The sequence below is a fragment of the Pleurodeles waltl genome, chromosome 6 (assembly GCF_031143425.1).
Source record: "Pleurodeles waltl isolate 20211129_DDA chromosome 6, aPleWal1.hap1.20221129, whole genome shotgun sequence".
Lineage (NCBI taxonomy): Eukaryota > Metazoa > Chordata > Amphibia > Caudata > Salamandridae > Pleurodeles > Pleurodeles waltl.
Window position 1 is genome coordinate 555,921,604 of NC_090445.1, and position 72,089 is coordinate 555,993,692.

Below are 72,089 nucleotides of genomic sequence, written 5' to 3' on the forward strand. Positions count from 1 at the left end.
TATATATATATATATATATACATATATATATGAATATATATATAGAGAGAGAGATGTGTGAGAATATATGTGTAAATTCACTTATAAAACCAAAAGCCGCAGAGACTTAATAGTTAGATTTTGAATTTACTGGGACAAAACCAGATAAAGTAACTATAACTTGTGGCCTAAGGTAACTATAACTCACACCCTCGCCATGCACAGTGTGTTCTTCCAATATTTGACTTCAAATGTTTCATTGATATTTTTATTGACGTTATAAAAGTTGTCATGAGTGCTGTAATATCTGGTGTAATTAGCAGGGCATGGCGAGTAAATTCAGACCCTAACTATAATATCCCTGTCATCTTAGTTTTTTAGGTGAATTTCTATGATTTGTTAAAACTATTTCCTAACTATAATGTCCCTGTAAACTTTGGCTTTTCAGTGAATTTCTGTGTTTTTTAAGGTAAAGTAATTTTCATTACTAAACTTTAATCCAACCACTGCCATGCACAGCCTTCACCCATATGCAATGGGGGTTGGCCGCAGGCTCTGCGGCCAGTCCCCGTGACCAACTTCCTATAAACACACAACCCTGTGCTGCGTACGGCCTTTGCCCGTGTGTGCCGGGAGTTGGCCGTAGGGCCTGTCTCTCTGGGTGTGGGAATAGTTGTGAAAGCGTGTCTCTGGGTGTGAGAGTGTCTGGGTGTGAGAGTGGGTGTGTGAGGGTCTATGTGGATGTGATAGTGGGTGTGAAAGTGTCTGCCTGGATGTGAGAGTAGGTGTAAGAGGGTGCCTTTGGGTGTTAGAGTGTCTCTGTGAGTGGGTGTGTGAGTGTCTTTGTGGGTTTGTGAGTGAATGTGTGAGAGTCTGAGTGGGTCTGTGAGTTGCTGCTTGAATGTCTGAGTAGGTCTCTGAGAGGGTGCATGAGTATCTAAGTGGGTCTGTGAGAGAGTGCATGAGTCTGGGTGGGTCTGTGAGTGGGTACTTGAGTGTCTGAGTGGGTCTGTGAGTCGGTGTGTGAGTGAGTGGGTCTGTGAGTGGGTGCATGAGTCTCTGAGTGGGTCTGTGAGTGGGTGTGTGAGTCTCTGAGTGGGTCTATTAGTGAGTGCCTGAGTCTTTGAGTGGGTCTGTGAGCAGGTGCTTGAGTCTCTCAGTACATCTGTGAGTGGATGTGTGAGCGTGTAAGTGGGTCTGTGAGTGTGTCCACGAGTGTCTGAGTGGGTTCATGAGTGTAGGAAGTTGGCTCTGTATGTGCTATTTCAAAGTAAGGAATAGCATGCACAGAGTCCAAGGGTTCCCCTTAGAGGTAAAATAGTGGTAAAAATAGATAATACTAATGCTCTATTTTGTGGTAGTGTGGTCGAGCAGTAGGCTTATCCAAGGAGTAGTGTTAAGCATTTGTTGTACATACACATAGACAATAAATGAGGTACACACACTCAGAGACAAATCCAGCCAATAGGTTTTTATATAGAAAAATATCTTTTCTTAGTTTATTTTAAGAACCACAGGTTCAAATTCTACATGTAATATCTCATTCGAAAGGTATTGCAGGTAAGTACTTTAGGAACTTCAAATCATCAAAATTGCATGTATACTTTTCAAGTTATTCACAAATAGCTGTTTTAAAAGTGGACACAGTGCAATTTTCACAGTTCCTAGGGGAGGTAAGTATTTGTTAGGTTAACCAGGTAAGTAAGACACTTACAGGGCTTAGTTCTTGGTCCAAGGTAGCCCACCGTTGGGGGTTCAGAGCAACCCCAAAGTCACCACACCAGCAGCTCAGGGCCGGTCAGGTGCAGAGTTCAAAGTGGTGCCCAAAACACATAGGCTAGAATGGAGAGAAGGGGGTGCCCCGGTTCCGGTCTGCTTGCAGGTAAGTACCCGCGTCTTCGGAGGGCAGACCAGGGGGGTTTTGTAGGGCACCGGGGGGGACACAAGCCCACACAGAAATTTCACCCTCAGCGGCGCGGGGGCGGCCGGGTGCAGTGTAGAAACAAGCGTCGGGTTCGCAGTGTTAGTCTATGAGAGATCTCGGGATCTCTTCAGCGCTGCAGGCAGGCAAGGGGGGGGTTCCTCGGGGAAACCTCCACTTGATCAAGGGAGAGGGCCTCCTGGGGGTCACTCCTCCAGTGAAAGTCCGGTCCTTCAGGTCCTGGGGGCTGCGGGTGCAGGGTCTCTCCCAGGTGTCGGGACTTTGGATTCAAAGAGTCGCGGTCAGGGGAAGCCTCGGGATTCCCTCTGCAGGCGGCGCTGTGGGGGCTCAGGGGGGACAGGTTTTTGTACTCACAGTCTTAGAGTAGTCCTGGGGTCCCTCCTGAGGTGTTGGATCGCCACCAGCCGAGTCGGGGTCGCCGGGTGCAGTGTTGCAAGTCTCACGCTTCTTGCGGGGAGCTTGCAGGGATCTTTAAAGCTGCTGGAAACAAAGTTGCAGCTTTTCTTGGAGCAGGTCCGCTGTCCTCGGGAGTTTCTTGTCTTTTCGAAGCAGGGCAGTCCTCAGAGGATGTCGAGGTCGCTGGTCCCTTTGGAAGGCGTCGCTGGAGCAGGATCTTTGGAAGGCAGGAGACAGGCCGGTGAGTTTCTGGAGCCAAGGCAGTTGTCGTCTTCTGGTCTTCCGCTGCAGGGGTTTTCAGCTAGGCAGTCCTTCTTCTTGTAGTTGCAGGAATCTAATTTTCTAGGGTTCAGGGTAGCCCTTAAATACTAAATTTAAGGGCGTGTTTAGGTCTGGGGGGTTAGTAGCCAATGGCTACTAGCCCTGAGGGTGGGTACACCCTCTTTGTGCCTCCTCCCAAGGGGAGGGGGCCACAATCCTAACCCTATTGGGGAAATCCTCCATCTGCAAGATGGAGGATTTCTAAAAGTTAGAGTCACTTCAGCTCAGGACACCTTAGGGGCTGTCCTGACTGGCCAGTGACTCCTCCTTGTTGCTTTCTTTGTTCCCTCCAGCCTTGCCGCCAAAAGTGGGGGCCGTGGCCGGAGGGGGCGGGCAACTCCACTAAGCTGGAGTGCCCTGCTGGGCTGTGACAAAGGGGTGAGCCTTTGAGGCTCACCGCCAGGTGTTACAGCTCCTGCCTGGGGGAGGTGTTAGCATCTCCACCCAGTGCAGGCTTTGTTACTGGCCTCAGAGTGACAAAGGCACTCTCCCCATGGGGCCAGCAACATGTCTCTAGTGTGGCAGGCTGCTGGAACTAGTCAGCCTACACAGACAGTCGGTTAAGTTTCAGGGGGCACCTCTAAGGTGCCCTCTGTGGTGTATTTTACAATAAAATGTACACTGGCATCAGTGTGCATTTATTGTGCTGAGAAGTTTGATACCAAACTTCCCAGTTTTCAGTGTAGCCATTATGGTGCTGTGGAGTTCGTGTTTGACAGACTCCCAGACCATATACTCTTATGGCTACCCTGCACTTACAATGTCTAAGGTTTTGTTTAGACACTGTAGGGGTACCATGCTCATGCACTGGTACCCTCACCTATGGTATAGTGCACCCTGCCTTAGGGCTGTAAGGCCTGCTAGAGGGGTGTCTTACCTATACTGCATAGGCAGTGAGAGGCTGGCATGGCACCCTGAGGGGAGTGCCATGTCGACTTACTCATTTTGTTCTCACTAGCACACACAGGCTTGTTAGCAGTGTGTCTGTGCTGAGTGAGGGGTCTCTAGGGTGGCATAAGACATGCTGCAGCCCTTAGAGACCTTCCTTGGCATCAGGGCCCTGGGTACTAGAAGTACCAGTTACAAGGGACTTATCTGAATGTCAGGGTGTGCCAATTGTGGATACAATGGTACATTTTAGGTGAAGGAACACTGGTGCTGGGGCCTGGTTAGCAGGGTCCCAGCACTCTTCTCAGTCAAGTCAGCATCAGTATCAGGCAAAAAGTGGGGGGTAACTGCAACAGGGAGCCATTTCTTTACAATGAGTCTCTGAGTGGGTCTGTGAGTGGGTGCATGGGTGTCTGAGTGAGTGTCTGAATGCATCTGTCAGTCGGTGTGTGAATGTCTGTATGGGTGTGTCAGTAGTTGTGTAAGTGACTCTGCCACAAAGAAACATCACCTGCCCTGTTATCCAACAAGAGTCCACAGCTTCGCATTAAATATCGACGTAACTGGAGTTCTTTCTGCCTCTTTGGGTAAATGTCTAGTATGTATTCCACACTACAGCTGCGTAATGGAGCACAAGGAAATGTCACCAGTGACCTTGTGTGCATTTGGCAATGTGATTGTTCCTCGTGTGTCTTTCTCCAGAATTCTGTGATTACATGAATCCTCCTATAGAGAGCCCAATGAGACTACAAAGACGTAAATCTCCACCAAACTAAGGTCCTTCCTCTTATCTATATGAAGTATGTTCTTCTTTGTTTTGTGTAGATGTCCTCATATTTCTCTGATTTAAGACCAGCAGCTGAACTGACAGAAGTATATGTTTTTAAGATTTTGTGAAGATTTATAAAGCAGCACCAAAGTTATTGGCAACCGCCAGTAGGTAATTAATATATGTATATTCCCTAGTGGGGGGTCGCACTACATACTTATAGTTAGGTATGTTTTTCCATAGAAGGAACGTTTTTTGATTTGCTAATAACTTTGGCCCTGTTTGATAAATCTTCATGAAACTTTACAAAAAAAGAAAGTTCATCCACCTCAGCTCCTTCCTAAAATGTTTTGGATTGATCCGTCAAGCGGGGCCTAAAAGAAATGGGGGTCCAAAACACAAAATCCCTGTGCATTTTCTTTAGGCTTCTTTAGGCATGGCCACAGAAAAAGTTGCTGAACAGAATTACACCAAATTCGTCAGGAAGCTAGATCTTGGACCACAAAGTGTGCTTTTTGTGAGTTGGTGTAAATCCGTTCAGTAGTTTTTGTGAAATTAAGGGTAAAAAATAATTGCTAATTTTGGCAGTTGGGCTCAGGAGAGTCTTTGAGATTCTCGCAGGAGTGCCAATTTAAAAAATAGAGCATTCTGATTGGCCCAGGGAGCTTTATTTCCCTTAGTGCATCTCACTCCTGTGGGAGTGAGAATCCTGCAAGAGTGAGTGCTCTGATAGGCTGCCAGTAACATGAGAAAAGTGTCTTAGTCCCCTGTCCTGAAGTTGTTAATTATAAAAGATATATGGGGGATACCTTGACCCCTAAGACCCATGGGGAGGGGACCCAGAGTGACCCCCCCCCCACCAGGGCCAAAAAGAAGAGGCATAAAATGGAGCGACCTGCAAGACTCTTGTGCAATTGAAAAAAAATGGTGGCTGGGCCACAATTATTTAGTATAAGGCCCAGGGATCTTACCCTCAGGCCTCTGTTTTTTGTATGGGGAGGGGGGCTGTGTGCCCCCCTGAGCCTCTAAAGACCCCAAGGAGCCCACCTCTGGGGCAAAAATACACAGAATGGGGAGGGGGACTGAATAGACCCCCTTCTTGAGTCTGAAAGGAACTCGGGAGCCCACCGGGGCCGATCCATTTAAGGAAGGTGGAGCATCTACCTGAGCCATTTATCCCCTTCGCTGCCAGGCCTTTTCCCCCTCCTGTGCCGAGCCTTTTTTTGTCTGTTTGGGGCAGTTTGCGCTTAGGCCCTCATAACTTTTTGTTCACATAAGCTACCCACGCCAAATTTGTGTCCATTTTTTCCAATATCCTAGGGATTCTAGAGGTACCCAGACTTTGTGGGTTCCCCAGAAGGAGGCCAAGAAATTAGCCAAAATACAGTGAAGTTTCGTTTTTTTCAAAAAAATGGGAAAAAGGGGATGCAGAAGAAGGCTTGTGGTTTTTCCCCTGAAAATGGCATCAACAAAGGGTTTGCGGTGCTAAAATCACCAGCTTCCCAGCTTTCAGGAACAGGCAGACTTGAATCAGAAAACCCAATTTTTTAACACAATTTTGGCATTTTACTGGGACATACCCCATTTTTACGATTTTTTGTGCTTTCAGCCTCCTTCCAGTCGGTGACAGAAATGGATGTGAAACCAATGCTGGATCCCAGAAACCGAAACATTTCTGAAAAGTAGACAAAATTCTGAATTCAGCAAGGGGTAATTTGTGTGGATCCTACAAGGGGTTCCTACAGAAAATAACAGGTGAAAAAAACAATTCTCTACATTTTACTCTGTAACCTTTTCCTGCAATGTCAGATTTTTTAAAGCAATATACCGTTACGTCTGCTGGACTCTTTTGGTTGCGGGGATATATTGAGCTTGTGGGTTCATCAAGAACTCTAGGTACCCAGAGCCAATAAATGACCTGCACCCTGCAGTGGGTTTTCATTCTATACCGGGTATACAGCAATTCATTTGCTGAAATATAAAGAGTAAAAAATAGCTATCAAGAAAACCTTTGTATTTCCAAAATGGGCACAAGATAAGGTGTTGAGGAGCAGTGGTTATTTGCACATCTCTGAATACCGGGGTGCCCATACTAGCATGTGAAATACAGGGCATTTCTCAAATAGACATCTTTTTTACAGACTCTCTTATATTGGGAAGGAAAAAATGTAGAGAAAGAGAAGGGATAATAACACTTGTTTTGCTATTCTATGTTCCCCCAAGTCTCCCAATAAAAATGGTACCTCACTTGTGTGGGTAGGCCTAGCTCCCACAACAGGAAATGCCCCAAAACACAACGTGGCCACATCCCATTTTTTGACAGAAAACAAAGGTGTTTTTTGCAAAGTGCCCATCTGTAGATTTTAGCCTCTAGCTCAGCTGGCAGCTGACACACAACGCGTTTCGACTGACACAGCAGCCTTGGTCTTGGTCACGTGACCAAGGCTGCTGTGTCAGTCGAAACGCGTTGTGTGTGGATTAAACTGATCTTCTTTTGTTCCGGAAACCCGAGTGTGCGAGTATTATATATTTTCTTTTTGCTTATATATATATATATATATATATATATATATATATATATATATATAACCTTCAACACTCCCTTAGATACCAGGAGAACCAGGACACCTCCAATAAGAAAATTCTATTTATTTCAGCACAGGAATCCAACGCGTTTCGATAACTGCCTTACTCATGGATACAACATTACTAAAGTGCTCCAAATAAATAACCCAAGTTAATCATAAACATAAAAAACAGACAAATCCTAATTCACCCACTAAAAAGCACGTAATTGCAGCGGCCATCTTTAAAGTGCACATTCAGTCCTAATACACAGTAGTTCATATCATATTAGTCTTTAAAATTCATTTAGAATCCTTCATAGAGTTTTGTATATCAAAAAGTTAATCAAAAAGATTCATCATGATGTTACTATCCAACAGATAAATGCTTATTGCAAAATTACACAATTGTAAAATTATTAAATTATTAAATTATTCATTATGACATTTGGGTAAAATATCTATATATATTTTCAAGTTAAAATCCAATATACTTCATATAAATATTTAATACTTAAACCCATGTCTAAATTGCTACCATTACATCTTGTAACGCCCAAATGGGCATATATACTTGCAAGTGGCTTCTCTGGAGGATATCATATCATTTCAGATAATATTCTCAAATAACTTCATCCTACTTGTATATTAAGACTTCTTAACCCAAGTGGGTGGACACACAAACTCAATATATTTAGATGTATTTTCCAACATACTGCCTCTAGAAGAGACAATTGGTCTGCCTGGTGGGTTACTGGAATCCTTATGTAGTTTCGGCAACAAATACAGTGCTGGTAATTTCGGATGAGAACACCTCAAGGATAAAAATTCCTCCTTTACAAATATTTTTTCATACTATATATACTTTTCATTTAACCAATCGGTCAATTTATCTACATACTTCTTATTAGCCTCATAATATTGCTGAGATGAGTATCACATTTATTTATTTATTTCATTGTTTGTGAGATTTTAGGTACGAAGACTTATCAAAGTAAAAACAATTTTGTGTATTTTTTTGGCCCTTTTTGTGTTATACGCACCCAAACTTGTGTAAATATATATTGGACACCACTTATAAATATGGCCGTCATAGTGACAAAAAAGTATATATATTTTTTGTTAGCTACTCAAATATAAATGCACAAAAAGTATTAGTACGAAAAACATGATTTGTGTTTATTAATACGAGTAATGAAATCAATATTTGATTAAGCGTATGAGAAAACTAATTTAGCAACCAGGCAGAGCATTTCACGGACTCCATTATAAAACGGCTGACACATTTGTAACTAGTGCATAGAGTCCTTCTTTTATGTTGATTTTCTTCCCTTAGTTTAAATGCATGTCTAATGAAGCAGTGCATATGACCTGTGAACAAGAAGCTTGTGCTCCAAAACGCACCAGGATTGTTTTCATTGAATAAACAACAAGTTTTTGCTTGGGTCACGGCTCGTTGCTTGTCGTCGTGGGACATCTGTCTCTGTGAGGTCTTGACAACGTCTGTTTGTATATATGAGGGGACGCTGCCCTGCTGTGAGCCACCATAAAGTAAGTGGCTGGGGCGAAGGCGAAGCTATATTGTGGATATATATACATATATAGATATATATATATATATATATTTATATGCACATATATATATATACACACACACACACACACACACATATATATATACATATATATATATATATATATATATATATATATATATATATATATATATATATATATTTGATATATATATATATATATATATGTATATCAAACATACTGGCAGTCGCCAGTAGGTAGTTAAAGTTAGAACCTAATTTCCATTGAAAAATAATGTTTTGACTTGCCTATATCTTTGGCACTGTTTGATGGATTGTCATGAAGTTCTTTCATAAAAGTGTCAAGTTAGGTCTTGTGGTACAAGGAAAGTTTCGAGGTAATCTGTAACGCGGGAGCCAAAAAAAGGGGGAGTAAAAAAAAGTGTGTTTCCCAAGTTAATTTCCATAGACATACCTTCAGCCTGAACATACTGGCAGTCGCCAGTAGGTAGTTATAGTTAGGACCTAGGCCCATATTTATACTTTTTGATGCAAACCAGTGCCGGCGCTGGTTTGTGTAAAAAATGTTACCGCCAGCTAACGCCATTCCTACACGCCATGCGGGCGCCTTATTTAAGGAATGACGTTAGCTGGTGCTGCGGACTGGTCAGAGTAAAAAAAAATGACTCAAACTAGGCAGCGCCGGCGTGGGCGAAAATGGAGGTTGTGCGTAAAAAAATAGTGCAAGTCAGGTTTGAGGCAAAAATCATGCCTCAAACAGGACTTGCTCCATTTTTTGACGCACAACCCCCATTGAAATGACTCCTGTCTTAGCAAAGACAGGAGTCATGCCCCCTTGCCCAATGACCATGCCCAAGGGACTTCTGTCCCCTGGGCATGGTCATTGGGCACAGTGGCATGTAGAGGGACCCAAATTAGGCCCCCTATGCCACTTTAAAAAAATAATACAAAATACTTACCTCAACTTACCTGTACTTACCTGGGATGGGTCCCCCCCATCCATAGGTGTCCTCCAGGGGTGGGCGAGGGTGGCAGGGGGTGTCCCTGGGGGCAGGGAAGGGCACCTCTGGACTCCTTCCATGGTCAGAGACCATGGAAGTGAGCCCACAGGTCCCTTAACGCATGCCCTCACCTAGGCATTAAAAAAAGGCGCACAACAGGCTGTACCACATTTCTTAAGACCCGCCCCCTCCTGTGCATCAAAATGATGCAGGAGTATAAATAAAGCGCACAGGCCTTAAAGTCATTTTTTGGGCGGGAACGCCTACCTTGCATGTCATTAACGCAGGGCAGTTTCCCGCATCCAAAAAATTACGTACACTGAGGAATTTTTACAACCGCGGGCTCGGGCGTCAAAGTTTAAATATGGTGCATGGTTTGCACCGAATGTGCATCAAAATCTTTGACGCACATTCAATACAAACAGAGTATAAATATGCCCCCAAGTTTCCATAGAAAAATCTTTATTTGACTGGCCTATATCTTTGGCACTGTTTGATGAATTTTCATGACGTTTTCCAAAAAAAGTGTCAAGTTGGATCTTGTTGTACAAGGAAAGATTTGGGGTAATCTATCACACAGGGGCCAATAAAAAGGAAGGGTCAAAAAAAGTGTTTCCCATGTTAATTTCCATAGACTTTTTAGACACACCTGCAGCCCGAATCACTGGACAGAATTGCACCAAGTTTGCAGAAAGATAGCCTTTGGTCTGGAGGTCATGCTTTTCATTATCTGGTGAAAATCTGTTCAGTAGTTTTCAGGATATTAAAGTAAATGCAAATTTGTACTGTAGGGTTGTGACGATTTGTGAATGCACGCGTGAACAGAAGTGTAGTGATTGGCGGGTTGCAACCTGAGCAGAGAGTTGCAGCCGCCATTTTAACTTATGGGCACAGTCCCCGGGGCTAAAATAAACAGAGGAAAACTGGTGTACGGGGGTCAGATTGGATGTACCCTGGCCCCATGAGTTGGTTATAGGGTGTTCCTTGGACATAGTATGTTATCAAATCTGGTTTGCCTTGGAACCACCACCAGTTTTTGTTTGACTGCGTTATCTTTACAGGCTATTGGGACCTTTGTACCCAGAGTAAGGCAATAGCCCATCTGGCCATTTCCAACTATTTTGGGACATCATATCTCTTACTAACATATTTTGGGCCTCCTGTATATGTTTTCCAAAGACTTACAAGTTTAATGGCATTCTTCTGAAGCACAAATTAAGGGGATTGAGTACCCCCAGTTTGAGTAAGAGAGTACAGTGCGGTCATTAAATTATGCTAGTGATCCTTTTGGGATACATTATGGAAATGGTTTTCTGGAAGTAGGCGTGAGTCGCCGAAATGCACATAGAAATAGAAAGTTTTGAAGCCACAGATGTTATAGTAAAGAAACAAATTTGAAATCCAGGAAGCCAGGGATGTTTCAGTAAAGAAGTGAATCATAATGAATTAGGAATTGTTTTTGATGCCACTGTCTAGGAAAATATCAGTTTAATCACAAGAAATCACAAGGAATATTAAAGGAAGAAATACACCATGATAACAGCTACATGTTTGTAGTTATAATTGGATAACTTATGTATTCCAAATCTTGATTCAATTTCTTGAAGGTTAAATGAAATTGTATATAGCATATTCTGACAATTTTGTTTGTGGTTAGGTTGATAATTTAAAAACATATATTGAGGTATGTTTGTAGTGTGATTGTGTCACTTATGAGGATGTATGAGTGGTAGAGAATGAGATTGTATTTTGCAGGCCTTTGAGAATATGTTTTTTTGAATAGAGATTTGGTATAAAGTTTTGATACCATGATATGATTATTATATGCAGCATTATGAGAACAAAATAGAGGAAGACATTATATTGTCTGAGCCATGATTATATGCATAACATTGATTAGGGTAAGTTAAATTTGGTTGCTTGTGGGTTTTTTCCTTGTATACTTTGTTGTTTTCTGCTGCCCCAGGACCCAGTATGCATTTCAGAGGGTCTCTATATACAATATAGTAAGGTTGGATGTAACCTGGCCTCAATAGTGGGATATAGGGGTGTTCTTTGGACATAGTATTTTATAAAACATTGAAGAAAGGTTTGTCTTGCCCCAGAAAACCTTGATGTCCAGCACAGCCCTCAATGTAACACTTGAGAAGAATTTGCGAACATATAAATAAATAAGGCATTTATACACAGACACAGCCATTCAGACACTCATTGCACCCAATCACATACCCACAGAGGTAATCAGGCACCCACACACAGACCCACTCAGAGACTGATGCACACACTCACAGACCCATTGAGGCATTCATGCACCCACTCTCAGACCCAATAAGACACTCATGCACCCACTGACAGACCTACTCAGACACTCATGCACTCACTTACAGACCCACTCAGACACTCATGCACCCACTGAGAAACCCACTCAGATACTCATGTGCAAACTAATAAGCCCACTCAGACACTCATGAACCCACTCAAAGACCCACTCCAACACTCAAGTGCCCACTCACAGACCGATGCATGGGGTTGGGTAAATATAGGGGGTTGGCTGAGGCTGCGTGTGACGTGGGGTGGGTGGTTCTATGGGGTTGGCCTCAGGGTAAGTCCTGAGGTCAACCCCGGCTATGCACTGGTAAAGGCCATGCGTGGCACAGGGTTGGGTGGTTATAGTGGGTTGGCTGCAGGGCCCTGCGGCCAACCTCTGAAGCACATTGCTGAAGGCCATGCGTGGCGTGGCTGGATTGAAGTAAAGTAATTAGAATTACTTTACGAAAAAAAAAAAACATATAAATTCACTGAAAAAACTAAGGTTAGAGGGACGTTATAGTTAGGAAATAGAATCTAAAATCACCTAGACATTCATTTAAAAAACCAAAGGTTACAAGGACGTTATAGTTGGGCTCACATTTTAAACATGAAAACCATAGAAATTCAGCTGTTATAGTTAGAGTTATTTCAAGTAACTATACCTTGTGCCCAAAGGTAATTATAACTGGCGCCCTCACCATGCACTGCTGTTAACCCCAGATATTACTGTAATTATGACAGCTTTTATAACATCATTGATAATATCACTGTAACATTTGCAGTAACATAATTGATGAGAAAACTGTGCATGGTTGGCCCCGGGCCCAGGGGACCCCCACCTTCCCGGTTCTGACCTGTCCAAAAGAAAGGTGGGGGGCCATCTGTGAGCCATACATAGCCCTGGGGACCACCACCCCCCAGGGCCAGCTCCTGCTATCTCCCTCGGGAGACAGCTGTTTGCTTTTGCTTGGTGGGAGTTGTGACAGCTCCTGCCAAGTGAAAGCAAACACTATCTCCGCTTCAAACAAGCAGGAGCTATCAAATGCTATTTCCTGGAAGAGGAGTTTTCATCTCTTTCCCTATCTGCAGACATGCCGACAAGTAAAGAGATGAAAGTATTGCTCCCACAAGTAGGGAGCTGAATTTCCAGCAGCCCCCTGCATGCAGGAGCAATTCTGGCTTCCGCAGGAAGCGGGAAGCCAACTGGGACTGCAGGGGCCTTGAGCCAAATAGGGTGTTCTGTGGTGATTTTACTCTGTGAAAAAGCTTTTTGCTGAGATTTCATGAACCATGTTTGAGAGAAATCTTTTTTCTCATGCTTTTCCCATAGAGGTTATGCAAGATGCTCCTGGAGCTAGAATGACAGCATTTGTTCTATAAATTCTCACTATCTTTCTCAGATTAAAGTCTGATGCTCTCAGTAAAACATGTACTTCCAACACTAGCAGCCTGTCAATTGATTCCCTTGAGTTCTACTGCAGCCTCCTAGAGTGTTCTAAAGAACAACTAGAGTCTTACTTATAAAAAAAAGTGTGGCACACCTATAGCAGCCTTGAATGAATCAAACTGGTAAAAACCTAATTTTGGCATAGAAACTATGGTTAGTGCTGTAGAAAGAAAACTTAGGACATGTTTTAAGTGAGTTATCAAATATCTTCCTCTTCTATTTCATTAAAACATTCTAACAAACAGACTGAAACATGCACTTTCCACACTAGCAGTAGATTGCCAGTTAACTTCCTGATAATCAGCGGCATTATTACAGTGTTCTAATGAGCAACTAGAGTGCTAACATTCTGAATTTATGCCAAAGTGTGGCACATCTGAAAGCCACCTTGATGGAATCGAAGTGGAAAACTGAAAGCATTTTCCACTGAGGATACTGATGTAAATGAGGACATTAGAGACCTTCATAACAAATAAGTCTCACAAGCTGGCCACCAATCAATAGATTTAATCAATCAATAGATTTATAAAGCGCTTTACTTACCCGTGAGAGTTTCAAGGTGCTGAGGGGGGGGGTTTGCTGCTACTGCTCGAAGAGCCAGGTCTTGAGGTGTCTTCTGAAGGTGAGCAGGTCCTGGATCTGTCTTAGGTCTGACGGGAGGGTGTTCCAGGTCTTGGCGGCGAGGTAAGAAAAGGATCTGCCGCCGGAGGATCTGCGTTGGATGCGGGGAATGGAGGCGAGTGGGAGGTTGGCAGAGCGGAGTTGCCGGGTGGGGGTGTAGAAGCTGAGTCTGCAGTTTAGGTAGGATGGTCCGGTGTTGTGCAGTGCTTTGTGTGAGTGGGTGAGGAGCTTGAAGGGGATCCTCTTATCGACGGGGAGCCAGTGTAGGTCTCTTAGGTGGGGGGTGATGTGGCTGTGGCGAGGGATGTTGAGGATGAGTTGGGCGGAGGCGTTTTGGATGCGTTGGAGGCGTTGCAGGTGTTTGGATGGGATGCCTGCGCAGAATGCGTTGCCGTAGTCGAGCCTGCTGCTGGCCTGAATTACTGTTTTCCTTGTTTCGGTTGGGATCCATTTGTAAATTTCGCGGAGCATGCGGAGGGTGTTGTAACAGGAAGAGGAGATGGCGTTGACTTGTTTTGACATGGAGAGGGATGAGTCCAGGATGAAGCCGAGGTTTCGTGCGTGGTCGGTTGGTGTCGATGGGGTGCCCAGCGAGGCTGGCCACCACGAGTCGTCCCAAGCGGAGGATAAGCACCTCTTTTTTGTCCGAGTTCAGTTTCAGTCGGCTGCTTTTCTTCCAGTCGACGATGGCCTTCAAGCCCTCGTGGAGGTTGGTTTTGGCGGTGTGTGGGTCCTTGGTGAGGGAGAGGATGAGTTAGGTGTCGTCGGCGTAGGAGATGATGTTGAGGTTGTGTTGACGGGCCACTTGAGCGAGCGGGGCCATGTAGATGTTTACCAGCGTCAGGCTGAGGGATGAGCCCTGGGGTACGTCGCAGATGATGTTGGTGGCTTTGGATTGGAACGGGGTAGGCGGACTCTCTGAGTTCTTCCGGAGAGGAAGGATGTGGTCCAGTCTAGGGCCCAAGATAACACCAGATAACAAAGAGCCCAAATGTAACACAAATGCTATCCAAATATCGCTCAAGTATAGCCCAATGACAGAGGTATGCAAAACACTTATTTTGTTTGTTTTTTTGCAGTTTTATGGGCGCAAACTTGACACAAAGATACTGGAGTGCTTAATATGAGCATCAGTTACATTACATTTTGAAGCCACAGATGTTATATTAAAGAAACAAATTTGAAATCCAGGAAGCCAGGGATGTTTCAGTAAAGAAGTGAATCATAATGAATTAGGAATTGTTTTTGATGCCACTGTCTAGGAAAACATCAGTTTAATCACAAGAAATCATAAGGAATATTAAAGGAAGAAATACACCATGATAACAGCTACATGTTTGTAGTTATAATTGAATAACTTATGTATTCCAAATCTTGATTCAATTTCTTGAAGGTTAAATGAAATTGTATATAGTATATTCTGACAATTTTGTTTGTGGTTAGGTTGATAATTTAAAAACATATATTGAGGTATGTTTGTAGTGTGATTGTGTCACTTATGAGGATGTATGAGTGGTAGAGAATGAGATTGTATTTTGCAGGCCTTTGAGAATATGTTTTTTTGATTAGAGATTTGGTATAAAGTTTTGGTATAATTTCTAAAGGAAATGCTTTAGGTATTACAGTTTTGAATACATCAAGTTTACGCTTGTAATAAATATAGCTTATTAGCAATGTACTTGTTCATTGGAATACTGTGGGGAGGCAGATGTTAGGGACACAGACTTGTATAATTGAGGGCAGACAGAAGGGTACAGAGGGGACAAGCTGACCATGCTGGGCAAGCAAGAGGGGCAGTGGCAGCGCAACGGACCATAGAGGGCAGGGAAAAGTGGGGCAACCAACCAAACATGCAGGACAGGCAAGGGAGTCTGTTGCAATATAAGACCATTTCGGGCAGAAGGAAGAGACAGAGGCAGTACACACATATATACCAACAGACCCGTTTCTGGCAGGATAATCCTAATGTTTTTAAGCCCAAATGAGCTTTATTTTATCTGTCTCCTGCCTAAAATCTCATCTTTTTCAATGCAAATCAATAGGGATAATCCTCAGGGTTTTTTAAAAAAAAATCTCCCTCTTACTAAGTTCAAAATGTTGGCAAGTATGGTACATTGGATCACAGAGGGCAGGAGGAGTGGAGTAGGGGCATGGACTCGAATAACAGAGGGCAGGAGGGAGACAGGCAGGTCCTCAAATTGACATTACAGGGCAGGTGTCATTGGTTGCAGCAGCACAATACACCACACAGGGCAAACAAGAAGGCAGTACAGCACAGCAGACCATGGAAAGCAAATGGACAACCAAGAACATAAGGGAATGAGGCAAGGGCAGCAAGATGACCAACTGGGCAGACAGGAGGGACAGTTGCAGTATAACAGACCATGAAAGGGAGGCGGGAGCAGGGCCATGACAACAGACCAGACAAGACAGTAGGGATGTGATAGGTGTCAGAACATGGAAAAGGCATGGCAGGGGGCGAGGATGCAGGAACAGCAAGCTGATCATGAAGGGCAGGCAGGATGGGCACTCGAAGCACACCACACAATGGAGGGCAACAGTGAGACTATAATGGCATACACACAGACAACAAAGGAAATGTGGGAGGTTGTCAGGGGCAGCAGGCTGACCACACTGGGCAGGGGCTGTGACAGCACAGAAGACCATGCATGGCAAGCGGAAGGGTTAGTGGCAGTACCACAGCCATGGTGGCCAAGACAGAGGGGCAAGGGGCATGCACAAAGGACCATGGAGGACAGAAGGGAGGGGTAGGGGTTGGACACAGACAAGAAAGGGCAGGGGAAAGGGCTTCATAAGAGACCACGCAGGGCAGGCAGGAGGAGCAGTTGCAGCAAAACAGAGCATGGAGGGCAGAAGGGAGTGGCATCAAAATGGACTATGGGGGACAGAAGGGAGGGGATAGGGGCATGGAACTCGGACAGCCAGGGTAGAGGTGTCAGGGACAGGTGATAGCCATCTGACCATGCTAGGCAGGTGGGAGGGGCAGTGGCAGTTCATCAGAACACTCAGAGTAGATAAGATGAGCAGTGGCAGTTCCATGAAACATGGTGGGCAAAACAGTAGGAGCAGGGACACAGACATCAGAAGGCAGAGGGAAGGAGGTTAGGGAAAGCAAGCTATGTACAGAGTCTAAGCAAGAGGGCAATAATGGAGCATAGAATTGGACAAAGGAGGGCATGAGAAGTGGGGAGGGACATCAAGCTAAATGAGGGCAGTGGCAGCACATCGGACCATGCAGGGCAGGAGGGAGGGGGCTGATGCATGGACCTGGGCAATGGAGTTAGGGAGGAGGTGGTGGGGCAGCAAGCTAACTGTTCAGGGCAGGCAGGAAGGGCGGTGGCAGAACAATGGCCACATGGCTGTAATGAGGACGCGGGGCATGGGTTTGGACAATGAATGGCAAGGAGTAGGGGGGCAGGAGCAGCAAGCTTCAGTGGAGTAGCACAATGCCAGGCCAGGTCCTGTGTCCAATCCCTCCATCATGGAATGCAAGAACGTCCCTGTAACCTTTGTTTTTTTCAGTGAATGTCTATGTTTTTTTAACGTAAAGTAATTTTAATTACTATACGTTAATGCAGCCCTTGCATCCAACCTGCTATACCTACCCTACCCCGTGCCACACACGGCCTTTGGCAGTATGTGGCTACGGGGCCTGACATGTGGCCAGGCTCTGCAGCTAACCCCCTATAACCTGTGACCCTGTGACACAAACAGCCTTTGTCCATGCATGATGGGAGTTGGCTGCTGGGCCTGCCTGTGGCCAACCCCTTATAACCACTCAGCCCACATGCATAAGTCTCCAAGTGGGTCTGGGAGTGTGTGCATGAGTACTTCAGTAGGTCTGGCAATGGGTGCATCGGTCTCTAAGTGGGTCTGTGAGTGGGTGCATGAGTCTCTGAGTAGGTCTGTGAATGGGTGCATGAAGACCTGAGTGGGTCTGTCAGTGAGTGTGTGAGTGTCTTAGTGGGTCTGTGAGTAGGGTCATGAGCCTGAGAGGGTCTGTGAGTGGATGCATGACTGTCTGAGTGGGTCTGTGAGTAGGTATGTGATTGTCTGAGTGGGTCCATGAGTGTCTGAGTGTGTCTGTGAATGGGTGCATGAGGGTCTTAGTGAGTCTATGAGTGGGTGTAGAGTCTATGAGTGGGTGCATGAGTGTCTGAGTGGGTTTGTGAGTGGGTACATGAATGTCTGAGTGGGTCAGTGAGACAGTAAATGAGTCCCTGAGTGGGTCTGTGAGTGGGTGCATGAGTGTCTGAGTGAGTGTCTGAGTTCGTCTGTGAATGGGTGTATGGGTGTCTGTGTGGGTGTGTCGGTAGCTGTGTGAGTGACAGCCACAAAAGAACCTCACCTGCCTTTTTATCGAACAAGAGTCCACAGTTTTTCACAAAAGACCTACCCAAGTGGAGTTATTTCTGCCTCCTTGGGTAAATGCACAGTACGTATTGTACGCTACAGCTGCATAATGGAGCACAAGGTAATGTCACCAGTGGCCTTGTGTGCATTTTGGCAATATGATTGTTTCTGGTGTGTCTTTGTCCAGAAATATGTGATAACATGAATCCTCCTTTAGAGAGGCCAACAAGACTACAAAGATGTAAATCTCCACCAAACCAGGGCCTTCCTGTTATCTGTATGACTGAAGTGCTGCTTTGTTTTGTGGAGATGTCCTCATATTTTTCACATTTAAGAATGCACCTGGGGGCCCTTTGGTAAGCTGTCCATCATCCTTGTGCAGGGCCAAGTGGGCAGAGCTTCCAGATGATTTACACATTTGCATACTTGTGGCAATTTATCCACCAGGAGAGGACAAGAAAGAACCCACTTGGCACAGTCACATACAGATTGTGCTTCAATAGATCAACGATGCATCCACCCCAACAAAGGATTTCAGATTGTATTTCAATATGGAATCACCAAGAAAACACACTTAATGAGGGAGAGAGGCTTCATGGGCACCCCAGGAACATAGCAGTAGCCAGCCTTGGGGGGGTGGCAGTCTTCAGGGCCTTTACTTTTCGGGGCAAACCCCTAGGAGAAGGTGGTTTCTGCGGTGTAAATGGCCCTAGAGGGGGGCTATGAGGTCCCTCTCCCATTCTTTTAAAAGCATTTGGCTCTGGAAGAAGGTGGTACCCGGGGGATGGTGGGTACATGGGACCCCCTCATTATCTGTTATTTAGCCCCGGGAAAGTGGTGTTCCCTGGGTCCGCATAGCCCCTCCATTACTGTTCATTTAGCCCCAGGAAGGTGGTGGTAACCAGGGCTAATAGAACCACGGGGGGTCCGTGCACCCCCTTACTTTTTATAAATAAGGCCCTGTGTAGGTGGAGCTCCCCGGGGCTCCAGGAGCCTCAGGAGGGGGGCCTCATACGTCCCCTCCTTTTTTCAAATAATGCCTCCGGGAGCTGGCCCACACAGGGGCTTTTTTTCAAAACATGTGTGGGAGCCCACGCTTATTTTTTTTTCATTTTCACTGGAGTCATAGATCTGGTGCGTTTTCAGTGAAAATTAAAAAAAAAATGTTTTTGCACTGGCCCCTTTCTTTTTTTAATTTTTTTTTCAGAGAGTAACCTGAAGTCGAGTCTCAAGATGGCTGCAAACACTTCCTGGTTATAGTGTTGGCAGCAAATCAGATCTCTGCATGAGATTTGGAGTATTCGCAGAGGGTTCGCCTCCCTAGATATACACATTTGTTTTCTTTTAATGTTTCTAAAATTACTCAAAAACTACTGAATGGATTTCCACCACGTAACAAAAAGAGTGTTTTCTGGACGAAGAGCTACCTTTCTGCCAAATTTTATTTAGTTCCGTACAGCGGTTCAGGCTGTAGTTGTGTTAAAAAAAAACATGGAATTAACATGGAGAAATACATTTTGGGACCCACCCTTTTTTTCGCCCCTCGCTCGACAGATCAGCTCAAAATTTTCCATACGACAGGTGAAGTGAGCTTGAATTTTTTTGGGGAACATTTTAGGAAGACTCATCAACCGGCACCAAATGCTTTTTCTATAGAAAGTAGGTCCTAACTAAAACTACCTAGTGGCGACTGCCACTAGTTAACATTTAGACACATAAATCAGTTTCCCAAAATGGTCACAATGCAGCGCACTTTTTGCTGGTGCAGGTGAGGGAGGTTGACCAGTCTCCATAGAATTTGATTCACTACAAATAATGCTGCAGTCCAGGGATTCCAGTTATACACACACCAATGCATTTCAACCACTACCAGGTAGAAAGACATTGGTGTGTACATTGTGTGGATACAGAATCAATAAAGATTATTTGGAGGCGATAACTGGAGTCCCTGGAGTGTGGTGTTCTTTGTTGTGATGTATATATATGTAAAGGATCATTATACTTAGGTGAAAATGTCAGTTAAAACATATTGTTATAATTTAACAAAACCACTGAAATTAACCAGTTATAGTTCTGTCAAGATGGTCATTGCCATGCGTGGTGTTGGGTACAGGGCCTGTATTTGCGTAACTTCCCACTGGTGCCCTACCTTGGCCAGGCCCTGTACAGCCTCCCACTGGTGCCTCACCTGTGGCCAGGCCCTGTGCCCGACCCCCTGCTGGAGCCCTACTCCAGGTGGTGTGGGATTTAGCACATGCCCTGCGCCCATCCCCCTGTGTGTGCAAGGCTGATCAGGTAATGCAACAATATAAAGGGTGTTATTTAAAGTAAGGCAGACCTACTGACTTTGTCAAAGAAGGATCAGAACCCCAAATAAAAAAAGTGTGCTTATTGGCTTTATGAAGGGGTCAACACAACAAAATATATAAGCTGTCCTATTGTCAAAAATTCACCAATAATTACAATGAACTACATATTTAATATATTGACACATTGCAATGTGTCAATATATTAAATATGTATTTCATGAAAGTGATTGCTACAGAATATTTTTTATAAAGATTTATTAAAAATAAACATGCCTTTGATTCTTTTTTGAACAGTTTTCAGGCCACAAAATGCAACCCCAGAGCCCACCAAATGGGGTCACTGCATATTACCTGAAGAGCAGACATTTCCAGCTCTGAGTGCTTTAAAACATACTGTATGCTGTCCTGAGGTAATGGATTCAATGATCTAAGAGATTTCTGTATTTTGTAAATGGTCTTGGGAGGCTGCTGTATTCCCTGCAGCCCCCCAACATTAAAAAAATGATTGTTGGTACCCTTCCCCTTTCTAGGGGTACCACCAGCAAGACTAAATATATTTCACAAATATCCTTAGGGCATTATGGGGTGCTCCTTACAGGAGCAGTAAATAATAAATGAACATCTCCTGCTGCTCATTTATTATTAATTTTTGCTGTATGTTTTAAGTGGGTGCCCGAGTTTCCACTGGGGGCACCCACAACATATCTAAAAGTTGGGGACCAAAGGAGGAGCCCTGCAGTCCTCACAGCTCATGCCAACTCCCCAGACAAGGCCCAGGCTGTGTGCCAGGCCGTAGGTAACATTTTGCTTTTAAAGTGGGTTCCCAGGGTCCCTACAACATCCTTAATTGTTGGGGGATGGAGGGGAGCCCCAGGCCCCTGCTTGCTCCTTAGCCAGCACCTACATTGGGTACAAGTAGGAGCCAACATTTATTTAAAACTGTGTGCCCTGATGTTTAGCCGGGTCACCCACAATATCCTTATTTATTGGTGGGCTATGTGGGAAGCCCTACTGCAGCACAAGCTGGCTCCCCATCAAGCACCCATTGTGGTGCTAACGGGAGATAGCCTTTTACTTTGCTCCAACCCCGGCGAGAGCAGCATTTTTCACTGCCCCGCCTGGGCGGTAAATGTGGGCAGGGAATAATGGTTTAAAGCACCACCAGCTAATCCGACTCGCCAAACGTTCCCACTTCACAGAACGCCTGAACAACAACGCACACGACAGCAAAGAACTCTTCTGCATCGTGAAAGAGCTCTCCAACTCCAGCGCCAACGTCAACGACATCCCACCATCCCAAAAACTCTGCGACGCCCTGTCCACCTTCTTCTATCAGAAGATCAGAAGATCACCGACATCCACGACAGCCTCAACACCACGCCTCCGTCAGACCCCACCCCCGACAACTCCACCTGCGCCACCCGCTACACCGCCTGGACCCACGTAGATGACGCTGAAACTTGCAAGATCATGAACTCCATCCACTCAGGATCCCCTTCAGACCCATGCCCCCACCATGTCTACAACAAAGCCGACTCTACTATCGCCCCCCAACTTCGAAAGGTCAGCAACTTATCCTTCGAAACTGCGACCTTCCCGGACAGCTGGAAGCACGCCGAAATCCACGCACTCCTCAAGAAACCCAAGGCAGACCCCAACGACCTCAAAAACTTCCGCCCGATCTCCCTCCTCCCCTTCCCGGCGAAGGTCATCGAGAAGATCATCAACGCTCAGCTCACCCACCACCTCGAGGACAACTCCATCCTGGACCCCTCCCAGTCCAGTTTCAGACGCAACCACAGCACCAAGACTGCTCTCCTTGCCGCCACAGATGACATCAGACAGCAAATGGACAACGGCGAAACTTCAGCCCTCATCCTCCTGGACCTTTCCGCAGCCTTCGACATGGTTTGCCACCGCACCCTACTAACACGCCTCCACAAAGCCGGAATACAAGAAAAAGCCCTCCACTGGATCTCCTTCTTTCTCTCCGGCAGAACCTTGAGAGTCCGACTTCCACCCTTCCGCTCCGATGCCACCAACATCATCTGCGGTGTACCCCAAGGCTCCTCTCTAAGCCCGACGCTGTTCAACGTCTACATGGCCCCCCTCGCACAACTGGCCCGTCAGCACAACCTCAACATTCTCTCCTACGCTGATGACACCCAGCTCATCCTCTCCCTCACCAAAGACCCACACACCGCCAAAGCCAACCTCCACGAGGGATTGAAGTCCATCGCCGAATGGATGAGAAATAGCCGCCTGAAGTTGAACTCCGACAAGATGGAGGTCCTCATCCTCGGACGCACCCCCTCGGCCTGGAACGACTCCTGGTGGCCCACCGCGCTGGGACCCCCTCCAACGCCAGCCAACCACGCACACAACCTGGGTTTCATACTCGACTCCGCCCTCACCATGTCCAAGCAGGTCAACGCAGTTTCCTCCTCCTGCTACAACACCCTCCGCATGCTCCGTAGAATCTACAAATGGATCCCGCCGGAAACCAGAAAAACGGTGACCCAGGCCCTCGTCAGCAGTAGACTAGACTACTGTAGCGCTCTCTACACAGGCATCCCAGCGAAAGACATCTGACGACTCCAACGCATCCAAAACGCCTCCGCCCGACTGGTCCTCAACGTACCCCGCCGATGCCACATCTCCCACTACCTGAAAGACCTCCACTGGCTCCCCGTGGACAAGTGGATCACCTTCAAGCTCCTCAACCACACTCACAAGGCACTTTACAATGCCGGACTAGCCTACCTGAATAACAGACTCAACTTCTACGCCCCCTCCCGCCAACTCCGCTCTGCCAACCTCGCCCTCGCCATCGTTCCCCGCTTCCAACGCAAGACCTACGGCGGAAGATCCTTCTCCTACCTCGCCGCCAAGACCTGGAACACCCTCCCGACCCCCCTGCGACAGACCCAGGACCTTCTCACCTTCAGGAGACTCCTCAAGACCTGGCTCTTCGACCAGTAGAAGCAGCCTCCCCCCTCCCCCAGCACCTTGAAACCCTAACCGGTACGTAGTGCGCTCTATAAATATTGTGATTGATTGATTGATTGATTGTGATTGATTTGTCAAATGGTGCCAAGAAACGTGGCTATTCACAAGGTAATGATTGATTAATGTTCTACCCCTTACTTAGCTTAGTCTTGGTAACCTATTTCCATTAATTTGTTTTGATGTCCTATATAGTTACTGAACACATCAAAAATACAGGTGATATGAAGGATTAAAGGTCCAGTGTATACCCTCCAATGAAAGTTACTAATAATGCAATACACTGTTCCTAAGTAACAAGGGAAGACAGGACGAGTACTCTGGAGTCCTATTTAATAGGAGCAAGAGTCCTCACACACCCAAATGGGTGTCATGCTTCATCATCGGACAAGCTCCTCGTCAGACCGGCGCTGCAATGTCTGACGGGCACCACCCATCCGGGGGGCTCTTTGCCGGAGATCTTTTCTCGATGATGCCACTCTATCCCGCAAATGAGTAGGGGGAAAGAAAATGGGGAGAGTTCAAAGAAAGAAAATAAAATTGGCTCAGGACCCTTAATGAGTACTTAACTTTATTCTGTCTATGTGGGGTGAAGGCCAAGATTAAAATATTGATCAGGAGAGTGAGATAGAGATAATGCTCTGCCACTCTCTAACTGTATGTCTAATAACGGGGGGTCAGAAAACTATAAGACCCACCTCAAAATCGGGTCGACATGTTTCGCGTCTTTGTGGTCCACATGGATCCAATGACGCTTCTTCAGGACCTAGTGTAAAAAACTTCTCCAACTACAAGCTAAATTGGCTATCACATATCAGAGCTGACAGTCAAACAAAAAGTTATCGTCAGTCACTTACATGAGTCCATTATGACCCTTTATTTAATTCCTATTCGTCACCCCTCCCACATTGAGTCAGGGCTTCATGGGATCACGCGGGCCAATGGCCAGGTTCGTTTAACACACTGTGTAAAGAGCCTGGCGGTGGGCGGCTGCACCTACCCCTGGACGCGCTCCCTGAGCAATTGGTTAAGGTGGGGAGTGACTATTCCTTTCTTTGCCATTGCAAAAATGGCCAAACTGGAATAGGGCATTCTTTACAAATCACTAAGGAGAAAAAGGTCTCTGATTGCATTCAGAAAAGTAATTTCCAGATACTTTGTGACTGCAAAGCATTTTCAGCATCATGGGGGTCATTCCGACCCCGGCGGGCGGCGGGCGCCGCCCGCCGGGCGGAAACCGCCCAAAGACCGCACCGCGGTCAAAACCGCGGGGGTCATTTCAACTTTCTCGCTGGCCCGGTGGGCAATCTCCAAAAGATCGCCCGCCGGCCTAGCGGGAAAGCCCCTGCAAAGAGGAAGCCGGCTCCGAATGGAGCCGGCGGATTTTCAGGGGTGCGACGGGTGCAGTGGCACCCGTCGCGATTTTCACTGTCTGCTAGGCAGACAGTGAAAATCTTTGTGGGGCCCTGTTAGGGGGCCCCTGCACTGCCCATGCCAGTGGCATGGGCAGTGCAGGGGCCCCCAGGGGCCCCCAGGGGCCCCATGACACCCATTCCCGCCAGCCTCTTCCTGGCGGTGTAAACCGCCAGGAACAGGCTGGCGGGAAGGGGGTCGGAATCCCCATGGCGGCGATGCAAGCAGCGCTGCCATGGAGGATTCCCTGGGCCAGGGGAAAACCGGCGGGAAACCGCCGGTTCCCCTTTTCAGACTGCGGCTTTACCGCCGCGGTCAGAATGGCCTGGGAAGCACCGCCAGCCTGTTGGTGGTGCTTCCTCTGCCCTCCACCCTGGCGGTTTGAAACCGCCAGGGTCGGAATGAGGGCCCATGTCCTAGATGTTTTTGCATGCTTTGCGACTTGGTGAGGTGCTATTTAGATCAGATACCTTAATGGGCACAAGTTAAACCTGTCAGCCTTAGGGTGGACTTCTTCCAAACGTTTTGCCTGCTTGCCTCACATTTTTGCTGCAACTTTTTGTTGGCCTTAGGACTCTGCGCACTTTACCATTGCTGACCAGTGCTAAAGTGCAGGTGCTTCTTCCCTAAACAAGGTAACATTGGTGTATCCACAATTTGCATATTTAATTTACATGTAAGTTCCTTGTAAAGTGGTATACCATATACCCAGGGCCTGTAAATTAAATGCTACTAGTGGGCCTGCAGAACTGATTGTGCCATCCACACAAATAACCTTTCAGACCTGTCTCAGGCTCGCGATTGCAGAACCTGTGTGCAGTTTCACTGCCACAACAACTTGGCATTTAAAACCCCTTGCTAAGCCTTTAACTCCCCTAAGGTAGGCCCTAGTTAGCCCATAGGGCAAGATGCTATGTAAGTAAAAGGCAGGATATGTACTTTTACATATCCTGAAAGTGAAAAAACACACACATTTGTTTTTCACTACCGTGAGGCCTGTGCCTTTCATAGGCCAGCACTGGGAATTTCTTAGTATCCTTTTAAGCTGTAATTCCTGATCAGAAAGGAGTAGCTACATCATGTTTCATATCATTGGAATGGTAATGATAAATCTTCTTTGATGGTAAAGTCGTATTTAATATTACTATTTTAGAACTGCCACTTTTAGAAAGTGGGTATTTCTCTGCTCATACTGCTCTTTGTGCCTTGCAGTCTATTGTCAATACATGTCTGGGGTAGGTGACAGCAACACTTTGGGGGTGATTCCGACCCTGGCGGTAAAAACCGCCAGGGCCGGGGTCTGCGGGAGCACCGCCAACAGGCTGGCGGTGCTCCTTTGGGCATTCTGACCGCGGCGGTACAGCCGCGGCCAGAAACGGAAAGTCGTCGGTGTACCGCCGACTTTCCGCTGCCCATGGGAATCCTCCATGGCGGCGCAGCTTGCTGCACCGCCATGGGGATTCCGACCCCCATACCGCCATCCTGTTCCTGGCGGTTTCGGCCGCCAGGAACAGGATGGTGGTATGGGGTGTCGTGGGGCCCCCGTAAGAGGGCCCCACTTTGAATTTCAGTGTCTGCTTAGCAGACACTGAAATTCGCGACGGGTGCTACTGCACCCGTCGCACCCCTTCCACTCCGCCGGCTCCATTCGGAGCCGGCTTCATTGTGGAAGGGTGTTTCCCACTGGGCTGGCGGGTGGCCTTTTGGCGGTCGCCCGCCAGCCCAGTGGGAAACCCAGAATGACCGCTGCGGTCTTTTGACCGCGGTACGGTCTTCTGGCGGAATTCTGCTGGAATGACCCCCTTTGTGTATTTCCTCTAGACAGCCACAGACACAGGAAGATTAGATGTGTCTGCACGCATCTGCATTCATCTGCTTTCTGATGGGGCTTCCTAGGCTGGAAGGGTGGAGGGGAGCTGACACTTACACTTGAACAGGGAAGTGACTGTTCCCACAGAAAGGCTGATTACCCTCCCACCCCCCACCCCCACTGTTTGTCTGCAGACAGGGCTAGGAAGAACAGATCTCTGTGCACTTCAAATACCCTTTCTTGAAGTCACCCCACTCCAAAGGCACATTTGGATATCAGAACTGGGGTTCTGTCCCTACCAAATCAGTACACTACTAGACCTGGGAAGAACTCTGGCTGGAGCAACGATTGCTGTGCTCAAGGAGTGGCACGTTGATGGACTGCTTTCCATGATGGACTGCACCCTGCCCTGATATGTTACCCTCCTGCCTATTTGATCTTTACCCAGCTGAGGAAAGACTGGAACTTCTCATCTCAGCCTGAGTGACTCCAAGGGCTTGCTAGCTTGCTCCCTGCTCTCCTGCCATCTCAGGGACATCAAAGACTGCCTGCAACTCTGCCTTTGCTACTGGACTCTGCCATCTGTGAGTGCTAATCTTGCCTGATGTATCTCTACAGTCCTGAGCCTCAGAAGTGGTTTCTGCAGCTGTTTTGCTACAATACCGATGCATTATCACCTTTGTACTAATCATAACCAAAGCATCACCCTTCGATGCCAATGTAGAGGCAGCATGACAAAAGCAGATGCACAGCCTGCATGGGCTGATGACGATGCTCTGCATGACTTGACGATGACCTAGTCCCTTTAGCTCAACAGAGTTCGATGCTGACACCGGACCCAACTACAAGGCTCGGCACCGATGCATCGACCACGCTTCATGGGTCAGAACTGATGCATCGCCTTCGCATTGCTCCTCGATGCCAACGCTTTGCTCCATCCAGGGTACTGCTTAATGGGCCCTGTGTTCGTTCTGTAACCAGCCTACTTTCTGTAGAAGTCAGCCTGCACTTTAAATTTGCACTGGTTCCTCGCGACCTCAAGTACCCTTTTGACCGCTAGTGATTTCTAAGTACTATTTTTAGTTTCTTCTTGAAAAAATCACATCTTGACTTCTACTGAATGGATTTTTTTAGTTTTGGTCTCATTTTACTCATAAGAAAAGTGGAAAACTTCACAAATTATTGGGAGGCCCAGTATAAAGAATTACTCAAGACTACCCTTTTGGCATATACACTTCACATCCATAATGTACATAGGATCCAAAGTACTTTTCTAAGATGAGCTCTTTAGATTTACCTATATATTTATAATTAAAATGTTTTCATTCAATTCCATTCTGCACATACCATCACCTACAATCAAGAGGCAGATGAGGAGCTGTTCATTCTATATACAAAACGTTTGTGCAAATCAATCCACCCACAGCAACCCGCTCCGAGCTCCATGACAACAACAAAACAATGGTTAATCACAAGGTGAACTCTGATATAGTGGTACTATTAGGCCAAGCATCCATATATTGGGTTGTTGAATGACTGGGGTATGATCCCACGTCAAGCAGCAAACACAATCCTTTTCAGGGTGAGGCACAAGCCAACCATAAATTTATCTGTGCTTAACCCTCCGGTAGCTTGGCACAGAGTAGTCAGGCTTAACTTAGAGGCCATATGGAACATATTTGTCCAACATTTCCCACACTAATAAAGTGAAAACCACTACAGAAAAGCATCCCATAGCAAGTTAAAAATAGAGCAATGTTAATAAATTAAACGGGACATATGAAATTTTAAAGATTTTAGTGAAAAAAGCATAAAGCGCCAACTGGTCATGCTGGACTGGAACAGAGTCACAAGTTCAAGCCGACTGTGATGAGGCACTGCCTGGCTACTGGGATCCAGTTAGGCTTACTGAACAATGTACCCTAAATCCTGGGTTGCAGGATGTTGAGAGGATGTGCATCGAAGCTGCATCGCACAGCTGAAGCAATGCATTGGTTCTGAGATGTGGTGGGACTGTTGTGCGAAGTCCTGCTTTCTCTTCAAGTATCCCATTGACAGGACTTGCAATGCGAATTCCAGCATCATGGATGCAGTACGCAGTCAGGGTGATGCGTTGGTTCTGAAGAGCCACGAAGATGCAATGTGGAGTCCAGCATCATCGCAGCAGTTGCTGTCGACAAGGGATGCGTGGGCCTGCGCTGAAGATGCATCATGGAGTGGTGGTACCAATAGGCTGCAATGCGATGCAGGTCTTTGCAGCAGGTCCAATCCACATAGAAGCAGTGATGAGTTGGTTCTGCTTGTGTATGCACCGTGCAGTAGAGGAGATGCTTTGGTTCTACTGGTTCCAAAGAGGCTGACCGAGCACCTTATCCCCACTTCCAAGGGTCCAGGACTGGGGTGGCACCAGGTGCAGGTGCAAGGTTGTTGGAAGCATGTTGTGTCACTGAGGCTTTCGTTAAGGAGGCCAGCCTGCCGCTTAGGCTCTCATTATTCTAATGAGACTACTGGATTTGAGTGGCAGAATCTCCTGCGGTGTGGGATAATGAGTCTTAACCCACTACAGGTGACACCTGTCGCCCTAATCTGGGTTTTGCTCCTGCTAACTAGTAGTGCCTCTGTAACAGGGTTATCGGAACCCCGGGCGCCCCGATACAACTAAAGCCGATGAAAGAGTGCCCTGGGGGCACTTTTGAGTGCGTTACGTCGTGACGTCGTGACGACAAAAAGAATCAGGAAGAGAATACGGGGACCCCGGAGAGCGAGCATGCGAAGAAGATAGATGCAAACAGCAACAAAAGGGAAGAAAATGACCGAAGAAACACGATGGGAGAGGCGGCAAGCAGAGATGAAGAGGAGGCCTCGGGGAGTCACATTCTGGAAAAGGTGGACCAAGCAGACAGTCGAAAATTTGTGAATGACATATTAAGCTGCCACATCCCTGGAGGGATGTGGCTTAACCAGGTACATTCCCGTATACGGGCTGTAAGTACCTTCTGGGGACAGCGAGGGGGATGAGGGATGCAACAAGAGCAGGCAGGAGGACTGAAATAAAATATAGCATCAATCAAAGTGAGGAGCAAGGGAGAGAAATATAATACCTTGCTAGGGAAGAGAGCGTGTGGATAGAACACTCTTTCTTCTGACCTTGTTTCTTTTTTCTTATTCCTATTTTCTTTTCTTTATTATTATTAGCATATTTCTATCTATATATATATATATATATATGTATATATATATATATATATATATATATATAATTTTTTTTTTTTAACTCACAACCACTAAACCACTAGGCAAAATCACACAGTGAGAGAGAAGAGGAACCTCACCGTAGGTGCACAGTTGCTTCACTTCCCCTTCATCCCCCTACTTCCCCTTTAACATATGGTTAAAACAAACCTCAGACTTGCTTCCTACTTTATATCCTCTGCTTTCTCCTCATGCTTCGGAGTGGAATCTCAAGTAGGAACCGGTGAACCCCTGGAAGGAAATCAAGTAGAGACTGTTAAAATTGATGGATAAAAAGAGAGAAAAAAACTATACAAGCGAAGAAGGAAAAAGAAGAAGGAGATTGGGGAAACAACAGAGAACTAATAACATAGAGAAATAAGGCAGATATATTTCTTTCCTCTTTTCACAAACAATAGAGCAGTGGTACTCCATAATATAGAATTAATAAATAAAAGTGCCACACAACAAACAGTAAAGGACATTCTTCTTCGTATACACTTTGCCCAAGTATACATTGTTAGAGGGAAAAAGAGGGTTTCACCACAACACCCACTACAGCCACATCTCAACACAAGAGCAGGGATCTGGTCACTCAGATCTCATCCATTTCTCTCAGTTACATTAGTCTGACATGTATAAGGACAAGCAGAGGCAGTACATGTTTCAAAAAGGTATTTAATGAAGCAACTGCATCTTAGATAGTGAAGCATGGAACCCAATAACCAGGACGATAAAGCATGACAGGATTAAAATGATGACAAGGAGAGTGAAGCATAGAAATAACGCTACCATATTGTCACTAGAGTCAATAGACTAATTCCTACCTAGGCTATATTATAGCACAGCGTGTTAAGCTCTAGTTCTGCCCTTCAGGTTCCCCTGGGAAGACATCATCCCCCATACCTGAGCAAAGGCCTGAAGTCTGCATAAGCAGCTGAATCAAAGCATTCAGCAATCAGCATACAGTCGTGGTCATCTGGCTGGAACCTCCCTCTAATGTGTATGGGACAGGGAAGTGTTTTAATAATAAAACAGCTAATGTTCTGAGAAAATGTCCCTACGTAAGGATGTGTATATTTCTATGCATGCCCGAGACAAAGCGTTACCACGTTTTACCGGCAACCTATCTCACTGCAGCCTTGAAAGAAGCACAGAGTGAACAAGAATGTCTTGTTTAAGAAGATAGTGCTGGCCTAAGCAAGGAACAGCTAGATAAAGAGAAATAAAACAAGACCGCAAAAGTAGCTATTGTTAAAATAATAAACAAAGCTGCCTAAAATATATCTAGGTTAAAGTGCACAGCGGCAGGCCTAGTGTGCTAAAATAACGTGCATGGAGCTAAAACTAAAATGGCTACACAAAAAGCCAACTAGCCCTTGGAAGCACTCTGGGTTCAAGAGGTGCAGATCCAGCCCTACTCACCTAGGTAAGAGGGCATCAGGCAGCAGGCAGCAGGTCAGTACAGCAGGGCAACAGTCCTTCAGAGCAGCAGTCCAACAGAGAGGCAGTCCTTTCAGCAGCACAACAGTCCTTCTTCCTGGCAGAGTATTGACAGGCCCAGAAGTATACTGAAGAGTTTGAATCTGAGGTCCAGTATTTGTACCCACTTGCGCTTTTGAAGTGGGGAGAAGCGTCTACTCTTACCATATCACTGCACACAAATTGAAAATTCCCTAACATTTACCATTTAACAAGAAGTGATATATAATGGGAAAGCAGTGATCATAAGTGATATCTTAATACATATTTCATACTTATTATGTCTGCAGGTGCCCCCATTCCATTTTCATAGATGAAATACTCAGTCCAATTCATTTCAGTCTGATTTCATAGATACCGATTAGTTCGTGACTTGCAAAATTTATAAACTTCATTATAAATCATAGAATTGTAATCAGAGCACCACAATTGTCCAGCACTATTCATGAGAAAAAAACACATACAATCAAAATCAATTCCCTCATTGTCTCCTAAACAGTTATTCATATGGGTAAGCACATAATTACAATATTCCAACGGTTCCACACTCTTTGTCATGATCCAGTGACCTATGTTGATCATTATTGAGAAATAGGAAAATATACAATCAAAATAGATCGCTTCATTCCTGGAATGTTTGTCACAATCTACTCATTGTGAAGTCATCTTACCCTAGTGGACTATATCCTATGCTCTGTAGTTACATACCACCACAGCCGTGTTCTTGATGTTTATAAATATCTCCATGGAACTCATATGAATGTACTTCAGATTTATCAATGCCATTGTACAATAATGTGTATTTGACTAATCTCTCAATAGAAAAAGGGTGACTTTTTTACCAATGCTCATAGGGCACAATGATTTTTTAAATATTACACAATCACAAAAGTAGAAAAAAGGGGGGGGTGCAGCAACACCATACCACATCTCACTTTGATTTTAATACTACCTAATTGCTTACATCAATTATTAAGAAAAGATAAATCAAAGTTCTTGAGGCTTCTATCACCAATAAATCTATGAACAAATTCATCCTCACCTTTCAATACGCACCAATAACTCTGCATCCTTATTCAGTTCCAAGAGGTGTTTGGTGCCTACTTTAATGGTGTAATGATAGCTGCTTGTGAAAGAGAAGAGCCTCTGTCCTTTGTTTTCGTTTGAGTGGGCCATCCTGTTAGGCTGCTGAAAGTAAATTACTTATATGGTCATGTTGTGGGCACACCTACTTGGATCCATCATTGTCACTATCTACTATGAAGAAAGAACATTTTTGCATTTTGAAAAGACACCAGGTCAACTCTTCTTTAAGTCCACATAGCAGCTCCATCTCCCCTATCTGAAAAGTCGTTATTAACAGCAGGTCTCAAACACCCCCACTTTGTTCCATTCTGAGCTATCTTGCTGCCCTAGGAGGGGAGCTGGTATGTATCAGGATTGGTTTTGCTGATGATCAGTTTCTAAAAGACAAGGAGAGATTGCCTGATTTCTGCAAAGCCTGTTGGAAGAAACTGTGGGTCTGCCAGTGACTGACTTCTGGAAAAGAGGAGAGAGATGATACCCTTCTCCCAGAGGAGTCTGCCTGCCTTTGGATGAGAGCTCGGCTGCTGAGCCATGTGTGAGGAGCGGCCTAAATGCACTATAAGAATCATGGCTGAAACCATAGAAGACCCAGAGTCCCCCACCCTCCTTGCAAGACGACCACAACATATGTGACCGAAAAGAGGTTGTGTCCGACCTGCTAGTGTCAACTGCAAAGTAAATATAGACTGGCTCATAGATTGCTAGGGAGAAAGTTGTAGAAGTCTTGTGCTGAGTCTTCCTTTGGTGTACTTCAGAAATTCCACCAGCATCGAATGAGAAATACCTTCCACCACAACTGCTGAAGCAGACTTCTGGAGGCATCTTTGTGGAGCCATTGCTAAGCCAGATGGCTGACAATGGAGAGAAGGGGACATGGTTGCCCAAGTGATTCTCCCTGAGGGCAACAGCTCCCTCTCTGTTCTGTCCACTGCCACAGTCAATCTTGATAATCATGATTGTGCACCATATCTGTCTGCAAACCATTGACTGTGATCTTTTGACTAATTTAGTTTGGTAGGAGCATTTATCAAACTTCAATGTCCCCACAAAAGAAATGAATTGTTATTTGCTACAGACTGAACTACAGAAGATAGAACACCAGGAAGCGGTTCCACTGCAATTTAGTGAGCCTGCACCTGAGATTTAATTGTGAATACTTCTATGTTTTCAATACGTAGAGAACACTGCAGACCCCCTAGGTGCATCCCTACTGCGTGCGTAGTATATTAAGTTCTGCTGCAATCAAAATACTTATCTTTTTCTAAAAGACATACCTTGGTCTGGCCATTTCATCATTGCATCCATTTTTTGATTATTTGGGCTCTGAGGGCCTGATTCTAACTTTGGAGGACGGTGTTAAACCGTCCCAAAAGTGGCGGATATACCACCTACCGTATTACGAGTCCATTATATCCTATGGAACTCGTAATACGGTAGGTGGTATATCCGCCACTTTTGGGACGGTTTAACACCGTCCTCCAAAGTTAGAATCAGGCCCTGAGTCTCTACCCCACCGTACCTCTCTGAAATGCATTTAATTGCTTTCCCTTGCTACCCTGAGTGCCAACTGCGGAAATAGTGTACTTGGCCCAGGCTGCAAGCCCCAAGACACCAGTAGCAAATTACCTCTACATCCATTGTTGTGGCTCAGTAGCTACTAGCTATCCTGTTAAACTCTGAACGCGGTCTGACATATATATGGCTAGATAAAGTTAAAGCTCTCATATTTTAAAATTATACTATTTTACTTCAGCTGCCAAACTGTAGCCTATGTATGAGTTGTCAGGATTTCCGGATGATGTCCGACTAATTCGGATGACAAGCCACCCCACTGCCCAGAATTTAGAACTTCCCCAACCAATGAGTAAGTTATATGCAGAAATAAATATCAGGGGAAAAGGGGAGTGGAATGCAGAGAAAGAGAAACAAGCAACACATCAAATGTTTCTCTGGCATCACTCTCTCTGGTCTCACATCTTGTATAATAATAATAAAGGGTCATGACTTACCATGAATAAACTCTTCTGCAAGCGACAGGTGCAGTGCAACAGGGAATGTTGCATTCAGCTTCCTGATGTCAATTGGTGGTGCTTCCCGTCTTGACTTTGAAGTCCCTCATTTTAACCTTGACTGCTAGGTTAGCCACGTTGACCCAGCCTCCAGAGGCAGGTCCGGAACAGCGTTAACGTGAAACACTTTTGGTCGCGAAATCTCACTCGCCATCCCCTGCTGATTCGTGGCATGACTACTAAGACCTATGAGTATTTGTAGGCAGATTACTGGTTTTAACTCATTTCTAAATGTTCGTATTTGCTCATTTCTTAAGTTCTTTGTCCTAATGTTTAATTGGGGGAATGATAATGACGTTTGAGGTTTTAACACTGAATGTGAAATTGTCTTTTTTTTAAAACTTTTTTTGATTTGACTCGCTTCCTGTACCCGATTTCAGTTCGTTGTGACCATGTTAGTTGGGTCAGCGATCACAGCAAGGACCTACAACTGTATAGAATACGGTGAACTAATTCGTGGCTAGACTTCCCACATTACAAATCATTGTGCAAGTTGTTAAAAATCTTTAGCCATTTAAGGTGTCAGAAATCTTATGTAGATCTTGGGAATCTCAGAAACTATAAGACTGAAGGGAAGGGAAGAGGCGGATGCCCAAAGCGACCTGGATGCAAGAGGCTGAAGGACATGCTCAGAGGGGTTTGTGATGGGGGCTACACCCTTAGGTCCTTGAAGTTAGTTGAATTATTCAGATAGTGCTTACCACAAGTAGAGGCGTTGGTTGAAAGGTATTGCTATAAGTAGGAAGACTGATTTCTTTCTAACTTAATTAAACATTATTTGAGCATCAAATTTACTTTTTGATTTAAAAAGCGCGATTGGTTCATGCATTTTGCTTGAACAAAATCCTTTGTTCCTTAAAAGGGCTTTGCTCTGTGTAAACAAATGGTCTGCGTGTCAGAAAGGCCATTATTTTTTATTAATTTTGGCATGTCATCATTTATGACATATGCTACATGTGCCTTATTCCCATTTCCCATGGGGAGCAGGGTCAAGATTGATTTGAGTATAGCTGGGTTCAAACTGGCATGGCGTGGTGGCCAAAAAAAAGATTTGTTAGACTCAGATCTCTGTGACTGAGGGTGAATGTTTGCATTGTTCTGCATCTCTTCCATCATCTGTTCTTATTGCTTTTACCTACCGAAGTGGGAAGGGCATACCCAGACATGGGTCCCGTGTTCAGTGCACCACTGGATTCAAGCTAGCCTGGCTGATGCGGGGTAATACCCCAAAACTGGTCCCAGGAGGCTTGTTTCCAGTCAGGGAAGGACCTGGCCTGGCAGTTCGGGCTGGACTGTTCCCATGGGGAGCAGGGTGAAGACTGATTTGCATATGGCTGGGATCAAACTGGGGTGGTGTGGTTGGCAAGAAAACAATGGATTAAACCCAGATCTCTGGGGGTGAATGTTTGCATTGGTCAGCATTCTGTCCATCATCTGTTCTTTTTGCTTTTATTGCCCTAAGTGGGAAAGGTATACCCAGACGGGGGTCCTGTGCTCACTGCACCACTGGATTCAAGCTAGCCTGGCTGATGAGGGGTGATACCCTGAAAACGGTCCCAGGATGTTTGCTCTGGTTCAGGGAGTGCCTGGCCTGGCAGTTTGAGCTGGACTGTTACCATGGGGAGCAGGGTCAAGACTGACTTGCAAATGGCTGGGCTCAAACTGGGGTCATGTGGGGGCAAAAAACAATGGATTAAACCCAGATCTCTGTGACTGAGGTTGAATGTTTGCATTGGTCAGCATTCCATTCACCATTTTTTCTTTTTGCTTTTGTTGCCCTAAATGGAAGGGTATAACCAGACGTGGGTTCCAAGCTAACTGCACCACTGGATTCAAGCTAGCCTGGCTGATGAGGGGTGTTACCCCGAAACTGGTCCTAGGATGCTTGCTTCCTGACCAGGGAGGACCTGGCCTGGCAGTTCAGTCTGGACTGTTCCCATGGGGAGCAGAGTCAAGGCTGATTTGCAAAAAAAAGATGGATTAAACCCAGATCTCTGTGATGGGGGGGTGAATGGTTGCATTGTTCAGTATTCCGTGCATCATATGTACTTTTTGCTTTTATTCCTATTTATCAGCACTGTCAAAATCTAAGATAAAAGTGGACTGATGTTAGAGAATACAACTCAGATAAAGCTGCATTAGTTTCCCAAATGTGGTCTTCATATCCAGTGCCAGCGTGACTATACTGAAGACAGCAATAATGTGTGGGTCTCACAAGTTAATAATCAACAATAATTGCTATTACTTGATTTTACTTATGCCACAGAATCCTTGGAATGCGATGTCAAGATTGAATAAGACAAGACTGCAGTGAACATTACTTTTTTCATCAAGTATACCCCTAAATCTCCGACAGTCCTAGTTCTGAGGCCTGTTATCATTTTTGTTGAAGTAACAATTACTTAATTATTAAGAATCTGAATTTAATAGTGATTCTCATTTTCATTTCTATTAGTTGAAGATTGTGTGATGAAATATACTTAGAATGAGAAGATTATGTTTTCTAGAGTTTGGCAACCCAACAGGGGTCATAAAATGTCACTATCCTTAGTTTGGACCCGAATAGTAATGGAAGGTCCCTGAAGACTAGAATGTAACTCTCAAAACTCAATGGCGATCAGCCCCCTCTGCCATAAAAAACACAAAGACGTTATAAATTGAAGTATAAAATAGCAGCAAAAGAGTTAGGAAAGAAAAAGGAAAGTCAAGTCATGAGGCAAATAATGTCAAAAAGTAGCAGTTTCCAAATCAGTAAATATTCAAAATAACAACAGATTTTTGTCCCTTGATACAGGAAACACACAGTACAAATATTTTTTGTGGACTGCTTTTGAAATATTTTTTCAGCAACAGAAACTTTGTTCATTTGGTGCTAACCAAAATACTGCAAATCCCTTCCACTGAGTAAGGATAACACCACCTGGGCGACTGAACACCAACTTTTAAAGTTAGAGCAGCTTTCAATAATTTTGAATTTTTATTGTACAACGGTAGGAAAGTACCCTCTTGCTTGGCATGGTTACCCACATGTTCTGCCTGTTGTTAGTGTATTTGACTGTGTTCATTGGGATCTTGCTAACCAGGATCCCAGTGATTATGCTCTATACCTTCAAACTTGATTACATGACCCGCTTAAACCCCGCATTTGGCATACTGGAGCCCCCATGTAAGTCCCTAGTATTTGGTACCCAAGGACCCTGGGCATTGCGGTACCAGGGGATCCCCATTGGGCTGCAGCATGTGTTATGCCACCCATGGGGAGACTATGCAAAGTGTATGTGAGGCCTGCCATTGCAGCCTCCATGAAAAGGTGCATGCATAACTGCAACAGGATACTGTAAGTCACCCCTGTGGCAGGCCCTCCTAACCCAGAGGGCAGGGTGCAAGTATATGTGTGTGAGGGCACCCCTGCACTAGCAGATGTGCCCCCCAACTACTCCAGTCACATTTTCCTGGACTTCGTGAGTGCTGGGACGCCATTTTATGTGTGTACTGGACATAGGTCATTACCTATGTCCAGCTACATAATGGTAACTTCGAACCTAAGAATGTTTGGTATCAAACATGCTAGAATCATACCCCAATACTGTTGCCAGTATTGGAAGTATGATTCCATGCCCTCACTCTGGGGGCTCCTTAGAGGACTGCTCCTACCAGCCTTTTGGGGTTTTCCAGGTAGCCCAAGCTGCTGCCACCCCTCAGACAGGTTTCTGCCCTCCTGCTGCTTAAACAGCTCAAACCCAGGAAGGCAGAACTAAGGATTTCCTTTCCAAGAGGGAGTAACACCTTCTCCCTTTGGAAATAGGTGTTACATGGCTTGGCAGGGGTAACCTTCCCAAGCCTCCCCAAGCCACTGGTATGCTTTGAAGGGCACATTTGGTGCCCTCTATGCATAAACCAGTCAACACCGGTTTAGGGACCCCCAGTGTCTGGTCTGGAGTGAAAGTGGGCAATGGAAAGGGAAGTGACCACTCCCCTGTCCATCACCACCCCAGGGGTGATGATCAGAGCTCCTCCAGAGGGTCCCTTGGTTCTGCCATTTTGAGTCCAAGGTGGGTAAGGACCTCTGGGAGCATCTAAGTGGCCAGGTTAGGCAGGTGACATTCGAGCCCCCTCCTGATAGGTGGCCACCTGTCTAGGTGACCAATCCCCCTTTCAGGACTATTTAGGGTCTCACTCTTGGGTGGGTAGTCAGATTCAACTTGAAAGATTCCAGCACGACTCCTCTGCAACCTCTACTTTGACTTCTGGCCACTGGAACTGCGACTGGACCCTCCAGGAATCGACAGTCTGCATCCATGATGAAGACTCTGCTTGCAACATTGTTTCCACAGCTCCTTCCAGCTTCTGAAACATTTCCCCGGCTGTGCATCCTCTGAGGGAAGCAAGTCTTCAGTCTGCACAAGAAGGAAGATGGAATTTCCCTTGTAGTGAAGGAGTCACTCCCCTGCATCCATGGGCACCAAATCTAACGATGACCAGCTGCGTGGATCTTCTCTCATTCTCAGCTGCGTGGATCCTGCATCACGGGTGGTGTTCTGGAGTAGTCCTCTTGGCCGTCTCTGCCAGGTGTCAAACTTTGGTGGAGGTAAGCCCTAGCCTTCCGACGCAGGACAGTAGCCCCGTGCACCACGTCTCTTGCAGTTTTTGGCATCTGCTCCAAGGAACCTTCAGGCTGCGTGTAGCCCCTGTACTCCCTCTTGTGACGCACAGCTCTATGTGTGCTTCTCCTGGGACGTGCAACCCTTCTCCAGGTTGTGCTGAATGGGATCCTCTGCGATTCCTGGTTCCTCTTCCAGTGGGTCTCCTGTGGGGGCTGCCTCTTCTTCTGTTGACTCCTTGCTGAGGGTCCCTCTAGGACTCCTCCCTTGGGTTGAGTATTCCTGGACCTTGCTGGTCCTCAGCAGCTCCACTTGTGTTTCACCGTGACTTCTGCCTTTGCCAAGGCTTGTTGGTGGCTCCTCCACGCCACTGACTGACTGCAATCTTCCATCCGGTGTGAGACATCAATCACATCCTCCAGGAACCATTCACCATCTCCAGGGCTGCATTACTGACCGTCTTCGTCCTACTGTTGACCAACTCCTGCAACCACAGCTAGGTGGGTAGTGTCCAACATGTTTTCCTTTATCCTGTGTTTCACCTACCGGCTGCAACCATGCTGGTTACAACTATGAAGCCCAATCCGATTCAACAATGGGTCCTCCTGTTTTTACATATAATGTTGGCTTGTTGTTCAGTAAGTTTTACTAGCTGGCACCTTTTCCATAAACTTCTAGCACTGCCCCCTTACTTACCTTGTTTACTTTGACTGGTGCAGAAACAAATTGATTTTCCCTTACTAACTTTAACAGGACATTTTATCAGCACCCAGTCTCCTGTAAGCTGTGTCTTGACAGGAAACATTTTGCCTCTTATCAAAGTTATGTTTCACCTTAATTCGCTGTCACAGAATTGTGAAAACCTGTCTTAGAATCTGGTTCTGCTTCTCCAAACTGCCAGCATACATCAGAATATCATCTTATCATGCCTGCATTCACCTGAGATTGCCCAACAGATAGTCCATTCGTTTTTCAACATCACTAGCATCCGAGGTTAGTCTAAACAGCCATCTTAGGTACTTGTAGGCACCAAAAGGCATGACAAAGATGGCCTGCTCTTGGGATTCCTTTGCCAGAGCCACCTGGTGGTAGGCTGATTTTAAGTCAATTATTGAGAATCACTTTGCCACACCCAGGCTGACATAGAGTTCCTGGATTTTGGGAAGGGGGTGGCAGTCCACCAGTATGTTGGAATTGGGAGCTCTCAGATCTTCAATAGAACAGGATGTGCATTGTGAATGACAGGTTGAGTTTGTGGTTTCAAACTGATACAGTGAAACCCTGCATCATGCCCAGTTGTTCACAAAAAAGATCATGGAACTCCTCCAATAGATCCTTCTGTGGATCTACCCAGCTACAGACATTGTCTTCAGGCAACACCCCTAACACAACCAGGTTATCAGAACCTGGTCTTAAAAATAGTCCCATCCTTGTTAGATCCTGATACCCTATTATATTCTTCCCTTTTATGGCCACATGCACCTGTGTGAGAATGTCACTCCCTAAGCAAACCACTTTAGCAGAGACCAATTCCAACATATCAATTTCTTTTTCTTCAAAAACATTTGTATTTATGTCAGTAGGTGTTAGTGGTCTGTCCCAATTTTTGTAATCCCTTAGGATGTGAAGGAAGCACCCAAGTCTGCCATGACCTGCGAAGGAATATCTTCAATAAATGCCTCGCACATGGGACCCTTAATAATGTACACACAGAATTACCTTCAGTAGTTAGTACTACACTGTTGATAAACTCAGTGCAGAAATCAACCTGTGCACCCACACAACCAGTTCTTACAGGGGTCTTGACATTTCTGCATGTAATCTGAAAATGCCCTATCTTCCTAAAGGATAGGCACAGTTTAACAATGGCAGGACTCCCTGTGTAGTTACTAAGGTGGTTCTTAGAACCACACCTATAACATACATTAGAGGGTTTTTTGTTTACCTTCTTGTATGTTCTCTCTTTTGTATTTACGAAACACACAGGCACCATTTGATGATCCCCTTCAATGGCCACCGCACTTATTGAAGTTAAGTACATAGGAAGAAATGAGGGACCTCTCTATACTTTTTGCAAGATCAATGACTTCTGTGAGTGTGGGGTTCTGCACCTCAACAGTCTTTCTTGTATTTTTCTGGATGTGCAGCTGAAAACAAATTGGTCTCTGATGTACGTGTCCAAGTTTGGACCAAACTCTCATGTAGCTGCCAAAATCCTGAGTGCTGAAATTTACTGCTCTACCGCCTCCTCGTCGGATTACTTTCATTTAAAGAAGTCTCTCAGCTGCTTCAACATACATATTTTATTGTTCTTCTCCAAATTGACCATGAGGAGCCTGAACAGGCGGCAAATTATCAAAGATTTGCTGAGCATTCTGACCCAGGCTGGCAAACAACAATGCAAATTTCCATTCAGGGATGTATCCGCTTTCATCAATGGCAGCAATGACATTTTCAAATGGTCTTAACCATTGTGCCCATTTAATAGATGGTTTCTCTGGTCGCTCTAAAAAAGGTGGTGGATGTGTTATTTGTTGGGGTGTTGCCATAATGAAAGAAATTATGGACAAAACAGTTAAAACAAATGTCAGTAGTTACACCAAACTACATGTGAGAGCTGCCACATAAAGATCCACAGCACTGAGGAAACACCAATGCAGGCTCATACACACGCAATGAGAAGGAATCACTGAAGGCTTCTGTCTCTAGACGCTAGCATGTGCAGCTGCAGCAGTATTGCCAGTAAAACAATTAACTGGCATTTGCAGATGAAGTTTGTTTCCTCAGAAGAAAGCAGCCCACTGAAAAATGCCTGTGAGGTGTTGTGAAATTTAGAAAATGCTTCAAAAAGTTATATGTCACCACATGAGGCGACTAGGCATCACACTGCAGTGCAGTGTGTATGTCTGAAGGCGATAGAATTTGCAGCTATGAGGATCTGGCAAGATTGGAAGTGTGAGGTTGTTGAGACAGCACAGGCCATGGGGAAACCAAAAACTGAACTTGGGCTCAGTTGTACTCACTCGGGTTTCATACACCTTTGTGCACCCGGCTGGAAGTGGTGCTCTGAGAACAGGCTAAGGAATTTCAGAATCAGCAGGGGTGGCAAAGCATAGACGCCGAGGCCCTGGAGAGATATACACAGAAGAGGTGCCCCAATAAAAGCAGGAAGTTGGTGGGTGATAAAATAGGTAAAGTCCTTGCGTCACCAAATGTAAGGAGAGGTGGATGACTATTAAACGTGGATGCAGTTATTTATTCAAGGGTCGGCTCACCCACGACAAGCTGCAACTGGCTAGCTCAAATGCTAGCAGTGAAGGCCCCCAACTGCTCTGGAATCTGTGCTCATCGCTTGCAGGGCACAAGTGGAATATAAACATGTCTTAACAATGACATAAGGAATGCTAAAGGAAAGTTCAAACCTAAACAGATACCCATGACACAGCTGCACTTGTTACATACACCTACTACACAGGGAGAAAGAACAGGACACTTGAATGGTTTTGTATGCCAGGGTGCTCAAGTCGCCATTTTAACCAAGAGATAACCCACATCTTATCCTTAAAATATCTTTGTAAACTTTTCACTGGTTACTTGTCTGCTCCATGAGTGACAGAGAAACATTCTTGCATTCTATACTGCCTGCAAAAAATGGGAAATTACAGAAATCAGCCTATTGTTCAAGCCCCTCATTTCCACCTCTTATTGATATGCCTGAAGCCATTAGCTTGTTTGGCAGATGAAACTAATTAAAGTGAACACATTAATTATTTTCACTGTTAAGATGATAGATAGCACTGAATTACCTTTTTCGGGTCTGGCGATAGCTAAGACCTTTTTATTTTACTAAAATGATATGTGCAATATACCTACTTAAAGGGGCTTTCAGCTATCCCTCTTCATCATGCTTTGTCATTCACATTTTGCTTCTGTCTACTACAGCATACAGCTTGAGGCAATGGATCAGCGTACTTTAATGACTTGTTTACTTTATTTAAGTGAGTGCAATTTGCACTTTCACAATGAGCACATCTGCAGACAAGGTAGTTCCCTTCAATACCAGTGTTTTTTGTTTTTACTGTTGCCCTTGTATTTAGACCCTGAGGTGACAGTGGGATGCTTTGTAACACATGAAAGAACAGGTCACATATCAGTTTTATCACTGCCTGTCTCCTTGTAAATTCCTTTTGTTGTTTCCTTTGTTTATCTGAGTGCGGATATTTCACAGCATAACAGATTGCATCAATTTGAAACCATTTGGTATTAGGTTGTTCCCTTTTTACTATGCAGGCACTACTCAAACTGAAAGCTTCAATATTATACATGTGAATTCATAACCAGACAATTCTTCAGAACATGTTTATTCTGGACTCAATTTCACCAATGGTTCTTTGGTAAATGTTGCTCAGGAAGAATTTAATCTTTATTGTTTTTAATTTGCAGCACGTGTGAAACCTTTTAAAATGTATTTCCTACTTCCTTATTTGTTTGTTTCTTTCCTTCTTTCCTACTTGCCTTCTTTCTTTCTTTCTTTCTTTCTTTTCTTTTCTTTTCTCTTTCTTTCATTTCTTTCTTTCTCTTTTTCTTTCTTCCTTCTCCTCCTTTCTTTCATTCTTTTTTCCTTCTTTACCTCTTTCTATACTTTACTTCATTTATTTTTGCTTTCCTCTTTCTTTCTTTCTTTCCTGCTTTCTTCCCTTCCTTCTTTCTCCCCTTCACTCCTTTCCTTCTTTCTTGCTTTCATTCCTTCTTTCTTGCTTTCTTTCTTTCCTTCGTTTCTCAAAGGTATGAGACTGGCTGCCAATGGCAGAGCAATTAGCTTTCGCAGGTCTATGTGAGAAATTGGGTTGTAGGTTGAGTGAACTATTAACAGGCCATGCCTAAACTGCACCCAAGATGGCCACGATGTTTGAGAGGGTTTTGCAAGAGCTCAACTTTTCCAATATTTTAGCACTTCGATTGCAGACTGATTTCTGCTATGTAAACATGTGCATTAGCAAACCATGAGGAACAACAATTATGTCATGTTTACACACATATGCAATTTAACAAAACAAATATATAAGCATAAATAAGTATACCTGTTTACATAAGGATGTAATGCATAATGTGTGTGCGGCACAACCAAGGAAATAACACAAATAAATGAAATCAGCATAGAGAGCTTTAGGCATGAGTTTCTTGACACTCTGGGTTCCATTCTGGGAAATCCAGTCCTGCCTGAAAAAGGCATGAGGAGGAGATGAATCTCCCCAGACAGATTTAGAAAATTAACAGAATCCCTTTACATCTCAAACGACTGCTTTTTGATTCAGTGATAGATCACCAGGAGGGGATCTGAACACATCTCAGGAAGGGAGATGGTGCTGAAAGAGAATCAAAAAGAGTAGGATTGGGGGTCTGGGATTAACCCCTTGATGCACACATTACTGTGGCAGACATCCAGGTGTGAACTCTGAGCACTTGCATGAATTATGAACCCTTGTTGGAGCTCTGGTCAGGAGCTGGAGGATCATACCAGCATTCTCAGCCCCTTTGCTAGGGGGGAAGAGCAACTTACCTTTTGTGTCCACCGAGGAGGAGCAGCTCTGATCACTGGAAACTGACCGGCAGCAATGCTTGACAAGAAGAGCCTGTACCGCTGGGTGCTGTCACGTCCATCGAGTCCATGCTGGACACCACCATAATGCCGGAGCAGGTAAGACTGAAATTAGGCCTTTGGGGCCCAGGGGGATTAGCTGCTAATGGTGCTTCGGCACCATAGATACTTTTGACTAAATTCCTGAAAGGTCAGAAGGGAGAACTCTTGAGTACGGCCTAACAGCTTTGTATTCCCTGATGTGACCAACAATGAATAGGGAATAATCCTGGACATGTTACGTGAAGTGGGTGCTTGACAACTACTAGAGTCCTGCTGAAAGTCATATTCCTTTGCATGTGTAGAATTAGAAACAAAATACTACTTTTTCTTGTAAAAGCAAGCATGTGACTGGACCTTGATTTATTGTTTACACTGTTTACATTTAAAGCTATGAGTCGTGTTCACTGACCTGTATCAACATCCCACCAGAGAGCCATGACTGCTCGACCACAGCTACCACTGAGAGTCAATGGTGTGTTAACGCAAATGTCTTAATTAGAAATTATTAATGATTGTTTATGTATTTTCAATAATGAAAAATGTAGAAAATTACTAACGTAGAAAAATAATGGACACGTTTGAAATTGTGACCTTTCGGAAAGCGGTTGTCAAGATTGACAAATTATATTAAAAGAACAACTAACATATGTGAAATATTGAAAATGTATTAGAATAACGTAGTAGTATGTCACATTAAAAGATATAACTTATGTTTTGCATTATATTGTAGAGCTTAACTTAGCCAAAGTTGTAGCCTAGTTTTGCCAGGCCTCATGCAGAAGCTGAATATTAACGTTCAATGAAAAGATGCTGACAAATCAGCTAACCGTGAACTGATCATTGTTTAACAAAATTTGCTTGGCAGAAACCTTTGTATGAACTGACGGACAGTAGACGATGGAACTAGAATGTAGCAAATAGTGTGTACAGTGCTCTGAGGGGGTCATTACGATCCCCAGCGGTTCAGACCGCCATGCCTGCAAAGGCCGCCACCGGCACGGCTGTCTGCCATGTGAACCATCATATTATGGAGACAGTGAGGGCAGTCCTCCTCCACCACCAGTCTGCCGCCGACAGGTAGCCTGACGGTGGAGGGAATCATTTTCTCTCTGCTTCTCAGATAATGATCCCTTTTTCCACCAGCCTTTCCGTGGAGGGTTCCCCCTCCCAGGGAAAGGCTGGCGGAAGGGGCGCTCCGGGGCCCCCGTGGAGTGCCCCATTGCGCAGGTCACTGCCCGATTTATGGGCAGTGATCTGCACGACGGGTGCTGCTGCACCTGCCGCACACCAACATTGGCAGCAGATCCATTTGGACCTTTTCCCCGCTGGGCCGGCGGGTGGAAACACTGTTTCCGCCTTCCAGCCCAGTGGGGAATACATTATATGGCCGGCGGGGGGTTGTCGCACCACCAAGATCATTATGAGGGCCAGAGTGTACAGGAGAAGAAGATGCAACATTTTCAATACATGACGAGCCGGATGATGAGGACATCATACAGTGAACCAATCAACAATCTGAGAACTGTGTAATATTAGAATTCAGGGATTTGAATTATGAAAATTATTGGACAAAGTAAAATTGTGTGATTAATTGACCAATCAGGAATTTGGGAATAGTCTGGGTGACTTTGATATAATGGCGGGACAAAGGGAGAAAACTTCAGACAGATAGATGGAGACAGAAGTTAGGTGCAGATGTTAGGGGAGAGACTGCGAGATCGAAGAAGATTCAAGATTCTGTCATTGGGCTCATGCTCCTGAGAGCCTGATGTGATGCTGATCGATTGATGACCTGAGGACGAAGACTGACTTTGTATACCGAGGATAGGTAGATATGACACTGTGACTAAATTAACTTTTGTGCCTTTTCTTTCTAGGTACCAACTGCGCTGTCTAAATAGTTTTCTCTTAGCTAGATGTTTTTCCAAATTCATGTTTGTTAGACCTGACAGCCTTAGGGTGGTCACCCCTAACTTTTTGCCTGCCTTCCTCTATTTGTTTTTACACTGTTTTTGCTGGTTTTTAGACTGCGCACTTTACCACTGCTAACCAGTGCTAAAGTGCATATGCTCTCTCCCTTTAAACATGGTAACCTTGGATCTCACCAAATTGGACTATTTCATTTACTTATAAGTCCCTAGTAGAGTGCACAATATGTGCCCACGGCCTGTAGATTAAATGCTACTAGTGGGCCTGCAGCACTGGTTGTGCCACCTACTTTAGTAGCCACTTTACCTTGCCTCAGGCCTGCCATTGCAAGGCCTATGTGTGCAGTTTCACTGTCACTTCGACTTGGCATTCAAAAGTACTTGCCTAGCCAAAAAACTCCCCTTTTTCTACGTATAAGTCACCCCTAATTTGTGCCCTAGGTAACCCCTAGAGCAGGGTGCTGTGTGGGTAAACGGCAGGACATGTACCTATGTAGTTTACATGTCCTGGTAGTGTAAAACTGCTAAATTAGTTTTTACACTACTGTGAGGCCTGCTCCCTTCATAGGCTAACATTGGGGCTGCCATCATACACTGTTGAAGTGGTAGGTGCTGATCTAAAAGGAGTAGGAAGGTCATATTTAGTATGGCCAGGATGGTAATAAAAAATCCTGCTGACTGGTGAAGTTGGATTTAATATTACTATTTTAGAAATGCCACTTTTAGAAAGTGAGCATTTCTCTGCACTTAAATCTTTCTGTGCCTTACAATCCACGTCTGTCTGGGTTTAGTTGATAGCTCCTTGTGCATTCACTCAGACACACCCCAAACACAGGGTACTCAGCCTCACTTGCATACATCTGCATTTTGAATGGGTCTTCTTGGGCTGGGAGGGTGGAGGGCCTGCTCTCACACAAAGGACTGCCACACCCCCTACTGGGACCCTGGCAGACAGGATTGAACTGAAAGGGGACCTGGTGCACTTCTAAGCCACTCTTTGAAGTCTCCCCCACTTCAAAGGCACATTTGGGTATAAAACAGGGCCTCTGCCCTACCACCTCAGACACTTCCTGGAGAAGAAACCTGAACCAGAACCTGCACCCCAACAAGAAGAACTGCCTGGCTGCCTAAAGGACTCACCTGACTGCTTTCTACAGAAGACTGCTGCCTTGCTGTTGCCCTGCTGTCTTGCTGCTCTCTTGCTTTGCTGCAGAAGTGCCCTCCAAGGGCTTGGATAGAGCATGCCTCCTGTTCCCTGAAATCTCAGGACCAAAAAGACTTCTCTCTTGCAACTGGACTCCTTGTGTGGCGAAAAATTTGAAGCACAGCTTGTGCCACGGTGAAAAATTCACTGCATGCTGAACCGGAACTACGCTGCTCGACTTCGCAAGGAAAAGATCAACGCGGTGCCTGTGGTGCGACCGGAACTTCAACGCACGGCTCACCTGGGACAACGCAGCCCGACTTCCAGAGGGGAAATCGACGCAGCGCCCGCCGTGAGGGAGAAATTTCCCTGCATCGCCCACCGGAACAACGCACAGCTGGTCAACAAGCCCAGGATTCCACACACAGAACCCGGGGCGTCTGAAAACCCCGCGACCCAAAGAGGAGACCCGTCCGCACGCCAGAAATCGACGCAACGTCTTCCCCGCATGAAAAATAACAACACAAGTCCGTGTGTGAAGGGGCGAAACCGACGCACACACCATTTTCCACGCATCTCCTCCGCTGCGGCCCTTTGCGGAGACTTTTTGCTCCAACCAGGTACTTTGTGCTTGAAAGAGACTTTGTTTGCTTTTAAAAAGACTTAAGACACATTTTATCACTTTCCAGTGATATTTTTACATCTTCTTATTGCATCTTTTATCGTTTTGACCTACAAATATCCAGATAAATATTATATATTTTTTCTAAACACTGTGTGGTGTATTTCTGTGGTGCTATATTGTGTTATTGTATAATTGATTGCACAAATACTTTACACCTTGCCTTCCAAGTTAAGCCTGACTGCTCAGTGCCAAGCTACCAGAGGGTGGGCACAGGATAATTTAAATTGTGTGCGACTAACCCTGACTAGAGTGAGGGTCCTTGCTTGGACAGGGGGTAACCTGACTGCCAACCAAAGACCCCATTTCTAATAATGTTCTAAACTGTTTTCACATGAAGTCCCACATGCTGATGCTGGGTTTGGTGAGGTTTCTACCTTATGACATTGACAAACACAGAGACAAATAATTGACAAACGGATTTCCTGAACTTTGCTACTTCTGGTGACTTATTCATTCCTGATTCTATTGTTGACTTATGCTAGTGCCTTACAATGTAATCTGATGCAAGTTTCGATTAGGTTATGTTTTTAGTGCCTATCAATGAATTAATACGGATTTGTTGACTCGAATAAAGTTTGAACTAATTCTCATGACTTAGTATTGTAACCAATAGGGAATCAATCAATCAATCAAAATTATTTGTAAAGCGCGCAACATACCCATGAGGGGGGGTGCTGCTACTGCTCGAAGAGCCATGTCTTGAGGAGTCTTCTGAAGGAAAGAAGGTCCTGGGTCTGTCGTAGATCCGACGGGAGGGTGTTCCAGGTCTTGGCGGCGAGGTACGAGAATGATCTGCCGCCGGAAGATTTGCACCGGATGCGGGGGATGGAGGAGAGGTTTGCGGAGCGGCATTGCCGGGTGGGGGTGTAGAAGCTGAGTCTGTTGTTCAGGTATGTTGGTCCGGTGTTGTGGAGTGCCTTGTGTGCGTGGGTGAGGAGCTTGAAGGTGATCCTCTTGTTGACGGGGAGCCAGTGAAGGTCTCTTAGGTGGGGGGTGATGTGGCTGTGGTAAGGGATGTTGAGGATGAGTCGGGCGGAGGTGTTTTGGATGCGTTGGAGGCGTTGTAGGAGTTTGGATGGGATACCGGCGTAGAGGGCGTTGCCGTAGTCGAGTCTGCTGCTGACGAGGGCCTGGGTTACTGTTTTTCTTGTTTCTGTTGGGATCCATTTGTAAACTCTGCGAAGCATGCTGAGGGTGTTGTAGCAGGAGGAGGAGATGGCGCTGACCTGCTTTGACATGGAGAGTGAAGAGTTAAAGGTGAAGCCGAGGTTTCGTGCGCTGTTGGTAGGTGTCGGTGGGGGACCCAACGTGGTCGGCCACCATGAGTTGTCCGAGGCGGAGGGGGTGGGCCCAAGGATGAGGAACTCTGTTTTGTCCAAGTTCCGTTTTTAGCAGGCTGTCTCTCATCCAGTAGGCGATGGCTTTTAGACCCTCGTGGAGGTTGGTTTTGGCGGTGTGCGGGTCCTTGGTGAGGGAAAGGATGAGTTGGGTGTCGTCAGCGTAGGAGATGATGTTGAGGTTGTGCTGACGGGCCACTTGTGCGAGGGGGCCATGTAGATATTGAACAGCGTCGGGATGAGCCCTGGGGTACGCCGCAGATGATGTTGAAGGCTTTGGGTTGGTACAGGGGGAGGCGGACTCTTTGGGTTCTTCCGGCGAGGAAGGCCTGGTGCTGGATTCCCGCTGCACGGATGCGGGTTTTCAGTGTGTGGTGACAGACGGTGTCAAAGGCGGCCGATAGGTCTAGGAGGATAAGGGCTGATGTTTCTCCATTGTCGAGGTGGCTTCTGATGTCATCTGTGGCGGCGAGGAGGGCGGTTTCGGTGCTGTGGTTGCATCTGAAGCCGGACTGGGAGGGGTCGAGGATGTTGTTGTCTTCAAGGTACTGAGTGTTGACGATTTTCTCAATGACCTTTGCCGGGAAAGGGAGCAGGGAGATGGGCTGGAAGTTTTTCAGGTCCTTGGGGTCCGCCTTTGGTTTCTTGAGAAGGGCGTTGATTTCGGAATGTTTCCAGCTTTCCGGGAATCTTGCAGTTTCGAAGGAGATGTTGATGGCTTTCTGTAGGTCTGGTGCGATGGCTGTGTCTGCTTTGTTGAAGATGTGGTGTGGGCAGGGGTCTGATGGTGATCCGGAGTGGATGGAGTTCATGGTCTTGCGGGTTTCGTCGTCGCTGATGCTGGTCCAGGAGGTCAGTCGGCCGGAGCGGGTGGAGTTCGTGGAGGGCGGGGTAGGAGCGTCCTAAGTATGAGGGGAGTTGAAGCTGTCGTGGATGTCCTGATTTGTCGGTGGAAGGCGGTTGCTAGGGTGTCGCATAGTTCTTGGGAGGGGGCGATGTCATTGACGGTGGCGCTTGGGCGTGGGCGTTGTTTTCTAGGCAGGTTTTGAAGGAGGATCTTTTTGCTAGCCTGATGAGTTGGTGGTGTTTGCGTGTAGCATTCTTGAGTGCTGTGTGGTTGTCTGGAGTGCGTTCGAGTAGCCATATTTGCTTGAGTTTTCGGCAGTGACGTTTGGAGGCTTGGAGGTCGTCGGTGAACCAGTTGGCTTTTTGTTGATGTGGTTGTTGGAGGGTTTTCTGAGTGGAGCAAGGCGGTCAGCGCAGTTGTTGATCCATAGCTTGAGGTTGTGTGCGGCGATGTCAGGGTCGGTGGGGTTGGCGGGCGGTTTCTGGGCTAGGGCATTGGTTAGTTGATCTTCAGTGACTTTGCCCCATCGTCGGCGGGGTGGTTGTTCGGTGAGGTGGTGTTCTGTCTGTTTCTTGAAGGTGAAGTGGATGCAGTGGTGGTCGGTCTGTAGAGTTCGGTGGTATGGTTGAAAGTGACATGGTTGCTTGTGGAGAAGATGGGGTGTGATGGGTCTTTCCAATCCGACCCACACTTTTCCCGGACTTGTGCTGACTCTGCCTCTGTTGCACCGGAGTTGACCCAGGATCACAGCGCTGGCTATGGATGCCTCACACCACCGCGGGAGCTGAGGGGATTTAAAAGATGTCTTCCTTTCCTTCCGGGAGACGACGCTGGAAATAGGAGCTGGGAGGCACTGGAGTTCGTGGACGCAAAAGACGCCGAGACAACCAAAGAAGCCGCCGCTTCGTGGAGGAACGGAGAGCCGCCGGAATCGGAACCGCCAGAAACCCTGGAAGACGGCCGCTGACCCCGGGGAGCTGAACGAAGGAGCCGCCACGCTTCAAGAGAAGCGTGGCCTCTCCAGGTACGGGGTGCGGGACAAGTTGAATCAGGCGGGAGGTACGGAGAAGGGCAGGAAAGGGATAACAAAAAGGGAAGGGCACAGGAACACTGGGAGGAGGGGAAAACAAAAGGGGCACGACACGGAGAGCACTGGGAAGGAAAAGAAGACAGACGGGAGAACGAGAAGGAGAAAAACAGCGAAGAGAGGTATATACGTATATGTGAACAGAGAACAGACCAAAAGGGAAAACAGGAAAACGATAAGAAAGGAAGGAAAGGACAACAAGGACAGGAACAGAACAGACCCAAAAGAGTACCAGGAAAGATTAAGGGAGTAAAGAGGAAGGAACAGGAGAAAGATACTTAGTGAAGGAAAGAGAGGGAAGAAAAACAACGAAATCCCAACCCCACACTTACCTGTGCTATATTCTTCTTTTTCCACACGCTTCCCGCGAGGTCCTGAGAGAGAGAGAGAAAAGAAGAAGAGGTTGCGAGCTGTCATCCAGAAGGAGAAGACACAATAACCTACCAGAGCTAAAATTTGCATATAAGACTGGATTCTATATATTATTTATTTAATCAAATAAACCACATCGTCTAAAAATATGGAAAAACCTGCGCAGTCTGGTCTCTATACCAACCATCCGCGTACAAAGTGGTGTCAGAAGTGGGATCATGGAGGAAAAAACAACTATGGCTGATGTTATCGCACAACTTGCAAAGGGGCAACGGCATCTGCAGTTGATGTGGGAGCAACAAATGAAGGAGGCTAAGGAAGAAAGAGATGCATTGCAAACCGCGCTTAAGAGTCAGGCCACAATCATGGCCAACAATCAACTCGTTCACGAAACTGCTCTAAGTAAGTTAACAGAAACCATTGCTCACACGACGGTACATCCCAATTTGCCCAGCAGCGTACTCCAAAAATATCAAGAACAGGAAGATCCTGACTCCTTCTTTCTAAATTTTGAGAGAGTAGCCAGCTCCGCCAATGGGCCCTAGGATAAATGGGGTCAATATATTGCTCCTCTTTTGACCGGACAATTACAGGCAACTTATCAGGCAATAAATCCTACGGGTACCTTACCGTATAAGGACATTAAAAAGACTATACTGGAAAGAGTGGGCTTGGACAGTGAAAGTTACCAACATAAGTTCAGACACATAAAATGGCTGGTACAGGAGAGCCCTCGTTCCTTGTACTATCGGGTTCAACACACTGCAGGGCGATGGCTGCAACCCACAGAAAAAACCCGGGAAGAGATGTTCGATGTCGTAGTACTGGAACAATTCCTGGATGCCCTGCCTTCTTCCACGAGAAACTGGGTACGCCAACATCCCGGGTTAAATAATGAGACGGCCATTGAGTTGGCATGTGCTTTTCACAGGAGCCCAGAGTTTAAAGCCACTCCCAACAGGAATCCAGTAGCAGCCGCTATGCGCCCAGGAGTGGGGAGGGGACTACTTCCTCGCCCTCCAGTTTCCCACGAACCGGAACGAATTTGTATACTCCATCCAAATCCAGTCTCATATCCCATAAATGGACCACAATGTTATAATTGCTCAGAATGGGGTCACATTGCACGGTTCTATCCACAAAGGAAGGATGTAGAGGAGCCAATGGAAATCGGAGTTACTAAAGGAAGGGTATTCTGGGCTGGGGACGCTAAACCCACATATACTTTACCCATACTTTTGAACGGGCAGGAGAGAGTGGCTCTGGTTGATTCGGGTTGCAGTCAGAGTGTGATAATGGTGATCTGGTGAGCCCAAGACAAACCGTGTCCCAGGCCCATGTGTTAATTGACTGTGTACATGGGGACCAATCCTATTATCCCTTCGCTATGATTAAGTTTCAGTGGAGGGGTGAGGACGAACCCCTCAGGGTCAGGGTGTTACCACATCTCGAAGAGGACATTATCATTGGGACTGATTACACGGCTTTCACCTAATTGTTGAATAAAGCTGGGGAGGAACACACCATGAGGAAATAGTGGGACGAAATACCGCATGATACGGAGATGACCGAAACTCGTCCCCTAAAACCACACCTAAGTAGAAGACAGAAAAGAAATCAGAGACAATTACACTGGGAAGAGAACTGTAAGAACAATGATGAATCAGAAGTCACTAGAAAGGTATATACCGTAGGAAGTGACTTTAGATGAAGTCAGAGAGAGGACCCCACACTGAAAAATGTGTGGGAAAAAGCACGTAGTGACGAGAGTACAGGAGCAGGACCCTCATTTCTCATTCATAATAATCTGCTGTATAGGAAACCCCAGGCAGGTAACAATCCACAACGACAATTGGTAGTACCGAACAGCCATCGCATACAGGTACTGCAGGTAGCACATGGGGGAGCAGGAGAAGGACATCTCGGACGAGATAAGACAGAAGAGGCGGTCCTAAAATGGTTTTACTGGCCTGGTATATATGGGGGAATACGCAGATTCTGTCAAAGTTGTCAAAAATGCCATCTTTATAATCCGGTCTCACAACCCCCAGCCCGGTTGCAGCCCCTCCCTATCATAGAAACCCCATTTTCTCGGGTGGGAATGGACATTATTGGACCCCTCATTCCATCCACTCGGGGGAGGCAATATATGCTAGTACTAGTTGACTATGCCACTCGATACCCTTGAGGCAATACCCCTCCCGAGTATGCACACTAAAGTAGTTGCTTAGGCTATGATTGAGTTCTTTTCACGGGTCGGGTTCCCTAAAGAGATCTTGACTGATCAAGGCACCCCATTCATGTCCCGGCTTATGGGTGAAGTCTGTAAATTGTTGGGAATAAAACAAATTAGAACCTCCGTTTATCACCCCGAAACCGATGGTCTGGTGGAACGCTATAATCGAACTATTAAGTCGTTACTTAGGAAAAGTGTTGCGGAGGACGGAAAAGATTGGGAAAAAAAGTTACCCCTTGTGCTATACGCAATACGTACCCACACTCAATCCTCCCTGGGACAAAGCCCCTGTGAACTATTGTTTGGACGAACCCCTCGTACTCTACTAGATATGTTAGTAGAACAGTGGGAAGAGACAGATGAGGAAACAAAGGAACTTCTGACTTACACAAAAGAATTAAGAGAGAATTTACAATCAGTTTGGGATAGGGCGCATGATAACCTCCGAGAAGCTCAGGAAAGACAAAAGAAACACCATGATACTAGAAGTGTACTTCGTACTCTTGAGGTTGGGGACAAGGCGCTGGTCCTCCTCCCCAGTAGTGAAAATAAATTGCTGGCCCGATGGCAAGGTCCCTATGAAGTAATTGAATGGATCAACCACACAACATATAGATTGGCCCTGCCACACAGACCTCATCGAGACCAGATTTATCACATCAACCTCTTAAAGAAATTGCAGGAGACAGAAGACGTACAGAAACTCCAATATATCACAACCGATCATGGGGACGACATTCCGTTTCCCTCCTTTCACCCCTCCCAAAACCAAGAGTTAGACTTACCCCAGATCATCACCACCTTGTCAAACTCCTATAAAAAGGCCCTTGCTCAGATGGTTAGCTCCTACACCAATGTTTTTTCCCAACAACCTGGCCACACTACCTTAACTGAGCATTACATCCGCACCAAAAGTGAGGCAATAGCAAGACAAAGGCCTTACAGAATCCCTGAGGCCAAGAAAGAGGTAATAGAACAAGAAGTACAAAACATGTTACGGACAGGTATTATTGAACCGTCCAATAGTCCCTGGTGCTCTCCGGTGGTATTGGTACCTAAGCTGGATGGGACTACCAGGTTTTGTGTAGACTACCGAAGAGTTAACGAGCTTACTTATTTCGATGCATATCCTATGCCACGCATAGATGAATTATTAGAGAGGATAGGTCATGCCAAGTTTATGTCTACCCTAGATCTAACCAAGGGGTATTGGCAGATCCCTCTAGCCAAAACAGACCAAGAGAAAACCGCCTTTGCTGCACCTTCCGGGTTATATCAATTTACCTTTCTGCCCTTTGGGTTACATGGAGCCCCTGCCACCTTTCAGAGATTGATGGACGTGGTCTTAAGACCCCATTTACAGTATGCTGCTGCATACTTAGATGACATCGTAATATTTAGTGACACATGGTCCGACCACATCCACCACCTAACTGCGGTCTTACAGGCATTACGGGAAGCTCACTTGACCGCCAATCCAGGCAAATGCAAACTGGGATGTACGACTATAAGATATCTGGGTTACATCTTAAGACAGGGGCAGGTCCGGCCCCAAATAGAGAAAGTGGAGGCTATACAACATATACCAATTCCCTCGTCAAAAAAAGACGTTCGTGCCTTTCTAGGCCTCGTCAGGTACTATCGACGTTTTATACCCGGGTTTTCTACCATTGCTGAGCCCCTTACAAACCTCCTGAAAAATACATCTCCGAAAACCTTTAATACTTTGTCCGGAGCTTGTATGCGTAGCTTTCTCCAACTCAAAAATGCCCTTTCTACTGACCCCTTTTTGTGTTGTCCTGACTTCAATAAGCCCTCCTATTTACAAACTGATGCGTCTGGAGTGGGGTTAGGGGCTGTGTTGTCACAACCACAGCCTGATGGTTCTACCCGTCCCGTCCTCTACATCAGTAGAAAACTACTTCCCCGGGAACTACACTATCCAACTATTGAGAAGGAGTGTCTGGCTATTAAGTGGGACATTGAGTCCCTCCGTTATTATCTCAGTGGCCGCTCCTTTACCCTCGTGACTGATCATGCCCCTCTCACCTGGCTCGCTCGTCATGAGGACACCAACCCTAGAATCTTGAGATGGTTCCTTTCTCTGCAACCTTTTTCTTTCCAGGTGCTTCATTCTCCTGGCCGGGCACTGGTCAATGCAGATTTTCTCTCCCGACATCCTGTTCCTGAGCGTCATCGGCAGACGCTCCCTAGGGGGAGTGTTTGTGATGGGTCTTTCCAATCTGACCCACACTCTTCCCGGACTTGTGCTGACTCTGCCTCTGTTGCACCGGAGTTGACCCAGGATCACAGCGCTGGCATTGGATGCCTCACACCACCGCGGGAGCTGAGGGGATTTAAAAGATGTCTTCCTTTCCTTCTGGGAGACGACGCCGGAAATAGGAGCTGGGAGGCACTGGAGTTCGTGGACGCAAAAGACGCCGAGACAACCAAAGAAGCCACCGCTTCGTGGAGGAATGGAGAGCCGCCGGAATCGGAACCGCCTGAAACCCAGGAAGACGGCCGCTGACCCCAGGGAGCTGAACAATGGAGCCGCCACGCTTCAGGAGAAGCGTGGCCTCTCCAGGTACGGGATGTGGGACAAGGGGAATCAGGCGGGAGGCGGGAGGTACGGAGAAGGGCAGGAAAGGGATAACAAAAAGGGAAGGGCACGGGAACACTGGGAGGAGGGGAAAACAAAAGGGGCACAACACGGGGAGCACTGGGAAGGAAAAGAAGACAGACGGGAGAACGAGAAGGAGAAAAACAGCAAAGAGAGGTATATACGTATATGTGAACAGAGAACAGACCAAAAGGGAAAACAGCAAAACGATAAGAAAGGAAGGAAAGGACAACAAGGACAGGAAAAGAACAGATCCAAGAGTACCAGGGAAGATTGAGGGAGTAAAGAGGAAGGGACAGGAGAAAGATACTTAGTGAAGGAAAGAGAGGGAAGAAAAACAACGAAATCCCAACCCCACACTTACCCGTGCTATATTTTTCTTTTTCCACATGCTTCCCGCGAGGTCCTGAGAGAGAGAGAGAAAAGAAGAAGAGGTCGCGAGTTGTCATCCAGAAGGAGAAGACGCAACAACCTATCAGACCTAAAATTTGCACATAAGACTGGATTCTATATATTATTTATTTAATCAAATAAACCACACCGTCTAAAAATACGGAAAAACCCGCGCAGTTTGGTCTCTATACCAACCATCCGCGTACATGGGGTCAAGGGTGTGACCGGCTGTGTGGGTGGGTGTGTTGACGAGCTGTGTGAAGCCGAGGTTGGCGAGGTTTTCGGTCAGGGTGGTGGAGTTGGTGTCATTGTTGTTTTTGAGGTGAAAGTTCAGGTCCCCGAGGAGGATGTAGTCTGTGGAGGCGAGTGCGTGGGTGCTGGCCAGGTCAGCGATGGCGTTGCTGAACGGTGCCCTGTGTCCTGGGGGTCTATAGATGAGTGTTCCTCTGAGCGTGGTGTTGGGGTCGGTGCGGACTTGAAAGTGAAGGAGTTCGGCAGCGCTGAAGGAGTCGTCCAGGATGGTCTTGACTTCAAGGGTGGTTTTGTGGACGATGGCTATACCTCCTCCGGTTCTGTTGGTGCAGTCTCGGCAAGCGACTTTGTATCCGTTCGGGATGGCTATGGCGATGTCGGGTGCTGAGGAGTCGTTCCACCAAGTTTCGGTTAGAAAGGCCGGGGAGGTGGAGTCGAGCAGGTCCCAGAGCTCGATGGCGTGCTTGCATGCTGAGCGGGTGTTGAGGAGTATGCAACGGAGGTGGTTGGTCTTGATCCTAGGAGGTTTGTGGGCTATGGTGCAGGTGAAGCTGCAGTTGTGGCAGGAGAAGGGTCCATGCGTGCTCTTTTGAGAGGCCTGGAAGCAGGTGGTGTCTCGGCTGGTGTTGAGTGCGCAGAGGGTGTCGGCGTTATAGCGAGTGCTGACAGGGTGGCTGTTGCGGGGACCAGGGGTTCTGGCGATGGGCGCGGTCCAGGCGCGGACGGGTGCAGACGGGCTTGCCTCTGGTGTGCCAGTGGCGCAGTCGCGCTGTCGCGCAGCGACCACCATTAAGAAGGGAGGGGGAAGGGAGGAGCAGCTGGGAGGTGGGAGGAGTGGGCGAATGGGGGTGAGGGGGTGCGGGGGGAGCGGGAAATGGCACTAGCAAGGAAATGGGAAAAAAAGGCAAAAATAGTGAAAAGAGTAAAAAGATCGGAAAAGGCAGAAAGGCAGAAAAAGTGTCAAAAGGAGTCAAAGGCTAGAGAGGAAAGAGAGAGTCAAGGATGACTGAAGAAAAGAGAGTGAAGGCTGAAGGGGCAGAGAGACACTCTAGTGGATCGGGTCCCGAGGGGCCTCGATCCCTAGACGCAGGGAGGGCGGGGAGGGGGAGACATGGGCACGGCTTGGTGGTGCTGTGCGCTTGGGGAGTGTGCTACCTGGCCAAATAGGTCAGTAGACACTCGTCCTAGCGCGCAGCGACCGCCATTAAGAAGGGAGGGGGAGGGAGGAGCAGCTGGGAGGCGGGAGGAGTGGGCGAATAGGGGTGCAGGGGGTCAGGGGGAGAGGGAAAAAGGAGCGGGAAACGGCACAACCAAGGAAATGGGAAAAAAAGGGAAAAAGATTGAAAAGAGTAAAAAGATCGGAAAAGGCAGAAAGGCAGAAAAAGTGGCAAAAGGAGTCAAAGACTAGAGAGTAAAGAGAGAGTCAAGGATGACTGAAGAAAAGAGAGTGAAGGCTGAAGGGGCAGAGAGACACTCTAGTGGATCGGGTCCCAAGGGGCCTCGATCCCTAGACGCAGGGAGGGCGGGGAGGGGGAGACATGGGCACGGCTTGGTGGTGCTGTGCGCGTGGGGAGTGTGCTACCTGACCAAATAGGTCAGTAGACACTCGTACTAGCGTGCAGCGACCGCCATTAAGAAGGGATGGGGGAGGGAGGAGCAGCTGGGAGGCGGGAGGAGTGGGCGAATGGGGGTGCGGGGGCGGGGGAGCGGGAAAAAAGGAGCGGGAAACGGCACAAGCAAGAAAATGGGAAAAAAGGCAAAAATAGTGAAAAGAGTAAAAAGATCGGAAAAGGCAGAGAGGCAGAAAAAGTGGCAAAAGGAGTCAAAGGCTAGAGAGGAAAGAGAGAGTCAAGGATGACTGAAGAAAAGAGAGTGAAGGCTGAAGGGGCAGAGAGACACTCTAGTGGATCGGTTCCCGAGGGGCCTCGATCCCTAGACGCAGGGAGGGCGGTGAGGGGGAGACACAGCACGGCTTGGTGGTGCTGTGCGCTTGGGGAGTGTGCTACCTGGCCAAATAGGTCAGTAGACACTCGTCCTAGCGCGCAGCGACCGCCATTAAGAAGGGAGGGGGGAGGGAGGAGCAGCTGGGAGGCGGGAAGAGTGGGCGAATAGGGGTGCAGGGGGATGGGGGGAGAGGGAAAAAAGGAGCGGGAAACAGCACAACCAAGGAAATGGGAAAAAAAGGAAAAAAGATTGAAAAGAGTAAAAAGATCGGAAAAGGCAGAAAAAGTGGCAAAAGGAGTCAAAGGCTAGAGAGTAAAGAGAGAGTCAAGGATGACTGAAGAAAAGAGAGTGAAGGCTGAAGGGGCAGAGAGACACTCTAGTGGATCGGGTCCCGAGGGGCCTCGATCCCTAAACGCAGGGAGGGCAGGGAGGGGGAGACATGGGCACGGCTTGGTGGTGCTGTGCGCGTGGGGAGTGTGCTACCTGGCCAAATAGGTCAGTAGACACTCGTCCTAGCGCGCAGCGACCGCCATTAAGAAGGGAGGGGGGAAGGAGGAGCAGCTGGGAGGCGGGAGGAGTGGGCGAATGGGGGTGCGGGGGGAGCGGGAAAAAAGGAGCGGGAAACGGCACAACCAAGGAAATGGGAAAAAAAGGCAAAAAGAGTGAAAAGAGTAAACTGATTGGAAAAGGCAGAAAAGCAGAAAAAGTGGCAAAAGGAGTCAAATGCTAGAGAGGAAAGAGAGAGTCAAGGATGACTGAAAAAAAGAGAGTGAAGGCTGAAGGGGCAGAGAGACACTCTAGTGGATCGGGTCCCGAGGGGCCTCGATCCCTAGATGCAGTGAGGGCGGGGAGGGGGAGACACGGGCACAGCTTGGTGGTGCTGTGCGCGTGGGGAGTGTACTACATGGCCAAATAGGGAATAAAAATACTAAAACGTATAGTGAGTTGTGGTTATTCATGACTGGAGGGTCATGGGATGTTATGTTCGTGATTCATTACTGATGATAACTAATGTTTATTGAGTTGCGTATTAATCATTAGTGTACTAGCCGTTAGCCTAGCTAGGATACTCCATGCAAATCAAAAGGTTCATCGACCTATCTGGGTCCCCTTGTAAGTTTACTTACTAAGGACCAGGCGTGCTAGCGTGTGGAAGAGGTATTTGGCCCAAGTGAGCATGCTCCATAGTATGTCTGGGCCCGGGACATCAGGAGTAAAAGGCCTCAACCTCCACAGTTGGGTCCAGTAGCCCCTAAGTGCCCTATGGCCCTCATAAAGGGGTTCTGACAATGCTTGCCAGGGTCAACCACAAAAGTCACTAAATTAAGCTGTGTTTAACCTTCTATTAGCTTGGCACAAATACATGCAGGCTTAACTTAGAGGCAATGTGTAAAGTAGTTATGCAGCACACAAACAGTAATAAAGTGAAAACACAACATCACATCAGTAGAAATGGAGTTATGAATTTTAAAATTTTAAGGTAAAACTAGCACCTAGAAGATCATAGCGCCAACCATGGAGATCAAGTCCCACAAGTCCCGGTCAAACTTAAAAAATATAGCTGATAGCGATGGAGCACGAGTTGTATACGAGTGGATTAGGCCCGGTCTCTGCTTACTTTTGGACTTAATAGAAATTTGTAGAAAAATGTCCTGAGAAGATAGGGGTTCAGCGTTGTTGTGGATCCTATTTAATTTTAATGGGAATCAGGATTTAGCTTAGATGGCTTGCAGGCCTGTACCCCGTCACCCAGTAACTTTTAAGCTACTTAGCTTTCTCTGTTTTAGCACATTTGTTGAATTATTTCTTCCGAAATGGCTGCCATGTTTATATTTAGGAAGATGTTTCAGTTTCACGTTATCAATGCCACTCTATAGAGGCTTCACTATCAGTATCAAAGATTAATTGGATACGTAGGTTTTCATATCATGTACTTTCCCACTTTCTGGAGGCAGTAACATAATGTACCTTTCAGGGACTTGTTTATATAATGGCCGCCCCAAGCACGCCATCTTATCTATTGTTTGGGAACATCCCTGTGTCAGTGGTCCTACCGGATCTGTATAAATACATCTCACACAGACAAGATAATCAGAGGGATTCCTACCAGATGCCATTGATGCTATCTATGCTGCATGGTGTGTTGATGCTGACCCAGCCTTTGTGTCACCACAGAGTCTGATCTAGAGACCTCATGCCAAGGTAACAAGGGTTCGGGGCCTCTTCTGATGGACATGGTACTGGCAGATCAGGTATAACACACCTAGCTCTCTTTAGGTTAGCGATTAGGTTCATCATGCTCAGGTATTAGGACCTACTTTACATCTACTTCACATTACATGTTATTGCAAGATGGTGGGAGTCTTTGTATTTATGACTCTCATTTTGACCATTCTGTTTCTTGCATTGTTCATTGTCCTAATCATTGCAGCCCATGCAATTTATCGTAGATTGCAGTTTTGTTTCTAAAACCTATTGAAAACTTCACTGCATCTCTTTCATTACCTGTGTGTGACTGAACATGTTGCTCATGTGAGAAAAGAGTAATCCTCGTTTAACCACGCCTCCCTGAGATGTCGCACTTTTGAGTCCATGCGTAAAGGCTGCCACAAAAGGCTGCCACAAATCATCTTTTACTGTTTGGGTTTTTGGTGAGGTACTGCTTGTGAGCCGGGAGGATTGGAACGGAAGTTGTGACTTGTTGTAGGATTGGCCTAGTCACCTACAAACATAAGTACTGTCATCCTTAAACCAGCAGCCTTGCTAGAGCAAGAGTCAAACTACGACAGCATTGTCATTGGGGAGACGCTGGACAAAGTCACAGTAAAGATTTCCATGAGCGAACGTAGGTGGTCATTATGAACATGGCGGGAAAGACCGCCCCACCGGCGGTGGCAGTAACTACCGCCAACAGGTTGGCGCTCCGGACCGCCAAATAATGAAGCACATGAAAAACAGCAGTGTGAAAAACACTCACGGCCAGCAGAGGAGTGCTGACATCGACAGAAGAGGCCGCCCACAGGCTGACGTAAAGGCCCCACCCACCCAACAAATAATGAAGGACAAGAATGCCGTCAGTTCTGGGGGGGGAACCACTGCCACGCAAATCCTGGCGGAAACTAACCAGATAAAAGGAAACACTCACCATAGGCACACACAACACACAGAAGCAGACATGGAGAGAGAATTGGAAATCATGCCAGTGCTGCTCCTTGCCATATACCTCCACGAGTGTGACCACCGACGAAGACGACAACGGTAAGTACCGCAACCTACTAAACAAGGGAAGAAAGGGTACATTTACACTCACACCAATCCCACCCACTCTGCAATGCACCCCCAACCCCTCACATCATCACAAGCTATACACATCAGAACAAGAGGTACTTACCCAACACAAGGCGAATACAACCTGCCCAAAGTACACACATGTGCACACCACCAGTTGTGCTTGACGTGGATGCAGGTGCCTGTACAGTATGCTGAGGAGTGGTGGCTGTGTGTTGGGTGGGTGTCTTGGAACGTTTGAGTGTCTTTGGAGGAGGCAGGGTGGACACATTGGGACAAGACCGGCTGCCAGTGTACATGGTTGTTGTCTGGGTGTCTGCAGGTCTGGTGAGTGTGCTGCAAGTGTCAGTCAAAGTCGTGGTGAGTGCAGGTGTGGTGTCTGGGGTGCATTACTGGATGTCTGATGTGGTGACTGCAAGAATGGAGTCAGCAACAGTGAATGAGGGTGCAGTGCTTGTGAGCGTGCATGTTGAGGTGACAGACAGGGAGGCGGGAGAGGTGGACACACTGGGGGAAGTGGATGTTGTTGTGTGTGCTTTTGTATATTTGCTCTGTGTATGCCTGTGATGGGAAGTGTGGTGCTTATGTTTCTGTGTCTGTTTTTTGTGTGTTGCGGTGTCTGCGTGGCTGTCTGAACGTGTGCTTGGGATGGGTGAAGGGAGGGGGGTGCCTGAAGGGGTAGAGGTTGCCAGAGGGGGAACGGAAAGGCCAGGGACACTGGCTGCCGTCAAAGAGGAGGCCAGAACTTGAAAAGATCTCTGTAGGCCAGACATGGCACTGTGCATGCCTTCCAGGTATGCATTGCACTGATGCATCTGGGATGCTAGCCCTTGGATGGCATTCACAATGGTTGTCTGCCCTACAGAGATGGTCCTCAGGAGGTCAATGGCCTCCTCCATGAGGGCAGCAGGGCTGACTGGGACAGGGGATGATGTACCTGGGGCGAAGGAGATGCCCACCTTTCTGGGTGAGTGGGCACGGGCAACTAGGTTGGGGAGCAACTGGGAGGACGGTGATGGCATGGGGGTGGCAGAAGATGACAAAGAATGGGTGGGCCCATTAGGGTCCGCCACCACCAGGGAGCTCCCATCGGAGGAGGTATTAGAGTCACTGCCGCCAGAGGAAGTAGCCTCCCTCGTGGTACTCCCCTCACCCTCCAACCCACTGGTCCCCTTGGCGTCGGTAGACTCTGCCTCCTTGGAACCATGGGCCGCTGCATCTCCACTCGCCGGTGACACTGCTCCCTAGCCAGATGATGCTAATGTACACAGACAACACAAGAGTACAGGGGTGGGGAGACAAAACATGAGAGATATTTGTAAATACCTGAATGGATGTACAATTTTGGTTCATTCATACTCCCACCCAGCTTCTACACCAAAACGCAGCACCTACAGCTATAGTCATGCCTATGCCCCTGACTAGTGGCCACAACCCTAGCACTTCTCCCACATATCACAATCACCTGATGAACTGCAGACCTGCCCCAAATCATCTCAGTACGCATGGGGACCAGATTGCTGTAGGACAACTGTCAGAGTACCTGGCACTAAACAGCATATATAATACAGCACCCCGAGACATCCATCAAAGAGGCATGTTATGGTGTTGGTACTCCTCTCCCTTGTGGCTGCTGTGCAGCCTTCATACACCCATCTAAGTCTGGATATGCCACCGCCCGAATGCGGCGCATTAGAGGTGTCAGGGCCTGACGGGCACCCCTTCCTCGTTGGGAGAACTTCCCTAGCTGGACCTCGCAGGTCTTCCTGGCCCAGTGCCACAGGTCCTCTCACCGCTTCCTACAGTGGGTGCTCCGCCGGTTGTAGACCCCCATGGTCCCCACCTCCCTGACGATGGCATGACAGGGTGCCCTCATCTGATGGGCACTGACCTGTAGGGGATGCACAGAAAAGAAAAACAGAGTTCAGAAAATGGCCATGTGAAACCGCTAACTATACGTCCCCAATGGGACGGACACTTCACAAAATCATTTCACCACCTCACTTACGGTACTTGCCACACCTTCTACGCCTCTGAAGGTACATACCAACAACACATGCATACAGGCGTTCACCACCATCACACGCATACGTGCACGTCATCCGCATACTCACTTGCTCCTCTGGTCGCCCACCAGCTTCTCCAGCACCTCCGTTGTGGAGGCCGGGACCCTTTCCCCTGTGACTCATGCCATTTGAGTAACCAGAGTCAGGACACAGCAGCACACTCAGTGGAGTACTTCCATGCACAGAATCCGGGAGTCAAGTGAACCTGGGGTGACGAAATGGCGTACGTTCCACTTTGGTGTGCACCGTCATCCCCGGTGATGATCATGATAGGCCAAGATTCCCCATTGCCAACTATGTTAACCAATGAATGGGTGCACAGAGGTGAACACCGCCTTACGCCATAACAACAACTGCCAGCGGAATGAGGTCACTTCCACTGCTACATATCTGGATGGCAAGGGGCTGCCATTTTGCTAGCATCACACTGAAATTTCCTGGTCATGGGCCCCATGCAGGCCCTATGGACCCCAGTCCTTAGTCGCATGCACACATGACTCTTTTCTCCCCACAACAGCCCAGACATATCACATCATACATGTCACTACAGTTGTACATTATACATTGCTTGTGTAACCTATATATTGTACAGAAGTAATTCATGGAGAAGTGTGGCACAATGGTTAGTGCGGAAGACCCTGATGCAGAGATCTGGCCCCGGACCAGGGTTCAATTCCCACCTTGGTGGGTCTTGGGCTCAATTCCCTTGAACCAGATAATTCTCTCCTTGGTGCCTAATCTAATTAATGGGTCCCACTCTGTAACTCTGGGCAGTAGCTTGCTTAATCTCCACAACAGCGCTTAGATGCCTGGCTTCAACCTGGGGCTGTCTAGGAGTGGGTGCCTCACAGGGAAAAGCCAGGAGGGGTTCCACAGTGGTATGTGTGCAGTGCCTTGAGACCCAAACAGGGGAGTAGTGCGCTACACAAGTATGAAGTTTTTACATGTTTTATACACAACAAGTTGTGCATATGCATATATGTCCCTCACATGTGTTCTCCACTCCTCCTAGCTACAGACCCATGTGGCGAGGGAGGGCCCCATCTGCGCACAGACCTCTTGTTGATTTGGAGACCATGGTAGAATGGCACATCATTATCAACTACAGACTCAATCGCGCTACAATCCATGAGCTATGTGCATTACTGGATCCAGTACTGAGACCGGATAATCGGAATCAGCATGCCATCCCTACTGAAGTGCAAGTGCTCTCTGTACTCCATTTCCTGGCCAAGGGCTCATTTCAGGTGACAGTGGGCATGGGTGCAGGGTTATCACAGCCAGTGTTTAGCCTCATTCTGTCCAAATTCCGGGATGCATTTGTACTACACCTGCAGGCATATGTAAAGTTTCCTCAATGGTCTGATCTCTCTGCCATCAATTCTGAATTTTATGCCTTTGCTAACATTCCTCATGTGATAGGTGCCATAGATGGCACCCATATAGCTCCCATCCCCACAAGAGTAAATGAACAGGTGTACAGGAACAGGAAGAACTTCCACTCAATGAACATACAACTGGTGTGTACTACAGACCAGTACATATCACATGTGAATGCCATGTTTCCAGGATCAGTCCATGATTAATTTGTCCTGAAGGAACAGCAGTGTACCACACATGATGGATCAACTACAAGGGGACAGAGGATGGCTCATAGGTGAGTGTTTATGACACTGGTTCTGTACACATCTGACAGCCAGGCTATCTGCAAGTAATGGCAGTCTGTTACAGTCCTGTTTCTAACACTTTTGCAGGTGATTCTGGCTATCCCAACATGCAATGGCTCCTGGCACCTGTGAGAAATCCTAGGACAGATGTAGAGAGAATTACAATGAGGCCCATGGACGTACTAGGAGGGTGATAGAGCACACTATAGGTCTCCTGAAGCACAACGTAGCTGTGAGGAAAGCTATCCCCCTACTGGAGGAGGAGGGTGCTGTATATCCAGACCTGTATGATTTGAGAGGGGATGAGAGTGATGGTGAGGATGAAGAGGGGGAAGATGTACACTCCAGGAACCAGATGATCCAACGATACTTTCAGTGATTATGAGGTACTGTTCACTTATGATGTTGTGTGTAATGCATAATATCTGTCTGACTTATTCATTATTGGAATGTGTGGTCTGTAGTCATTGACAGAGTTACCTGAATATTGAGGTGGCATGTGCCATGAAAACAAACATGGTGTACATTTCTGTTTACTCCACACAATGTTGTGCGTTGGGTGCTGTTCCTGCAATAAAGGTCTGATTATGGAATTGACTGGCAAATGCATTCACATTTACAATTGATTCATAAATATGACAGGGGACATAAGATTTGGTGCACATGTGTTTTATTTGGTGTTTTCAGGAATCCCCAAGGTGCCTCCTGTGTTATCTATCAGAATCCCCAGGGATTACGGTTAAATCATATCTCTTTTCTTGTTTAAACCTTCATGTTTCTAAGTAAGCATAATGTGCTGTGTTACACAATTGGTTTTTATCAATGCTTGTTTTATCAATGCATGTTTGCTTATGTGAGCAGGTGTAGACATGTGCTTCCAATTGGGTATGGTGTATACATGTGCTTCTAATTGGGCGTGGTGGCTCATCTACATGTGGAAACACATCTTCTTTCCTGATTGGCTATAAATAGCAGAGTGAAGCATGCCTCCCTGCTTGGCTTTGTTTTGCTTCCTGATCTCAGCATCTAATGTGGCAGTCTAGCCCCTGCTGTCATCCTCATATTAAGGACTTTTGAGGCAATTCTTTTCTTCGTTCCTCTACCAGCTGACACCAGACATTCCTCTAGCACTCTGGAAAACACTACAGCTAAGTGACTAGTATTTTCCAGGGAGTTTGTTCTTTGAGTGCCGCGATTTCCTAGAACATCTGGTGTATTTCAGACCTCATATTTTGGCAGAGTGCTTCTCTTGAAGAGACAAATGCATTTCTGAACATTCTACATTATTATTGTAGTTAGTTGCCTAAAATGTGCTTCAGGAAATCTGCCTGAGCTCAAGTACTACAGAAAGCGACAGTGCAATTTTAAAACAGCATTGGTGTGACTTTTCTTTCTCTAATAGCAAAACTCTTGGATTTAAATTGTGTCACTCATGCCTGTCTTTCAGGTTTGAGGTATTTGCTTTTGGAGGGTTTTTCACACACACAGTGAAACCAAACCAAACTGTGCCACCCTAACTGTTTAAACCCAGAGTGGACATTTGTATTTCTTGGATTGTTTTTGTTCCTTTTAGTTTAACCCTATGCATGCAGGAAAGTTATACGTGATATAATTAATGCCCTTGTTTGTCTTTCTTGTGCATGATAAGTGCAACCACAGTTCTAATTGTAGTGTGCAACAGTGAATCTCTGTGAAGCCAGCCCTAGTGTTGCAGTACTTATTGTTTTGGTAATCAGTTTGGGTTTTTGGTAATGCAGTGTTAGTAATTGTGCCAACAGTTATTATTATCCAAGAAAAGTGCTGGAGCATCCCGGTGTTCTCCCGTGCCCATATCAGAAAGAGAGATTCAGTTTCAAGGAAGTTGAGTGCACTAACTCTACTATCACTCTGTCAACAAGGACCTGCCCCCTAAAGATACAGGGTGCCTTGCTGGACCCGCAAGACGTGGTAGTGTTTTGTCTCTTTCTCTTCCACTCCCCCTTTCCTTTTGGGACACCTGCCAGGGTTTCTGTATCCACCATGAAGTGCAGAGAGGTGTTCCAGGAGATCGGGGGCATACCATCACCCCTGCAGACATCCTGCTTTCCAGGTGAGTGGCCCCGTCTCGACAGGTGTCATTAATGCATTGATGCACTTTACAGAGATAGGGAAGGGACTAATGGTAGATGTCCATTGTAGGTAAATGGGCTCGGTGATAGGTGGCAGTGGGTATAGGTGCATCTGTCCATCTGTCCCTTGCAAGTTGTTATGTTGCCATTGGCGGGTGAGGATGGTGGCGCAGTGGCACACTTGGGAGTCAGTACATGTCGGAGTCACTTCTTGGTGGGGGCCTTGGTCTTGGCAGATGTTCCTGTGCCACATTTGGGTCTGAGGGACCGTTTGAGGGACTGGTGCTGGGCTGCATGGGTAGCGGTGCTGGACACCTATGTGTCTTTTGCCAGTACCACCAGTCCAGTTGCTGCTGCTGATGTAGATGGCTGGTCTGTGTCCTGGTCAGTGGTAGCGGCTTCTTGGTGGTGCTGCAGCACCCCTGCTTTTGTGGCCATGGTGGCATTGAGTTGTTTCCACTGCTCCATGGTCTCTTAATGTTGGGCTATCTGCAACCTTTGACTCTGTTCCAGGGTGGCCAGGATCTGGCCCATCCTGTCCTGGTTATGGTGGTATGCTCCCAGGACCTCAGAGATCACCTCCTGGGCTGCAGCATCCATCCCTTGGCCTCCCCCCTGGGTCACTAATACCCTCCCACTGGGCCGTGCCCCCTGTGCCTGTGTCCCCCTGCAAAGGTCTGGCAGTACCACTTGTACTGGGGCCATTGTCATCCTGCCTGTTAGTAGGTGGTGACTCTGGCCTCTGTACTTGTGTCCCACCAGTCTGTGGCCTGGATACACTTGAGTGGGGGTCATTTAACCAGAGCTGATGTTGGTGGCTGGGTTGTAGGGGTGTCAGTGGTATCTTGGGTGGGGCTGCTGGAGGGTGACAGTCCAGGACTGTGTGACTGGGCAGGGTATTCCTCACTGTCCACACTTCCCTCTCCAGTGTCCTGAGTGGTGCCTCTGTCTCCATGTGGGGCCCTGGCACTCCTTGGCCTTTCCGTCAGGGTGGCATGGATAATGGTGCCTGTGGGGGGAATGGAAATGTATGTTGCATTTACTAAATTGGATGAGGATGCACAGCTCTGCCCTATTTTGTGCAGTTTAATCCCCTGTTGGGCCATGCAGAGACCTATTGCGGGGTTGCCATTGCATTTTGCATGGGATGTGGAGGTGCATTGTGGGTGGTGTAGTGCCATTGTGGTTCCTTGCAGGGGTAGGTGGCTGTGCACAGGGGGAGGGATGTGGGCCTGTTGGTAGGTTTATGGGCATGCAGGGTACCTGGATGGAGTGATTGTGGCCTGGGTGGGGTAGTGGTGCTGCCAACAAGAGCCCTGGCGGTGGCTGGTTGTAGCAGAATATTTGGCGGTTTCTGTTTTTGGCATCATTATATGGATGGTTTCTGATTACCGCCAATGGCGGTCTTCTGTTCACCGTTGCCACGGCGGCCGACTGTGTTTACCGCCATGTTCATAATGACCACCTTAGCCTCTTTTTGTAAGTCAAACATTGAATCAGAAAAGAACGTAATGGGAGCTGCCGCAAAGGCAGCCTGACCGTCATTGCACCTGGGCCGGACAGACAAGCAGATTGGCTTCTCGAGCTGTTTTTAATCTAAAATGTTCAAAGTCCCAAGTTTTGGATTTTGGCTATCTGAGCACCTTTACCACTACTACCACCATGGGTCCAGGACTAGAAGGGCACAACTTAGGGTATTAGGACTCACTAAAGCTGGGTCCTGGAGTGTTTTCAAGATGGTTGGAGCCATTTTTATACCTGAGTCTCTGATCAGGAGGCCAGCCAACTAGCCATTGGAGTCACTCTGGTAGTCCTGGGCTCAAGAAGTGAATCAAGATTTTAGCATCTGATGAGGCTTCTGAGGCTTTTAGCAGTAAAGTAGTCCTTCCAAGAGCAGAAAAGCAGTCTTCTGAAGTACACAGCAAGCCACCGCAGCAGGCAGTCCTTTGAGAGTCCTTCCACAGTCCAGAAAGTGAACTGAAGAGTGGGTTTAAGGAACAGCGTTTATACCGGGTGCCTTCCTTGAAGCAGGAGATGTTTCTAGAGAATTCCCTTCGAAGTGGTTCAAGTTTCTGACCTTCCATGCCGTGGCTTCAAGCTGACTGCATGAACACTTTTTGTGAAATTAAGGCGCAGCCTATTCAATTGTAAGTGGGGCTGTGCTCTGATCCAGCCCCCACCCCATCCTGCCAGGAATGACCCATTCAGACACACCTAATCCCTCTATTGTGAAGCTGTCTGGGAGGAATGAACAAAGTCTAAATGTCAACTACACCCAGTCATGTGACCAGGAACAGACTGCAGGCACCAAATAGCTAAGGCAGGAAAATGCCAACTTTTTAAATGTGACATTTTTAAAATTGCAACTTACAATCTGACTTTACCATTAATGAAGATATTTAATTAAAGTTTCTCATACATCAAAGATTCATTCTTTACATGTTACCAATCAAACATTAGCACTAATTAAATGTAATAAGGCAACCCCAATGTTATCCTATCATTGGGGTAGGCCTCATAGTAGTTCAAAACAAATTTAGGAGTTTTTCACTACCAGGATATTTAAAACTTAAAAGTACATGTCAAACCTTTTAATTACAATCCCTGTCCTATGGGCTACCCAGGGCCTACATTAGGGATGATTTATTTATAATAAAATTGGAGTTTAACACTTGGCAAGGGGTTTAATTTGACAAGCTGAATTGACAGTTTAAAACTGCATTCAGGCTGCAGTGGCAGATCTGCAAGATGTTGTGAAGGGATACTTCAGTGGGTGGCACAATGAGTGATGCAGACCTAAGACTCTGGGTATATGGTATACCACTTTGCTAGGGTCTTATCTGTAAATTAAATATGCCAATCAGGTGAAAGCCAATTTTACCTTGTTTTAGGAAGTACACAGCAGCACTTTTGTACTAGTTAACACTGGTAAACTGCACAGAGTCCTATGACCAATGGAAAACAAATTAAGCAAAATAGGAGCGTGAAGGCAAAACACTTGGGGGAAAACCACCCTGAGGCTGATCTAGAAGTATGTGTAGCCAAGACCTATTGACATTACTAAAATTATGTTTACGGCATGGTTAATTATTCATCCATTTGTCTATGGTTGTGCCAGTCACATTTTTCGGCAACTCACTCAAGCATGCATCAAGGGGCATTGCATCAGTCCACTTCAGCCAATGCCTGACTGTACTATGAGTTATGGCATGCTGCCCTTTCACAATGAGCAAACCCACACACAATGATGTTCCTTTCCGTGCCAGTGAGCACTATGGTTGTGTGCTTTCTTAAGA